This window comes from Ambystoma mexicanum, chromosome 7p, assembly GCF_040938575.1.
Source record: "Ambystoma mexicanum isolate Mex_15411 chromosome 7p, UKY_AmexF1_1, whole genome shotgun sequence".
NCBI lineage: Eukaryota > Metazoa > Chordata > Amphibia > Caudata > Ambystomatidae > Ambystoma > Ambystoma mexicanum.
This window is the reverse complement of record NC_090939.1, coordinates 529,180,712-529,252,800: the sequence shown is the minus strand read 5'-3', so window position 1 is coordinate 529,252,800 and position 72,089 is coordinate 529,180,712.

The window sequence follows — 72,089 nt, the reverse complement described above, 5'->3', positions numbered from 1 at the left end:
TTTGGTAGAGTTTAACATCACAGAGTGCAAAGCCATCCAATATTGAAAGAGTTGATATGAAAACCCAAACCAGGAGATTAGTGCCCCAAGAGCAGAGGTGTAGAGTGTAAAGAAGAGCGGACCCAAGACATAACCTTGTGGAACACCAACAGTTAGGTGTTGTTGCCCGAGGAGACAGAGAATTGGCGAGCTGCAAGGTAGGATTCAATCCAGACAAGAGCTCAATTGCGCATCCCAAGAAGAAAGAGAGTATTGAGGAGAACAGGGTGATTGACAGTGTCAAAAGCAGCTGACATATCAAGGAGAATGAGAATAGAGGATAGGTTGAAGTGCTTAGCAGAGGTGATGAATTTGGACACTCTGATGAATCCGATGGAGTCATCACTGTTTTCTCGGCAGTGACCTCCTCCCATGTGGGCAGGGGACAGCAGTCACCGCCTTATCCTGACCTTGGGGCGTATTATGAGGGAGGATCACATGGCCGTAAACAACCTCCGGGCAGATATCATGGCTTCATTGGATGCGACATGGTGTTTCCCAATTTACCTTGAAGATAACCCTCCCATACCTCAATCCCTCATGGCATTTTGTCATACATCTCCTCATCCAACAATGGAGGGTATTGAAAACCTTTGTGAAAACAAAATCAAAATATCGAGGCTGAGTACCCCAAAAGGAAATACACCGAACACAGGTTACAAAGGAACATACAAAGTACTTTATTTTATACTGAATCCAATTACTAAGAACAGAGCAAAATCAGATAGCTACCAGCCCTCAGTGCAACACAACAAACTCCAGCGTGATTCAGTGTGTTCAGTGAGAGACGCTGTACATTAGAATGCATTGGTTTTTATACTCTTTGTGAGCACGATGTCCAGCCCCACTTCGGGTTAATATTCCACTAATACATCACCAATCTAGGGTCATGCCAAGTCTCGCACATCCGTATATAACTGGTTTCCTTTTAATACATATATGAACAAGCTTATACAGCAATTGTGTATTCTGGGATTTTCCATGTAGGTCTTCTCAAACATTAATACAAAGTAGTTAAACAAGTGTTCTACGTTCAGTATTTGAATACATTGTTCTTAACGTATGCTCGTGGATTAGTTTCATTACGCGAGTAATTCTTTACACACAGGTCAACGAAGGACAAGGTCTCAGTGCACGACCTCAACAAGTGGCCTGGAGGCAAGTTACATATTAGCTACATACAGAGGTCAAGACGGCCATGTTGTATTTTGGAATGACATTGTCCACCATTTTAACTCACAGGGTGACTTTTACAAAGCAAACCTTAAATGGCAGATTGACCTAAAATGGCGGTTTACATTGATTCTAAAGTCAGGACCTTACAACACGGATTTCTTCGCAAACGACTTGTGAGCAGCTTGGCGTAGGCCAATATACATATATTTATTGTGATAGGAAGCATTGTATAATTTTTCTTTTGACACCTTTTCCCAAGACTCATAGGCCAACCTTCAATCTCTGATCTGCCTTGTAAACCTACGAAAACTCCTTCTCAGGTTTCTCAGTCAAATCATCCAGGACTGACTTGCCCCTGAAAACCATTAAGAATGTATACCAAAGTTTATCATGCAAATTGTCAAGAATTGACTTCATTTCCCATAATTATCAAAATGCTGGGATGATGAATAGGAACTGAGGAATGCAGGGTGAAGGAGACCACAAGCGCAAGAAGCGCTCTAGTAGTTGGACACACACATTGTTGACCAGGAAATTTAAAGAGCAGAATTGAGAGACTGAAGTCTGGGACCAGTGTGGTGGAGCTGATGGTCTCAAGAGCCAAGAAGAAGGAAGCTTCCACAGCAAGAGGACATGCTGCAGGAATGCCGGGAGACGCCAATAGACTCCTGCACATTCCCAGGTGTTAGAAAGCAGCATCTAACTCACTAGAGCCTGGCATGAAGCAGACAAGCCCAGCAGAACCACAACAGATGGGAAAACTGAGAAAGTGGTCATGAGAAAGGAAGTACTGAAAGACCGTCACCGGCTAACCAGAGGAGAAACCAGGAATGCCAACAAGAACTGGTGTGTCCACCCAGAGACAGTGGGAGTACCGGGGCGTATTTAAGACCACGCCAAATGCAAGTGACTGTGGGTAAAGAAGCTGAGAAAAAGAGTGAGAGAGTTTATTGTCAAAAGGGCACATGAACTGCTAGTGCAAACTTTACAAGTTTGCCAATGTACCCAGTGCATGTATATGTGAAAACCGGACGAGTGTATACCCAGCAATTGCAAGTGTATGATAGCAAGAAATCCTGCCAGGTGAATATACCAGGCAGCTGCAAGTGTGTGATTACAAGAAGCCCTGGCAGGAGAGTATACCATGCAGTTACAGGTGTATGATTACAAGAAACCTTGGCATGTGACTATACCAGGCACTTACTTAAAATTATGTGATCACAAGCAGCTCTGACAGGAGAATATACCATGGCAGGTACAAGAATGTAATTGCAAGAAGCCCTGGCAGAAGAGTGTACCAGGAAGTTACTAGAAAGTATGGAAGTGAAAGAGGTCCTGAGAAGAAATATCAGGACTCAAAAAAAGGATTGTGTTAACCAGGAGAGAAGGAGTAAAAACCTGGCAGGAGAACATACCCGCTATCCTGACAGAGACAAAAGTAGAACGCCAGGCAGTTTTGTGAATCAGTGTTGTTGCTGGAGAAGGCACAAGGAAATGCTACTTGTCAAAATATCAAAAGTGAGAAGGAATCCAGGGGAATGGGTCTAATCCTTTGAGCAAGGATCCTTATCCTTCAAGAACATTTGTGTTGGAGTTATTTATTCTTCCTTTTTTTTACCGTGGTGGTAGTCCATGAGTGCCCGTAGAGTGAGGAGATTTTCCTGATATATCTATGTGGAACACAGCAAGTTGTTTTGGTGTGGGCCGTGGAGTGTCCATGGTGGTAAGTAGAGTGATGTGGCCCCAAGGGTTGGTGTGACTCCAGGTCTGGAAAAAACGCTACGGTGCACAGATCATAAATGGAGAAATATTGCGGCTGTGCAACCCTGTGCGAATTGCATGTTAGCACAAGGTGTGAGTGGTGGCACACAGGTGAGGCAGTGTTGTCCGTATTATAGTCCATGGTTCTCGTGAGCTAGAAGCATCCGGGATGCAAAGATGTGGTCCTTTGCTTCGTGCAACGTTAAACAGTATGTGCAGGTATTGTGAAAAAACTACACGCAGCGTGAGCACAAGCTCGTGGTAGAGGAGTGCTCACAAACGGGCTGCAGTGGTGCCTAAGAGGCTGAGTGCAGAACTTGGACCCTAACCAAGCCCTAGAGTGCAGATATAGGCTTAGTAAAAGTGCTTAACACGGTATAAGTCTGATGGAAACACATGATCGTTCACAATCGTGCGTGAAAGTCGCTCCTAAATACAGGCTATGCGACATATTTCGAAGCTACACAAGTGGTTGTCCCTATGTGGACTAAACTTACCGCAGTTCGTCCGGTGCTTCTGTGCTCGCGGGGTCCTCAGCTCACAGTGGTTGCTGTGGGAGGTGGACCTACTTCTGTGTCTATAAGCCTTCCTAGAGGCTGACGTTCAGCCAATGGGGATGCGCAGTAGGTATAAGAGGCGGCCGAGAGGGCCAATCTCTTCATGCTCGGTATGTCAACCAATCGTGCGTGCATCAGTTGGTGGGCGGGGGGGATAGGGAGGAGTGTTCTCAGGAGTATGGACTACTCGTAAAGAAAGGCATCATGGGAGAAGTAGTCCCATACTAGTGGATGCCTTCTACAGAGCCATGTTGAACACATTTAAAATGCATGGATAAAATCTAAGAGCACGCGTGGGTGCGCTGGAGCAGTGTGTGGTGAAGTACCTGAATCTATTGGAAAAGACACATGGGTGGAGGGATCAGAAAAGGCAGGGCGCCAAAATATATACCAAGTGCAGAAAAACATAATTGGAGAGGGTTTTAAAACCATACATGGTGACAATCAGTGTGGCACTGGTAAACTGCATATGGCCAAAGCATTAACCGATTGGTGTGGCAAAACATGACACATGGTGCCAGCAAATGCCATCGTACAGGTACAAAAAGAGACACAATTACTGAACACTCTACTGTTTCAGCCACAAGTTATCAAAGCAGAAATATATAGTGATGGCGCCGGTACTATTTGCCCATACATTTGTACAATGGTGTAGCAGTGATCACACGCAGTGTAGGTCCCATGGTGGCAAATTAGAACAATTTGGTGATGAAGCAAGTTCTATTTATACATATATTTTCAATTAGTAAAATTCAACAAGGTGCACGCAATTTTTGTTTGATAGATGGTTTTGTACAGGTATACCAGCATTCACATACTAACGCCAACCTACTGATCAATGTATAGTAAGGTCCACAAGGTGGTGAAATGGTCATAAAGCACCAATGAGTTGGATTACTGGTGTTATTACCAAGTCGATGGGTCAAAAGAAACACCCTTATCATAGTAGGATTGCAGGGTAGGGTGACAATGGTGGGAAGCAGGTGCCTTTCAAAAATGTTTCCATTATACGGTTATGTTTAAACCGTTGGGTACTGAGTCCAGTTTATGCACCCACTTTTGTTCCAGTTTAGTGAGGCCCAGATTGATATCTCCTCCACGTCGTTGTGGCTGTAACTGTTGTAGCACAGTCCAGGAGAATTGTTTGTGAGTATGTCCTTTCTTGTTAAAGTGTTCGACCAGAGGTTTGTCTTGCACTTGGTTCTTGATACAGGACCTATGTTCGTTGATCCTCTGTTTCACGGGTCTGATGGTCTTGCCGATGTATACCATGTCACACGGACACTTAATGGCGTAGACTACAAATCTGCTCTCACAGTTAGTGTGATTGTTCATCTTCCAAATGAAATCCTTGTGGGTGAAGGTTTTGCTGTTGGTAGTGTAACGACACGTGACACATTGTCCACAGCTGAAATGTCCCACAACTGGTGCGAGGTTCCACAGGGTCGATGGTGTCTTTGTGGGTTCCAGAAACGTATGTACAAGGGTGTCTCTTAGGTTCTTGTTCTTTCTGAATGCGAACAATGGTTTCTTGGCCAGGCTGCCCTCGTTTTTAATCAAATGCCAGAGTTTGTTAATAGTGCTCTTGATGAGATTGCTAACTGGGTTGAACGTAGTAACGCAGACAGTCCTGTTGATGGGATTTTTTCCTTAGTGGTGAGACAGATGGAGCGGTTGGTATTCGCTGCTCTTTTCTTGGCCGTCCTGATGGATTTCTTGGGGTAGCCCCTCTGTCCTAGGTGTGTCTGAAGTTGCTTAGCATGTAGATTGAATTTTTCCTTGTCGGTGCAATTCCTGCGGATACGGAGGAATTGGCCGTAGGGGAGATTGTACTTCAACCCTTGTGGGTGGTAACTTGCAAAATGCAGCAGACTGTTTCTATTGGTCGGTTTCCTAAAGAGTTCTGTTTTCAACATTTCTCCAGACTGATAGATGCGTAAATCAAGAAAATTGATGGCTTGGTAGTCCCAGTCGATGGTGAACTTGATGTGGGTGTTCTGTGTGTTGAGCCAGAGATGAAATGCCAGTAGTGATTCTTTGCTGCCTTCCCAGATCAAAAGTACGTCGTCGATGTACCAACGACAGATCTTGATGTGTGATCTGTGGGGGTTGTTGTTGTGGTAGATGTTATCCTCCTCGTACTGGGCGATGTAGAGGTTGGCTACATCTGGTGCGAAAGTTGCACCCATGCTGACGCCTTTTATCTGCTGATACATTTGTTGTCCGAACAGGAAAAAGTTTTCTGCCATGGCTATGCGGATGCACTCCAGGAGGAAGTTGGCGGGTGTGGTGGTTGTGTCAGTTCTTCTTTCAAGGCAGGTGGCCAGTGCTTGTAGTCCTTCTAGCTGTGGGATGCATGTGTATAAAGCCTCTACGTCCAAAGTGACGGGGATAGAGTGGGTGGTTAGATGTACTGTGTCCAAAATCTTGATGGTTTCTGTGCTGTCCTTGATGTAGGATGCCATTTTGCCGACAAAGGGTTTAGAAAACAAAAGTCTGTGAAACAACTCGCCGTGTTCTGCATAGATATATCAGGAATATCGCCTCACTTTACGGGCACTCATGGACTACCACCACAGTAAATGGGGAGAACAGACCCCAGACAGGATTCCCTCACCACCACAGAATCCACCATAATTAGACCACCGATTGGATCATGTCTCATGATCCTCCCTTGTTTCCTCTGAGATATGGGACCCACCCTGGCCTTTTCCAGTTTGCGGAACCCTGAGAGACGTTGGCCTTCAGGAAACTTCGGCCCACTCTTAAGTGCGTTTTCGCACTAGCAATCCAGTAACTCCTTAAGGATTGTCCACAGCATCCCACTGCTTTTGCAGCAGCAGGTAAACTGTTTATTGATACACCACGTGATGTATCATTACGGCATTACTCAGCCAGTATTAAGCACTATCATGAATCAGTCCATTTTCTTCTGAGATCCTTACAGCTTCTTCTAACCAACAGATTCTACGGACAACACCGCAATTGGTGTCCCTCCTGACGAATGCCAGTACTTAGACAGGCTTCAATCAAGCCCTATTTTGGCCGAAACACACCTCTGTCGATCCCCGTGACACAAAACTGTACCATCCCCCTCTCGCGTATATTTTGTAAAAACTGTTGTGTACACCTTGTGTGAACTACGCCTGGAACCATTTTTCAGTCTCAGGTGCACCTTCCCTTAATAGTAGGTCCTTCCTACCTAATCTGCCTTGGGAGTGTGCCTCCATGTGGAGTTTTGACCTCAATACCTCAGAGGTCGACATTTACCTGTGTTACCACTATTTACAATCACTCTTGTCCGTTTGTTTTTCAAACTTTCGTGCTTATCGAAAGTACTATAAAGTAATTGTCAAATCACCAATAATGTTCTGTGTCATCTTGAAATAAATATACATATACAGAACCACACTATCCTGATTATTTTTTTCGTAATTATACTGAACACTCACAAGGCATAGTAGGTTTGTCTCCCCTTCCCTTTATTCTCCTTATTTGTTTGTACTATTAATTCAATTATTTATCCTTTGCTCTAATTAATTGTGTACCTCTCCTGTCCCTACCCTGTTTGCCACCTGGGTGCTTTGAAACAGTTTTGCAAATTGTACAAGTGACCAATAAATAAATAAATACATAAATAATGGATGTCAGGAGAGAGTCTCTAATTTATGAACATTTTGTAGCAAAGTATTCAGCTAGGTTATTAGCTGTAGAAGTGGAGTTGATAGTCAGGAGAAGTGAGTTTAGGGTTCCCTGTAGCTGGTGAGGATGGTTGGAGTGAGAGTCAATGAGGGTTAGGTAAAATTCCCTTTTTGCTCTATCAAGAGTGGAGTTGAGAGAGTTCAGGGCAGAGAGGCATAGTTGCAGGTCCTCATGAGAGTTGGTACGCTTCCATTTGCACAGCAGACAACGCATGACTGTGTGGAGAGAGCGTTTGAATGGGGTGACCCATGGTTGAGGATGGTGAGACTTAGGGGTGAGAGTAAGCAGTGGGAAGTGAGAGGAGAATAAGTCATATAGTAGGGATTGGAAGCTGGAGAATTCTGTGTTGGTGGAAGAGGTATTGGGTGTGAAGGAGGAGAGTGAGAATCGTAGGCCAGAGAGAAAGGGGGAGTGGCAGAAGGTTTACATTTCCTTTTAGTAATAGGTGAAGCAAGTGGTAAGGAAAGGTCAGAGGGTTGAAAGGAAATGGTGGTGGAAACAATTGAGTGACTTACTATGGGTGGTGTGACAGTAGTGTTAGTGGCTGAGAGAGAGGTGGAGATTAATAAGAGATTCAAAGAGTTATACCCTGTGTGGCGGGTAGTTCATGAATAGAGTGGTGAGTGTGGTCACTAAGAAAAGACTGAAGTTTGGATTTCCGAAAAGTGGTTGAAGAGTGAAGGTTAAAGTCACCTAAGAGAATGAGGTGATGTTTAGTGGAAAGAGAATGGAGGAGTTGCCCTGGTTCCTTAAAACCATCTAGTATAACCCAAGCAGGTGTATCATTCAGTGTATCTAAGACAATATCCAGAATAGGTGTAAGTTCGATAAAAGCAGAATTTGGACTGAATTTATATTTATAAAACTTGCCCATATAAAGCAATGGACACCCCTTGTTATCCATAACAGCTAAACCTTGTGCACATGAGGAGATAGGCACTAAACATTTTATATTTGATGCCAACTTCAACTTGACAAGGACGGCTAGTCCCCCACTTTTTCTGCCTCGAGACTTTTTTGTAGACATTACTTGAAAAATGGCGAAGCCATCTCTATGAATGTTCCCTGCAAAAAAATGGTATCAAAATCGGTTGAAATAGCAAAAGGTTCTCTGTAGTCCAGCTTATTTTTATATCCACCAATATTCAAGGAAATCATTTTGACAGGGGAAAAATAATCAGAAGATTGAGGTTCTTCATTATTAGAGGTGACAGGTCGGGCTGTCTTTTCCAGGTTATCTTTGCAACACATTAGAGGACAGATTGTACACAGAACTTTGGTTCGGTTTTGTCTGAATGGATCACACCATATCATCAATGATAGTCAATGAGTTAAACACTGATGATTTAAATCCTTTCATAAATTGTGACAAAGAATCAAACATTCTCCTCATATTTGTGAAATAATATTTTAACTCTGCCATTTCTCTTTTCTGTCATATTCACTTTCAGCCCAACCATTACAAGCTGTTATCGGCATTTCCTTCTCAAAATTCACACAATCAACATTTTGATCAAATGGGTCCTTAGACCCAGAAGTACTTTGAGGCTGGTTAGGAGGCTGAAAGCTTACTTTGGCTGGGAAGATACATTATTGATTGACATAGAATAGACGAGGAAGCACTTGTGGGTAATTGCGACATGGTGTGTTCATATCAGAATTCAGATCCTCCAAAAGGGTTGATAGACTATTGCTCTGTGTAACATAGACCCCTGCCTCTCCACAGCAACACCGCCATACCCTGTTTTAGCACCTTTTCTCCCTTTAAGATTTTCTCATATAGTTTCCCAGCTATGGCCACAAAGTAAGCATTAAAATATGTCTTTATAAGATTGTGATTAGAGGCCTGACTTGAGACATTTGAGTTTTTTATTTGCCTTCACATTAGGGTTTCTTAACACCTTTTATTTCGCTATTGCAGTTCAGTATGAAAAAAAGAATAAAATCTGAAATACAACCAGAATACACAACAGTCAAAATAAATTATTTCAAAAAGAAAACTGTTTGTCTATCAAAATCCGGGCAGACACATAGGCCTCATTACGAGTTTGGTCCAAAATCGGCAGTAACTCCAATGCAGCGGAATTAGCATTAGTGCTGTGTAGAACAGTGGAATTACTGCCGTATTCCAACCTGGGTGACGTGCGCACATGGAATTACCAGAGGCGGAAAACTGTCATTGCGGGAAAAGGAAGCACGGTGTTGGCCATTTTGAAAAACTCAATCCACTGAAAATCACCATTAAGGGATTCCCAACCAAGCCTACAAGGTACCCCAAACATGACCTCAGGACGGTGCCAGAAATGCATCTGAGAAAGCCAAAATTCAGTGAGAGGGAGCTCTCTGTACTGGCCGAGGAGGAGGTGGCTGATGCAAAGGAGATATATGGGCCACACCACATAAAGATGTCCCCCCAGGGAAGACTGCCGTTTGGTCAGAATAAGGGACAAAGAGGCAGCCGTAGAAAACCCCCCATGGGACAGTGACGAACTAAGGAAGTAGTGGAATGACCTGAGAAGCGGTGTATGGATGCTCGTCAACACCCACTGCAGCGACACAGCGGCCACAGGTGTAGGCAATGTGGCTCCACTACAACTCACACCTGTGGGAGGAGAGGCTTAAAAGCATCCTCCACATGGTGGGCCATGAGGGCGTGGGTATGGCGGATCCAGAAGCCAGCTGCCAGAAAGTCCCTGGTGAGTACATGAGCAAGTGGATCATGTCCCACATGTACAATAATGACAATGAAATGGCAACAGACAGACTTGCAGTCACCCAGCCAATGCAAAAACAACACATGAAACACCTTGGTACCGTACATCAATGGGCATGTGAGGCGTGAACCTGATGTAAGACACAGCATTTAGCAAAGACGCAGCCCGCATTTAGTACATACACAATAACCATGGCATAGTAGGCACCTTGGACATTCAACCATTTACAAAGTATACAGGTGCCACCTTGTGGCTAAATGTCCAACATTCTTGTAACATATCATCCGCCCAAGAGCCGCCTCAGAATGCACAAAAGTCAGACATGCAACATCTGTATATGTCTGGGTCAAACACCCACGAAATACTACAAAGAGGTAGCGGGAAGGCCTCAGTTAAGAGTGTCACCCAATGAAAGTCCCACAAACACTACCATGGTTAGCAGGGCATCCCTCACGTGACAGGAGTAGAGGATAGGCATGAAACAACATAGTAGCCCTACATTGGCACACATTCCCTTGCAAAGTCACCAAGTACATGCCAGAACGGCCAGGCAACGCACACATACCAAACACCTGAGAAACACACGGAAAAATGAGGCCTCATTACAAATGTGACAGTCCGGAAACAAGTGTTTCGGACTCCCACAATACGGGTATGCCTGCCGGGGCCGCTGCACCTGGCGGGTCTGACCCACCGAGCGCAGCGGCCTGGGCAGTCAGAGTTGCCATGGAAGCACCGGCACCATCAGCAACTGTGCCAGTGCTTCTGAGGCCCCATTCCCATGAAATCCTATGGGAATCCATGAGAATAGGGACTTACAAGATCTGCTGGCTGACTTCCTGCTTTGCTAAGACTTGTAATTTCGCGGTTGGCACCAGGAAGCCTGTTGGCACATCCGGTGTTATAGGGTCAGTGCCAACCCACCGATCGCACCGGTGGGTTACCGCTGACCTCGTAATAAGGCCCAAGATGTCACTGATTCCATCAAACTGCCTGTCACATGAAGCTGGCCACCCTGGGGTGGTGGGTCACTGTGACCCCAGTGCACATTATGTACATTGCATGAGAGCACACCCTACAACCAGCTCACAAGTAAAGCATTGCACTGTTTACTGTCTCTCAAAAGGCACAAACGACACAGAGGACCCCATGGAGGACACCAGTGGGCCCGGCAAATCTGGACCACCAAGTGCAGGGAATGTAGCAAGCCATGCCACACCCATGGAATGAGGCACACCAGCCACAGTCTTGGCAGTGGAACAGCACTCCACTGTGGACACTGGCACCGGACACGCTGTCACTGTGGCACCTGACACTGACACCCCTGGCTACTCCTCTTCAGTCGCCTCTGTGAGAGAGATGTCCCTGAGATCATCCCCCTTTTCCGGTCACTCGCACAAGCGATCCTCTCCCTCCCACTTGTCTTCTCGCTGCGCCCTCCATTCGCCCAATACGGAGGACATCTATTCACAGGCAGATGACAACGAGATGCATGGTGAGCAGGTCTGGCAGGTCTGCCCGCCAGGGAAGGCACCACCATCCATCACCAACTCCAGTGCAACAATACACCATGGAAGACATCTGGGAGGGGGTCAGGCAGTTGAAGAGACGCCAGAATACAATTGAGCATATGGTTGTTTTGCAACAGTATAATGCATCAGCACTGCATAACATGGTACTCCAAACCTCCAGGAGGGTAGCATGTGCCCTGGACCGACTTTGTCGCTGTGCTGCTGCGGAACTGCAAGCACCACCCTCATGAGCAGAAGGGTACAGGAGTTGTTTGCATAAATGTCGGCCACTAACAAGAACATCTCCAGGGTCATCACCCTCACCCTGCAGCATGTCTAAGGCAGCAGTGAACCGGGCAGTTATATGTCAATCACCCCTACAGAGGGATCTGTGGCGAGCACGCCACCAATGCGGTCTCAGCGCTGCACCTCACATTGATGGTTCTCCTGCAACAAAGGGTATCAAGAGGAGGCAGTAATGCACATATGTGTCACACAGACTGCAAGGGTATCATGTTGGGGATGAGGGTGAGGGAAGGGCATCATATTGTGGATGAAGGTGGGGGGAGGGCATCATTTTAGCGATGAGGGTGGGGAGAGGGCATCATATTGGGGATGTTTTACAATTGAGCAATTAATGCTAGTTAACTATGAGCTATGCTGAGACATCCCTTCTTGTGTGAATGTGATTGCTACTATACATTCCTATGCACAAAGGTGAGCAGCATGGGTATATACTCCTCAACGCCATCATTGTCACCGTGTGTGTGTGGAGTGTAGGCACAGTGTTGCTGTGGAGAATCTCACTAAAGGTTGGGTCCTGTCAGAGCACCCACGGTTCCAGCAGATGTGAAAATTCTCCTTCTTTTTCTTATTTCAATCTGTATAAGTGTTCAAGTTACGTGTTCTGAGTAAGTTGTTCTACATAAGTGTCCTTAATAATTCAGTCAATTGGATTATCCATTACTAGCTGTAATATAAAATAACAATGACACTGATTTCACCACATGATGGAGTCATTGTCTCTGTACAATATTAATTTGTCATCGAAAGGTTACTTTTTAAAATGTTTAAATAAGTCATTCCATCGACACCTCTGTGACATATCCATTTTGGTGGTAAATACTGCATACTAGGGGAAACACTTTGAAGGCGTTTGAGGAGGACTGCAATCCTTTAATCGTGTGTTTCCCGGCCATGTTAACCCAATCGTCACATCATAATAGTGTGTGTTCATTGAGCACTTCTGATCAGGCTCTCTTATTTTCATCCATTTTTAGATAGGCTGGCCATGGGATTACAGTGATTTCTGCCTGAGGAAATAGGATTAATTGCAAGAATTCAGCTCCTAGTCACCCAAATTCACATCACATTTCAGTGATTTAAAACAGTCATTTCTGTCAGCAAAGCTATTTGTCCTATGGGTAATGGGTTAATTTCATCTTTCAGCTTCCAGTGCAACAACAATCTCTGAAGATCGCATGGCCTCAGCCAATTGATTTCTAAGATATATAGCATCTCTGCACCCAGCAGTGACACACTTAGCTGGTCTTTTCTTTTTCTTTTGTACAACAAAAATGTAAAGACTACCAATACTATATCACTTTTTTGTAAAGAAAAAAGAAAAGCCAAAAAGTAGCCTAATATTTAATGTATCAGGATAATTTTACAGAAAACTCTAATGTATCAAAGTTGCACCCTGAAAAATGTCTGAATGGGGAAACATGCCTGTCCATAGAAAAGGGAAAACTGTTTACTTTGCCAATACTTGTTCGATGATGAAGCACAAGGCATCTGTGCTCATCAATATGTTGCATCCATCCGGTCAATAACAGCCTTTCATGGCACAGTGGGCTTATGAACAGTGAAAACAATTTACTGAGTGGCTAATTATTTAGCACTGAAGATAAATGTGTGATAATATATATATATATATATATATATATATATATATATATATATATACATATATATATATATATATATATTTTCAGTGAAAAAACTTTGTTAAAGGGACGTTATGGTTAAATTGCGCTACTAAAAACCTATGAAATTCAGTGAAAAAATCTTGTTAAAGGGACGTAAATACACATGTGATGTCATCAGTGATGTCATCAATGACATTTGTGATGTCATCTTTGATGTCGTGGGTGTTAGTCTTAGCAGTGCACAGTGGTGGTGCGAGTTATGGTTGCTTAGCTTACCATAACTGGCGAATTTCAGGGGTTTTTAGGTTTTACTTGGAACCATAACGTCCCTTTAACAAAGTTTTTTCACTAAATTTAATAGGTATTTAGTAGCGCAACTTAACCATAACGTCCCTTTAACAAAGTTTTTTCATTGAATTTTATAGGTTTTTTGTAGCGCAACTTAACAATAATAACTCTGACTTTATGTACATTTAATATGGAACATACTGAACCCCCTCTACTGAATTTGATGTCGCAAACTCTTTTAATGTCCGCAGACATCTTCAGACAGCAGCACTACCCAAAAACCCAAAAAGTCTGGGGGGTATGTTTAATTGTTATATCATAACATATGAACATTTTACAAATTCACAAACCAGCACACATACACATTATATGTAGTAATAAATAAGAAGTGTAACCCATATATATATAAGATACTAACCATTCATTTAAATACAATATTTGCTAAAATGGAATATACCAAAAGAAGAAAGATAGTCTTCCAACATGATTACCTCACAGAAACTCCACAACTAAGAGCAACAGCAGATCTACAGAACACTCAGAACACACCTTACCTGAAATAGTAAGTGTACTGCATTTTACTCATATATTTGAAAACTTTCTGTATTAGATACAAAAAAGAATTATATTATGTTTTTTTTTCTCACAGAAATGTCTAGTACTCTGGACTGAATAGAGGAGCATTTACCACGTGAGGAAATTTCAGAAGATAGTGAATCTAATGGTAGACACTTTACTATATAAACCAATTAATTAATATTATTTTATATACATTTAACATATATATTTTTTTGTACAGACCATACAAAAATTGAAAATACTAATGAAAAAGCTGTATTGGATAAGACTCTTCAGCACATAGAAGAAAAAATGGACCTACTCTTGGCAAATTTTAATAATTCAAAAAACTTTGTGGAGGATCACTTCAAACAAACAACTACATACCATTGTCCCTCATGTACCTGTCCCCCCTCACCATATCCCAGTAAATTATCCCCAAACCCTCTCCATGAAACAAAACGTTTTGATGAGACTTCCATTCCTTCTTCACCTCATATGAATCCTATTGAAACCCCTAATTCTCCTGTTTTTGTTTTAGTTTCTGCCTCACCTTCTCTGTCATAAATTTAACATAAATGTAAAATATAGTAAAATTATTATGTGTCCTAATTCATTTCTTGCTTTTTTTTAAAAAAAAAGCAATTCAGGTGTCCACGGACAGCGCGGGTGTCCGGGAATGTCCGTAAAGAAATGCAAATGGAGGTGTCCTAAGAACACTATACTTGTCCGTACTGTTCACTAGCAAGTTGAAACTGTTCTAAGAACACACGCAGTGTCCTGAAATGTTCGTCAATGGAAGAAATGTGGGTGTCCTGACAACACTGTCTGTATTGTTCGCTGGCAAGATGAAAGTATTCTTAGAACATATTATGTGTCCTGGGATGTTCGTAAATAAACAAAATGGGGGTGTCCTGAGGACGCTATGCCTGTCTGTATTGTTCGCAAGCAATTTAAAATTGTTCTACGAACACAGGCTGTGTCCTAAAATGTTCGTAAAGAAACAAAATGGGAGTGTCCTTAGGACGCTCTGCCTGTCCGTATTGTTCACAGGCAAGTTGAAACTGTTCTAAGAACACACGCAGTGTCCTGAAATGTTTTTCAATTGACGAAATGTGGGTGTCCTGAGGACACTGTCCGTATTGTTCGCTGGCAAGATGAAAGTGTTCTTAGAACATATTATGTGTCCTGGGATGTTCGTAAATAAACAAAATGGGTGTATCCTGAGGACGCTATGCCTATCCGTATTGTACGCAGGCAAGTTGAAACTGTTCTAAGAACACAGACTGTGTCCTAAAATGTTTGTAAAGAAACAAAATAGGAGTGTCCTGAGGACGCAATGTCTGTCCGTATTGTTTGCAGGCAAGTTGAAACTGTTCTAAGAACACAGGCTGTGTCCTAAAATGTTCGTAAAGAAACAAAATGGGAGTGTCCTGAGGATGCCATGCCTGTCCGTATTGTTCAAAGGCAAGTTGAAACTGTTCTGAGAACACAGGCGGTTTCCTGAAACGTTCATCAATGGACACAATGTGGTTGTCCTTAGGACGCTGTCCGTATTGTTCGCTGGCAAGATGAAAGTGTTCTTAGAACATATTATGTGTCCTGGGATGTTCGTAAATGAACGAAATGGGGGTGTCCTGAGGACGCTATGCCTGTCCGTACAGTTCGTAGGCCGGTTGAAACTGTTCTAAGAACACATCAAGTGTCCCGAAATGTTCGTAAATAAAGAAAATGGGGGTGTTCTGAGGACGCTATGCCTGTCCGTATTGTTCGCAGACAAGTTGAAACTGTACTAAGAACAAACGCCTGTCTGTAACTACTGTTCGTTTCACTTGTGACGCACTTTTAATCACTCCAGGACCTGAACAGTGTCCGTAGAACACCAACGCGCATGTGCAAAATAGTTTCAGTGCATTTGGTGTCCTGCGGACACCCGCTCCCTTCACGGACATGTTTGTGGAGCTATCATGTGACCGTGCCCACGATCAGCGTATGTTCTGATTGCGAACACTGTTCGTGTCCTCAAACAATTCAAAACTACATTTTCTATAATCTACAATATTTTCCAACAAAAACTCACCATAGAACAAGTCCCACATAGTAATCCTGAGTTTCTAAATTTTTTTTGTGACTTTTTTAACCCTTTTTTCTGTTTGATCTGCCCGTGGACAGCACGCATGTCCATGAACCGCGCACAAGCACCCCTATAAAAGACCACGCCCTAGAGCTCATTCTCATTGTGTTTCTGGCTATCCTACAGAGCACAGCGAATTTTGCTGCCAATTTGCAGATTTCCATTGCGAACTTGTTGGCATCCGTAGCTCCACTACTGTCACCTGGTGCTGCATCTGCCTCAGCACCAAGGAACAGGAGTGAGGATGCACAGGAGGAAGAAGAGGATGATGAGAATGAGGTAGTGGAAGTCCCTGCTACCAGCACTCGGTGTGAGTCTTGGGTGTGGCGGTTATTTACCATTCGTGGTAATGGTCCTAAGGCGCGTGCGAACCAAGTCACCTGCAATGAGTGCAAAATGGTACTCAGTCGCGGGAGGCATGGTTCATACAGCTTTGGGACAACTACCATGAAGCGACACCTAAAGTCATTCCACTCGGGGGCCGTTCGCAAAGTTGTACCTTGCGAGGGGCATAGCAGGTTGACTTCCTCAACTTCATCCTCTGTTTCCGATCCTGTCACCACAAGGAACACTCCTGTGGGACAGCGTATTCCTCAAGCTGCCTCACAGGCCATACGCAATGCTGATGACCCTTACACAGTTGTGTGTATGTACTGCGACGCAGTACTGTGCAGGGGGGAGAGACTTCGTAGTGCTTTTGAGGCTATTGTTTCAGAGCATGAGAAGGTCTGCTTACTACCCAAGTGAAACCCACTCTACATCTTCCTCTCTCAGCTCGCCCTATCTTATCCCCGTGGTTGGTGTCCTCCCTTACCCTCCTTTCCCCTCCTCTCCTAGTGTGTCCTGTATAAAAAACCAAAAGAAATTTAAAACAACAAAAATAAAAAAGGCTCTTTTCAGAGCCGCCTTTTACAGTTAAAAAATAGAAGTGAAAATAAATAAAGCAGGACCCTGTGTATTTTTTAGAAGTCAGCGGACAGTCCGCGGACATCTCAAATTCTGGGGTGCTACCCAATCATAAACATTGCAGTTTTATCTGGGAGGAAGTGGTGGCTCTGAAAAGAACCTTTTGGTGGTGTTTATTTGTGTTTGAAAAATTTGAAATGCTCAAGACCTACTATAAAATGGATGCTGTAATTCCAAAAAAGGTTGTAATGCATTTTGTACATTTCTCAAAAAAATCTGATTGCCAGCACAAGTAATATGGACTCCATCTCTGCGAAAAATGTATGTAGTACGAAACATACTATTTTCAATGTTAAAAGAGGACATGCCTTATTGACATTGCGCCTTGCTTTCTCCATTTGTGGACCAAATGAAGAAGAACGAAGCCACATTTGTCTCTGCGGAATCCGTGAAAAAATTACTTGAGAATTTGGAAACATGTCCATGACCTTCCCAAGTCCTTCTTTCATTGCAAATTGCAAAGAAATTCCAGACACATGCTCTAAACTGTTCCCTCCACAATGAATTACAATTATGTCTGGATGTTGCTCTGTCTCCAAAGTAGCACAGAGAGGTAGCAAGTCCAACCACTTCATTCCACGTACTCCATGCCAGTGCACTTCCACATGTGGGAATCCAAGATCTACAGCCACTCCACAGCTTTCTGCATGCACCTTCAACCAATGTTTCCACAAGTCTCCCAAAATCCAAACAATCTGTTTTTTGAAACACACAGCCATAGCTATCTGTTCTTCTCTCAGCAAAAAGAGTATCTGAGAAACTCTCTCCTGGCACAACACACCCACCAAACTTTCCTGACCAATCCTTTTCTCTGCTCATTCTCATTTGCATGGCTCCCCAACCCAAAAATCCCTGGATGTAACACCCGATGTCCGCGGACTACTGCCATGTCCGTGGACATATCGTAACATGAACAGTCCTTCTACCATTTCCTTTTCACTTTCTGTGCCATTCCCTCATTGGATATAGCTAAGAAGTCACATGAACATCCACCAATCACATCCAAGACCTCTACATCTAACTGCATCATCATAGATCAGCACTTTAAATGTACTGTTAATCTCTCTGAGCACAAGTGTCATAACATTGGAAAGCACCTTCTACCAGAAATACTGTACAAGTCTCCAAGATTTCTACTTGCAGCTGCATGCATATCCATATGCATGAACACACACTACAGGTATGCATATTTTCTATATAGTACATGTACAATTTTTATAGATTCATCTAAACAGATTAACTGACTTTTAGCTTGTATAATCTATAAAATGAATTTACTGTCATTTTTTCCATCTCCTTAAATCAACTGTCACTTCCAAACCTATCTTCTGTTTAATTTATTTTTACACATGCATTTTCAAAGCATGTTGAACTAACATATTTAAAGTACAATATGAAGAGTTAGCATACTCAAACAAAATTGCATGCACACAGTATGTTCAAAAATCAAACAACAATACTTGTACAAAAATATAAACATTTATTTACTTATATTTATATACTGTGCAAGCAGCCCATGGCATTGAGGTGCTGTTACTTACAAGAGCTTAGTTACAGAAATAGTGGTATTCAGTGGTACATTATGATTTCCACAAGGCATACAAATGATATTTTGGTTGGTACAGTTAGTCATTACAATACAGTTTATGCATTAAGAATATATGATTTGTATTCAACTGGTGCAACACATTTTATGTGAATAAGATAGTTTTCATGATTTTGAGGAAAAAGCTGAGGATCAATGTCAATTAAAAAAATCAATGTCTAAATTAAAAACAATGCTATATACAAACAAAATTCCTTATTTGTTTCCTTTACAATTTCAGTGAAAACCATTCTCCTGAAAAGAAGCAGCCGAATTTGAAGTACAAAGAACAACTAAAAGGAAACTTGCTCATTTCAGCAAAAAAAGTAAGTTGAATACCACCATGTTATTTGTACTATTATTCAAACACACTGTAAGGTTAATTCATGCTATTTCTGTGTCTAAAAATAGAGATTGTGCACCATTCTGTCTACAAATCCCCATTTCTTAAACAGAGATTTACAGGCAGAATGACGCAAAATTTCTTAGTTTCTGACACACAAATAACCCAAGGCAACCCCTAGAATTTTGATATTATAGAACAAACAACTGTTTTAATTGTATACCATTAGATGTACTATTTCTACTTCTCCACAACACCAGCTTACTCTCTACTATCATCTGAACCCCAGTTTAGTAGCACATGAATTCAAGATTAGCCATCCCAACTAGTTGTAGTTGCCTAATGCACAATCACACACCATTACATACATCTTTATTATCTTACTCACACACTCATGCAAACAGCACACATACATTAAGAACACCCCAATCCATACCTTCTTTATTTTTTTCAACAGACCCTAAAGAATGCCTACCAAAAATCAAGTCCGTAGAAAGCAATGCAGAAACAGGGCAAATGAAAATAGAAGTGTCCAAAACAAGCATCCATCTCTAGCAGAATTTGTAAAAAAAAGTTAAAACAAAACAGCTAATACAGTCATTTAGCGAAACAAAACAAGCTTCAAGTGCAGAAACTTTGCCTCCTCTATCAAATTGTAATACAAACCACAAAACAATTAACAAAATATCAGCTACCACCACTACAGATAAAACTGCTCCTATAAATCTTGATATAGTGCAAACTAAGCATAACAAAACAAGTATTTTAGCAAAAATGTTCCGTCACAGAGTCCTGCAAAATCTTATAAAAACAGGAGAGAAATCAAACTCAACCCTTAAAACCTATCGTAGGAAATTAATCTTCGAAGCGTTGATAGACAGTGCAATCCTTCTCAAAAGAAAGTTATTTATTTTAGTGTTAAACAAAATGAAACCACTAACAAAACTAATGACTAAATTACAAAAAAGACTTCTCAATAAACGAAATGTCAACAGAAATAACTTCTTAAGTATCTATGGAGGTGAATGGAGTCACACTACGAGCACAGAACCATACTTTAATGAAGAAGCATACAAACAAAAGCAAACAAATACAATTGCCATACATAGCAGTGGACGAGGTTATGAAAAAGTTAATAATACCATAATGGAACAAGAAATAATGTTTTCAAAAATATCACCAGAAAACTTAGAATTACCTCTCCATTCAACTGAATCAGAACGTCTAGTATACAAATAGCCATGCACGTCAATGTGTAACATTCCCAAAGAATCTTTCAAGTCTTTATGCCAATTCCTCAATCAATATGTGAAAGGCAAAGACAAAATGAAAATTAAACTACTGCAAAAGATGTATACCTGTCCAGTGCGCAAGTACACAGGACTACAAGGACATTCATTGGCCTGCATTTCAGGACCTACTTGCAAAACCCCCTTCCATTACATCAAAATGATATCAAACATCATTCAACTATAAGAAATCTAGTCTATAAACTGTACTATGCTAAAAGTCCTGCTTTAGAACTAGCCAATTTAAATAACATTCCTCTACATGGTACAGCAAAAGACCTACTTGAAGAAATCGACTATATCCAGAAAAAATATTTTGCAAGTGAAAGCCACTTACAGAATGAAATATCTTTAAAGCAAATTAGCAACAATTCTATGGATGGCAACCTTCTACTACACATATACAAAAAAGAAATACTGAAATTTAAAAGTACATCTGCTGAAGTACAAAACCTTGTGTGTGTATGTTGCCATAGAACTTTCTATAAAAGCAACAAAAAAACGGTAGACCTAACATATAAAATAGAAGACAATGAAGATTCTAAGGGGGTAATTCATAGAATTCAGCGCACAAGTGGCGCACGCGGCCGGTGCACAGTGTGCGCGTGCGGCAGTCTGCGCGAGCCGCGTGCACCAAAATCCATTTCTGCGCACAGCGTATTCATGGATTTTAACATCCATAACCAGTTGTGGCGCAGAGTGGTGCAGCGACCCTGCAGCTGCACCAGTTATGCCCCCAACCCCGCCCTGTGCGCCATGAACAGCGCACAAATCCCGTACATGGCGCACAGGCCAGTGGACCAGCATACAGCCCCCCAACCACGAAAACGTCTGTAAAAATCCCTACGCACCCCTCCGAATACATGTACCCCAGTGCGTGGGAAGTGCTACACGCGATTGGCCCTGTGCGAGAGGGGTATGTGTATTTCGGGGGTGTGCGGGAAGTTCTACACGCGATCGGCCTTTGGCAAGCGAGGTACGTGTATTTCTGTGGTGCGCGGGAAGTTTGCGAGCGGGGTACGTGTATTTCTGTGGTGCGCAGGAAGTTTGCAAGTGGGGTACATGTATTTTGGGGGTGCGCAGGAAGTTTTACATGCGATTGGCCCTGTGCAAGTGGGGTACGTGTATTTCGGGGGTGCGCAGGAAGTTTTCGAGCGGGGTACGTGTATTTTGGGGGTGCACAGGACGTTTTACATGCAATTTGCCTTGGGTGAGTGAGGTACGTGTATTCTGAGGGGTGCGCGGGGAGTTTCACATGCGATAGGCCTTGGGCGAGCGGGGTACGTGTATTACTGGGGTGCGCAGGAAGTTCTACACGTTATTGGCCCTGTGCGAGCGAGGTACGTGTATTTCGGGGGTGCGCAGGGAGTTTCACACACGATAGGCCTTGGGCGAGCAGGGTACGTGTATTCCTGAGGTGCGCGGGAACTTTTACACACAATTTCGCTGTCTGAGCGGGGTACGTGTATTCAGAGGGGTGCGCAGGAAGTTCTACACGCGATTGGCCTTGGGCGAGCAGGGTACGTGTATTCCTGGGGTGCGCAGGAACTTTCACATGTGAATTCGCTTGCAGAGCGGGGTACATGTATCCAGTGGGGTGCGCAGGGTGTTACACACGTGAATTGCCAGTGTGGGTCCTCCCAGATGTGCCATCAACCCCCACCCCACCCCGTGCAGGCAGCCCACACCACAAGGGACTACCCTGCACCCCTGGTCATGTCCCACAGGCAGCCCATCCACCATGGGCATGCCCCCCAGCCAGCCCACATGTCACCTTGCACTAGTGATCACCGACTCATGTCCCTCAGCACCCCCATCCACCCAGCATTGTGGGGCACCTGCCAGCAGGCCCTGACTCATGTCCCTCAGCACCCCCACCCACCCAGCATTGAGGGGCACCTGCCAGCAGGCCCCGACTCATGTCCCTCAGCACCCCCACCCACCCAGCATTGAGGGGCACCTGCCAGCAGGCCCCGACTCATGTCCCTCAGCACCCCCACCCACCCAGCATTGAGGGCCACCTGCCAGCAGGCCCCGACTCATGTCCCTCAGCACCCCCACCCACCCAGCATTGAGGGGCACCTGCCAGCAGGCCCTGACTCATGTCCTTCAGCACCCCCACCCACCCAGCATTGACGGGCACCTGCTAGCAGGCCCCGACTCATGTCCCTCAGCACCCCCACCCACCCATCATTGAGGGGCACCTGCCAGCAGGCCCTACTCATGTCCCTCAAAACCCCCACCCACCCAGCATTGAGGGGCACCTGCCAGCAGGCCCCGACTCATGTCCCTCAGCATCCCCACCCAACCAGCATTGAGGAGCACCTGCCAGCAGGCTCCGACTCATGTCCATCAGCACCCCCACCCACCCAGCATTGAGGGGCACCTGCCAGCAGGCCCCGACTCATGTCCCTCAGCACCCCCACACACCCAGCATTGAGGGGCACCTGCCAGCAGGCCCCGACTCATGTCCCTCAGCAACCCCACCCACCAAGCATTGAGGGGCACCTGCCAGCAGGCCCTGTCTCCTGTCCCTCAGCACCCCCAAACACCAAGCATTGAGGGGCACCTGCCAGCAGGCCCCGATTCATGTCCCTCAGCACCCCCACCCACCCAGCATTGAGGGGCACCTGCCAGCAGGCCCGACTCAAGTCCCCCCCAACACGTCATAAAGATGCACAATCATGGGCCTCATGTGCACCAAAATCCCACAGCACACCACCCCAGTCTTGAGAGGCAATGAAGTCCCCACCCCACCCCACACTGAAATGGCTATTCCATGACACAAACCAAAAGTCATCTATGTACATCAAAACATGTCCCTCACACACACACACTGGGTGCAAGTGATTGTCTAAATCTACTTTTTCACATGCAATAACCCAATGAGCGAATACCACACATGGAAGTAAGAAACAAAAATGTATTATGAACAAAATGAATGAAATGAAATGAAAGCATAAAACATATTTCAAATGATGAAATGAAATGTATGTCCGAAACAGAATAAAAAAACATATGAAGAACCAATCCAAAGTGATGAAAAAAAAGCATGTGTCCAATCTCACGGTCCACCAAATGAAATCCAAAGGAAACGTAAATTGAAAAATCCATTGATCCATGGTGATAAAATAAAATAAAATCCTCACACGATCCACTGTTCAACTATGTACACAGAGTTCATCCAGGGTCCATGAGCCCAACGAAAGAAATTAAACCTATCCAAAAAATTACTTAAGAACAGAACTATATACAAATGTGTGGGGCATAGTCCAAACACCCCAAATCAAAGGAAAATGAAAATGAAGCCTAACACTAAAAACTATATACAATGGCAGCAGGCTAGTCCGACGGCTCACTTTCTAATTTTCCGGGCCAGGGCATCATCGAACTCCTGCTCAATGTCCTGGAGGCGGTCCTCTTCCATGGCCCGGAGGGTTCGCAGGGACGATGCCATGTTGACCTCCAACTCCCTGCGAATTGCCTTGAGGCACTCGGCCCGCCTCAGTGCCCTCCACATGGAGTTCTCTGCCCTGACCATTGTGAGACGTGCCTCTTCCACCCGCCGCCGCTTCGCATCTATGGCCTGGGACAACCACTGCCACATGGAAGACACTTCCAATCCTGGGTCCTCCTGCCATGTGGCCGATGCCTGCCCCTCCGATGTTGATGGCCCGGAGCCATCATGGCTCCCACCTTGTTGCTGCTGCTGCTGCTATGCCTGTGCCCTGGCTCTTGCTGCCTGCACGTCCTCCTCTGGCTGGGGTGCAGTTGTCGTGGTGGCCACCCCTGCTGGACGTCCGACTCCCGACTGTGGCAGGGATGTGTCCTCCACCAGCCTGGCCGCTGGGTCAGAGGCAGCTCCACAGGGTACCCAGGTGATACATGGGTGGGAAGATGGCATGGAGGACGACTGGCGCATAGGGCATTTAGGTGAGGAGGGGGTCAGAATAAGGTCCAGCATACGGAGGAATCCAGCCCTGGTGACACGTCCCAGTAGGTCAACACGGTCATCGAGGCATCCGAGATGACCTGCAGTGTCTTCACGAAAACACTGCAGGTCACCTTGCATGCCCCGTTGACGCAACGCCATCCCAGCCAGGACAGGCTCAACCCGGTCCCGGATTGCCACGTCCGCAGGGAGAGGAAGGCCAGTTGTTGTATGCACATCCCCTCCCTGAAAACAGGTCTGGATGTAGGCATCCCTGCTGGTGCAGGATGATGCAGTCACAGGATCGGGGACAGGATTACACATAGGCACCTCTGCGGCGGCCTGTGCTGCCTCCTGTCCCTGCCCCTGCACTGCACCACTAGCACCAGTGGAATCCCCACCTCCAGACCCCATGTGTGTCCCTTCCTTGGCCTCCTCCTCCACCAAACCCCCCACCAACCTGGATGACTCCATGCCATCTTCCTCCGTCGGACCCTGTGGGGTCTCAGCTGCCCCTTCTGCTGCCGAGGAGTCCACCTCCAACCTCCGCCTCTTGGACATACCCTCGGCAGCTGCGGCCTGGGACGCGGCACTAGACTCCTCACTCCCCGACGAGATGACAACCTGGGAGGGGAGCCGGGCCTTGCGACTCCGGCTGGTGGTGCGATCCCTGACGCTTTGCTCCACAGCACCCTCTCCGCCCTCTACATCAGTTGATGCTGCAGACAGGGAGCGATAGAACACATGCATCAGGGCACTGTACAATGGACTGATACACACATGACAGTTGCTCATGAGTGGCAGTGTAAAACTACAGACATGGCATCACACTCCCCAACACACATGTCATTTCAACTCACACTTGAGCAAATCAACAGGAATCTTGCACCAGGCAGCACCGTCCATAGACAAACAACAGCACGAGCAGCTCAAGCTGAGCCTGACGTCACATGAAACACAGGCAGTGCACAACACATGCACACACGCCACCAGACTTACATGCATGTGTACATCTCCACCAACTGTCGCAGTGATGAGATCGCCATCCATGTCACATCTCGCATTCAGCCTTCTACATGTCAGTGTCACATGCATCCATGTTGCATCACAGTTGCACACTTTTCAAATACACCCACATGCACATGTGCATAGTGCAGATACATTCAGCATGAACCAGCATTCATGTGTGACACCACAACCATGTCACAGTACATACTCATAATGCACCCACACATACATTTGCACAGCATGCTTATCAACACATACACCATTGATGTGTCTCACACTTGATAGGAATCACATGTGGCAGGTTCACGTCCCTGTACATATTCAGCCATACATGTCCCTACAAAGACATGTGCAACCTGCACACTCCTGGTACACCACAACACACACAGCGTCCGATCAGTATGCATGTACACTTACCGCTCGACTCCAGATGGGTCTGCTCCTCACGAACCTCGACGTGGAGCGCTGGGCGTATGCGTTCCAGGACCCTCATCTGGTTGCCGGTCAGGTGGACCCGGCACCCCTTGACATCTGCTGCCTTCAAGAGGTGCCGGGCCTTGTTGAGGGTCCTGGATCTGAAGTCCTCCCAGCGCTTCCGGACATGTTTGATCTCGCGGACTGCCACCCCCTCCTCGTTGGTGGCAGTGACGATGCACATCCAGATCCTCTTCCATCCTTCATTGTTGGTGCGCAAACTTCCAAAGAGGGAATCATACTGCCCTAGGACTTGCTCCACCAGGACACCAACTTCACTGGCACTGAAGCTGGTGGCCCTCTGCCTCTCTGCCTGGGGGTTGCCAGTGGTGCCAGATGGTGTAGTGTCTGACATGGCAACCCCAGAGGCAGGTGTGGGTGGGCAACTGGGTCCTGGGGCTGGGCTGTGGAGCGATGGTATCCCAGTCGGGAGTCTTCAGTTCCAGCAGGCGTGGTCACAGCAACTGCACCCCTGGCTGACGTGCAGGCACCAAATAGCAGGGCACGTGGGCAGCAGGCAGGCAGGCAGCAGCAGATGGCAGGTGGAAGCGTGCTCGGGGATCTGGGGGGCAGGAATATGGCCTTCTGGGCAGGAGCATGGTCTTCTGTGTGTTTTCGCGTGGCCAGCTTGATGCAGAGAGATTTGCGCGCAGGCATTTCCCTCGTGACATGTGCATAGTGGTTCAGTGCATGAAAAAACTGCACATCCGCGTGTGAATGCGTGTAATCCGAGGAAAGGGCCTATGCGTGTATGTGACGTGATGTGTGCAGGCGTTTCCCTCAGCAGGGTTAAAGGTGAGCGGGGCCAGCAGTTCGCTGTACGTGCCTTTCGTGGAGACCGACGTGTGTGTTGCTACTTTGTGTTGTTTCGCGTGCCATCACAACTTCACAGCGGATCAAGGACGTATCTCTTCTTTTGGCGGGGTATTGGCTATACGTGTTTTTCATCATCACGCTAGTCTGACGGTGAGTCGCACACGCTATTTTTCCCACTGCGGGTGCCCCTGTGTATCGCGTACCCATTTTCGAAGTCATACTAGCCTGCGTGTCCCATGCGTACATGTTTTTCGTGTTACTGGGTGCCACCGCGTACTGCGGGAGGTTAATTCCACGCACGTAGGCTGCTGGAGTTGCGTGCACGGTTTTATTGCAGTTTTGGTGGGCCTGAGCATTGCGTGACCCGTCACTACATCACTGGGGTCACATACAGCCTTGCAGGTGCAGGGGTGCTGTTAACATCTTGCATCCCACCCCCTTCACCCCAATTGCCCAGGACAATTGTGGTGTACACCTCCCATTGGCACTCCTCCATCTGTGCTGGCACTACTCCTTCTGTGCCATGGTTGGGAGGCCACCAAAGGTGAGGGGCGCCTCAGCTGGGCATTCTCCTTGTGGCAGGAGTGGTCAGGGACATGGCCGGGGTGACCAGGGAGTAGGGGGACTCCAGGGTGTCCAGGATGGTCACAGAGGGGGAAGAGGCAGGGGTGCGCCACTTGTGCACGATGTTGGGCCATGTGTCGGTGCAGTCATGCCACCACCCCCTGTGGTTCAGGTAGATGCAGCTTCTGCATCGGGCACTGGCGCCCATGTGACCCGGCAGTCCAATTCATCGACTGCCACGGGCCCAAGGGTAGTGGTAGCTGCAGGTGCAGCTGTGGACACCACCACCCAGGCTCTGGGTCTGCCAGCGCAGGCTGTGTTGGCACTTGAGGAGTCCTTGGAAGATTTCCAACAGGGCGGGAGGGAAACCGTAGGTGCACACAGGGCTGCCCTGACCGAGACACGTGTCCCTGGGGCAGTAATGTCATCTACTGCCCCGACCATCTGGGTGTTGGCAAGTGCAGGGGCAGATGCAGCCAACAACACCCCGGTTGTGAGTCTGCCAACCTGGACAGTCGCGGTCAATGACCCTGCCACAGTGGATGTTGCTGCGCAGGGTCCATTAGAGGGCACCCAGCTGCCACTGACGCAAGTCAGGCCTTTGGTCTTCCCTCCACCTGCCACTCCCTTGGCTCAATCCACCGGTGCCATTGGCCATACTGATCAGGGCGGTATTTGCCAGCCAGGGTCTGTGCCACAATCCAAGCTGAGGAAGGTTGCACCTGCAGCACAGGCTGGGACCCCACACACAGCCACAACTGAATGTCGAGGAAGAAGCCTTTCTGCAACCAGGAACTGAACTTCCTCGTGGACTACGTGCGGGACCACAGCCGTGACATGCTAGTGGGGCCTAATTGTCCGACTATGGCTGCCCACCGTGATACCCACTGGAAGCAAGTTGCGGAACATGTGAGTACATTCGGCCATGAGGTGCGCACGGCGCAAGAGTGCAAAAAGCGTTGGAATGACCTCAAACGCAGCACTAAGGCTAAGCGTGCCTCAAATTACATGTTGAATCTGGTGACTGGCAGTGGGCCTGCACCTGAGGAGGAAGACCTCACTCCGCATGAGTCTCTCATTGCGGGGTTCATACCACCAGAATCGGTCGAAGGAGTGGGAGAGATGACCGACTTTGATGCCCAGTCCAGTGAGTGTTGCTGCGTGTTTGTTGAGGACATGTGTGTTTTACTTGTGTGATGTGTTGTGCCACTACATGTCATGTGTACATGGTTTTGATGTGCAAGTAATGCAATGCTTCACTGATGCATGGCTGCTCTGCAGGATGGTGGACATGTGGAGCGGATGGGGACTGTCCGCATCACCACTATTTCACCCTACTCAGATGCTGGTCACCAGGATGCCCCTCCGGTCCATGTTCCAGCTCACTGGCCCTTCTGCATGTAGCCTGGGGTGACCTTCCTCTCAGCCCTGGGACTATGTCATAGCATGACTGACGTGCATGTGTCCTCTGCCTGTATGCGGGTACTCCACGTAGGCATACTCCCTTGCCTCTCCACCCCCCTCCCCAATTTCAACTTTGCACTGGTCTGCTTCAATTTTGCCATTGAGTACTTGCCTGTTAATGCGTCCTGTGTACATGCTAACTTCCACCAGCCAATCTGCCAGACATATGCTGTGGGCTACATCCTTTGTACTCGATGCAGGGTGTCTCACTTGGACTGTGCAGAGGTCAGATGCCCCGCAGGGACATGAGTGCCCATTCATGCTCCATGTGGATTCCATGCATGCCCCTAGGTGTCCTTGACTGGATGATCATTGTAGTACGTGTCCTGGGGGACCTACATTGCATGTCATTTCATCATCCTTCCCATGGACACTGTAGCTCAGTCCTGCGTCACACACATGTTTAGGGTGTGACGGTCTGTGTGGGCCACAGGACTCAGCCTGTTTCATGGCCAATGACCCTGTCCAACTGGTGTAGTGTCTTCTTCACACGTGGGTGTACTCCTGAGGTTTCATCATGTGTTGTGCTTACTGTCCCATCATCATCTGCTATGTTGTCACTTGACTCACATGATGCAATTGATGCTAGTCAATACTGTCTGTCAATGCACAGGTCTATGGTCATCCCTTTGATGCCATGCAAGGCATCCCTGCATTTGCACTTGGGGTGCGGTGTGGTTTGCTTATAGACATGCTACCCATTGCATGCACATTGCACGTGATGGCTGAAGTTGACCTTGCACTGCCTTCACATTTTCTGATACACATCATGAAGTACTTGTACATGTGGATAGTGAGTAATGTACAAATGTGCTGCACTGCATCGACCCACTTCAGAGCGATATAACACCCTTCTACATGCCTAATCACAGAAGCAATGTCAAGTTGACCCAGCATGCATGGCAGGTTCTCTTTTGTGTGTGACATATCTGCTTCATGTGTTTGGTGTCTGTGTGATGTGTATGTGTGTGTGTTGTGTGCTTCTAACATGTGTAGTGACCTTTTTTCTCTCTACTTTTCAGATGATGATGCAATGGAGCCAGAGGATGGTGTTGTTAGGCCAGGCACAGCGTTATCACTACAGCAACCCGGCACAAATGGGGGTAGTGGGGTTGTAGGCCACGAAAACCCCCATGTGCAACAGTCCATCTTGTCTTTGGCTGGCAATGAGTCCAGCCCTGGTGACCACTCTGACGTCCATGTCGAGTTGGATGTGCATCAGGTCCATATGTGAGGGGTGAGTGATTCTGATGTGGGCACTCCTCTGTCCATGACACCTGCACTGAGGGGTCAGACAGTCTTGGAACCTCCGCCTGTGGTGGATTGGGATGCAGGGTCACCCTCCACACCAGTCACTGATGTGCCTGGGCCATCACGTCGACGGGGGCATGTAGTCGTGCAGCCGTGGGCGGGCCAACACAACGACGACACCTGGTCCTTGGGTCCTGCATGTGTCAAGCCCAGCAACGTGGTCGCCGTGCGCAACCATTGTATACTGAGTGGGAGCAAGACATGACTGCCAATTCTGAAGGCCAGGGGGCAGCAATGGAGAACATCTCTGTGATCATGGAGCGTGTGGCCCAATCCCTGCTCCCCCCTGCTAGGCAGGTGCTTCTCCAGCAGCAGGCGGCACGGTCCTCAGCCCGGTGGCCTCAGAGAGGGCACGCCAGGCTGAAATGTTGTCTCTGCGTGAAGCAATTGCTGCTCACGCAGAGGCACACATGGAGGCACTGAGGGAGGAGTATGCTTCCCTCAGATCCACTCTGGGTGTGCTTCTGATGTCCCAGAGGGAGCGGTCAGAGGAGAGGTTTGCGCAGCTTGTGCGTACCATCTCGGCTGAGCTACATGCTTGCCGGGAGGTGCATCAGTTGTCCAGCCAGGCCTTGCAGGAGGAACGCCGTGTTACTCGTGTTACCTTGCAAGAGGAAGCACGCGTATCACGTGAGGTTCTGCATGCAGACCTACGTGTCATCGCCGCACAGAACCAGGCTCACCCGTCCAGCAGACTTGCTGCCGACGAGGGGAAAGCTATGGCTAGGCGTGGTCAGGCTCCTGTGACACGTCCTCCTTTCCAGTAAGAGCTAGAATCGGATGACGAGGTATCTCCCACATAGGTCGGGCTGTGCAGGCGTTGAGCCCAAGAAAGTTTTTTTTTTTCCTCAACATCATCGCATGTGGATGTTGAGCAGCACCCTGTACCTCCCCCCTCCTGGGTGCCCCCCCCCAGGGTCGTATGTAGACATTTTTTATTTTTCTTTTAGTTTAGTTAGTTAAGTTTCTATTTGATAGTTAGTTTAATTAGGTAATGTAGGGTTTTGATAGTTAGTGTAATTAGTTAATCTAGTTTAAAATTGCTTGTCTGTTGTACTTTCATGTGATGGTGTGGTGCTTTGTGGCTTTTGAAAGCATCTACTGTCTGTTCCAGCTGAGCCCTTCAGGCTTGTCTTGTGTATGTGTTTGGTTTGCTGCTTGGGGTCCTTGACTCACATATGCCACTCCTGCTTCCCTTATCCATGGGCTTGCAAGGATGGTTTGGTGTAACAGCCTATTACACAAGGGCTTTGGACTGTCATATCTGTGGCATGTCTGCTGTTGTACTACTTGTGTTGACACCCCTAGTGGGGATGATAGGGGTGATTTTGACCGCAGTTCTTCCTATGCTAGATGGGTGGTTTCATGATTCATGTGTGCATTAATTGCTGTACATTGTGTAGTGTGTTTTGTATCTTTGCTGTAAATGTGCTTCATGTAATTCATGCTGTAGACAGTAGCTGACACACTTTGGTTGGGAAAGTTGCACTGATGGAGTGATTTCAGATGTACGTCTCTGACATGGTCCACTCATGACATGCCTGAGGAGACACACGCAGGGAAATTTCATGCATTAATAATGTGTTGTCTGCCCTTTCTGCAGGGGGATGAGCCTCCAGACCACCTTTCCCAGCAGACATGGCCCATTGGATGTCTGGAAGCTGGCCACGTTCGGTAGTGCAGACATGCACATGTGTGCGCAGGCAGAGCCACAGGGATTGCGCTCATACATCATACAGAAGCTGACGTGTTTCAAGGAACTCCAGGAAAGATGAGCAGCACAAGGGGGCCACACCCCAGCCAACCGTCCACATGCAGTTGCACATGCATGCTAAGTAGCACCACTGACGGTGAGCTTGGACAGATATTGGTGTTGAAGCGCACAGTACAGCTAAGATGCGTTGGTGGAGTAATGGGTAGTTGATGGGAAAGCTGTCAGGGGCACATGCAGGGGCAGTGGCACATATCCTCCGGTCCAACATGGTCCATTGAGGCAGTTGTATTAGCCATTTAGCGTTCCAAGACAGGGAAAGAAGCTGCTCACAGGGACAGACAGCGAGGGACAGACTCGTGTGCAGTGCATTTCATTTACAGGTTTCAATTGCCACATGCACTACCTATTTTATTTAGGTTATGCTGGAACACGACTTGTACTGATGTCATACCTTGCTAAACGCGTCTGGATGCTTACCCAGGGTACATTGGCTGTTGTGTGAATCTTGACACATTGGTCTTACATTTGCCACGCAACCGCCGGCGCTTTACTTACTGCATTGGCTGTGTATGTACCATCACGGGGGGTATCTTACTTATGGGTACGAAGCACCACACCAGATAGTTTGTAGAGTATCTTGTTACTTTGGGGCATGCATGGTGGTGTGTGTGTGTGTTATGGGCATGCACAGATTAGTGACTCTGGCTCTCTTTGCAGCATTGAACTGGTCATGTTACCAGACCTGCGTGTGCGCAGGAGGCCAGCACTCACCCCAGAGACAAGTTTCTCTTTGACTTCAATTTGAGTAATTTGGTACTATGTGCATGATGTACACGTTTGGTCTGATTTTGTATGTGTTAATGTGATTATTATGTTTTTGTACATTCCCTACTTTCCCTTGTCAATCCTACTCCCCTCTCCTGCCCCTCATTCCAGTTATCCAGTATACCAATGCCTGTCCCGACTGGATATCCCTGACCCTTCTTCCCCACCAGGGTCTCAGAGGCCTGTGTGAGTTTGACCTTGCAGGCACCCAGACCACGGTGGGGGTGGTTGGTTCGTGCCACTCCTGCGCCTGTACACGGGAGCTGTGACAGTACACATCAGTTTGTGGTGCATCATTCGATATTATGTACCACACATGGTACACATCCTGTTGTGACATTGTTTTACTGTGCTACCTTGGTTTTTCCATCATTTTGCTAGTACTATGGCTTTGTGACGAACTGCTACTTCAAGTCATATACTGGAGGCTCTTCTGGTTTGTTTTGGTGCCTGCAGGCTTTTTGCTTGGCTTATGTGTTGGCCTGCTTTGAGTTCTCTTCGATTTGTTGTTTTTGCAAGTCAAGGTGGCCTCTGAGGGTGCTGGACACTTTTTACACGCAAGGTGGAAGATGGAGACAAAGGGGAAGGGTGATCCTGTGGCCAGGTGATCTTCAAGGATGAAGGCTACATACCCATGAACAGTTGTTCAGTGGGTCATGGTGATATGTGAGGGAGGGGGTATTTTGTTGTTGGACAGTTGCCTTGCCCCACAGTGTGATGGGCACCCTGACATTGTAATTGTGGTATCCTATGTACATGATGTATTCTGCTGATCAATGGCTGTTCATGTGTTGTGTTTACCTTTCAGGTGTGAGGGTATAGTTGTGGTTTGACATGCTGGGGTGTACACATGGGTAATATTCACATGTGATGATGACACTGATGGTCACTTGATTCCACATGCATGTATTGAGTGCATGTCCCTACTGACACACACACTCCCACTATGATCCACAACATGTACAACCACCTTTCCATGTCCACATTTGCAGACAGCTAGCCTTCTGGGGACCACTGTGTTCCTGCAGCACATGATCTATGACCATCTGTGGATCCTGTACATGCGTGATTTGTTTTTTTATTTAGTTTGTCATTTTCATGTGATGCTCAGGGTGTGCATCACACACAATGACTGCTCACTATGCTGTGTGCTGAGCAGTGTGTTGCAGAAGATGGACACAGCACACGTATTATGCAGTGTTTATTTTGCCGTGCACAATGTGCATGTGAACAGGCATGCATTGTTATGTTCAAGCTACAACTGTTATTATGCATTTGGTTATGACTTGCTTTGTGTGGGAGGTTGTTGGTCAGTCATTTTATCTGATTCCATGTCAGACATCATTGTCTGATGCCACTTTGCATTTTTCAAATGTCAATGTGTACATTATTGTTATTGTGTTGGTGTTTTGCTATTGCTTGCCATGTCATGTTGTGGTTTCAGAGGCTTTGTGTGACATACCCGTGATTGTCATGGCCTGTCTTGCAAGTCTGTGTGATACACACCTTGCATGTGTACCTTTTGGTCACACAGGATTGGTTAGGTTTAAGTAGCTAGTGATGCACACAATGTGGCACTTCCATGGCAACATTCTCAGGGTGGTAAGATTGTGACAGTTGACTGTCTCTTTGTCATCATCAATTGTCACCTGGTATGTGCCAGGTCTGTGTGCACTCCGCAGGGGTGGGAGTTTAGGTGAAAAATGTGGCCACAAGCTGGGTCCGGGCTGCGTCGCCACTTGCCCTATCCCCTCCCATGGGCAGCGCCTGTGGTTGGGGATGTGGGGGCACCACCATGTCCACCGGTACGCCTTGCTCTGTTGCAACATTGTGCAGGACACATGCTGCCACAATGATCCTGCACACTACTGGGGGTGCATAGAGTAGCTGCCCTCCAGAGCGGTCAAGGGAGCGGAAGCGTGACTTGAGCACTCCGAATGTGCGCTCCACTATTAGGGGTGTACCGAACTTCGGCTTCGAGTAAGTATTCGGCCGAATTCCGGCTGAAAAAAAGCTATTCGGCTCCGGCCGAATAGTTTCTTGCTATTCGGCTCTTGCCGAATACTTTGACATTCTCATTTGAATACAATGCAACATGAACTCAGAAAGGCAAATATACACTTCAGTTTGCAAAACAGAATAGAATTAGACCAGACAAATTGCTATCACACAGCTGAAAAATATCTTTTATTGTAATGTGCTCTTTAGGGAACGTTTTGTTACAGATTCTTAGACAAAAAAGGTGTTCATCGTTTATACCTAGCCTGCAACAATACAGGAACAACTTTTAGCGAATGTTTATATGCAATGTGCACTTTTTTCAGTTGGAAAAAACAAACTGAAAGAAATGTGCATAGATACTTTCAGTTCCTGTCATGTCACTTCCCATTGCATACGTCATAGTCCCTCCTTTTCTTTTTTTAAGGACTTGAGCCCTGAGCATTATCAGCTATTTTATCAGGAAATTATAAGTTGCATATGTTTGTGTATTGGCGAGAAAGTGTGGCTAGGATAAGTGGAAAGTGAGCAGCATTTGTTTGGGTGGGGTAAATAGTTGTGAGATGGAGTTCACACATTTAAGATTTCCTCTTGACTTGTGTCCTGCATGAGCAGACATCAACCATTTTATACATTTCTATGTGAGCTGCAAGGAAGTTTCTAAACTAGGCCGCATCGACTTTGCAACTGGATAGAGAATGCAATGCATCTGATTCACAAAGGCAGTCCTTTTGCATTTGTGAAGCCTCCTACTTTAACTGGCACTGCATATGCAACAATCTTCTGTACATTTGGTCCCTTCATTTTGGTTAAATCTGCTTTATTTCTGGCTTTTATACTTTAAATAAAGATGCTACATTAATAATAATGAAGAGAAATACAAGTATAGAATGCATTTAAAATGGTGCTTTATTTGTTTTCTTAATAAGTGTGTTTTTTGAAGTCTGGAACATGATTTATTAAATAAAGCAACTATTCGGCTTCATATTCGGCTTCGGCCGAATAGTGGACAAACTATTCGGTATTCGGCCGAATACTAAATATGCTATTCGGTACAGCCCTATCCACTATTGCCCTGGTTGCAATATGGGCAGCGTTGTATCTTACCTGGGGTGGTCTGGTGGTGTTCCGGATTAGCGTCATCATGTGGTTGCTCAGAGGGTAGGCACTATCCCCTGGAGAGGTGATAATGGTTGTGATTATTGGGGTTTGTGTATTTGTCTGTGTGTGACATGCATGCATCTGCACAGGCATTTGTACTCACCTAGGAGCCATGTGTTGCCATGCTGCCCAGCTTCCAGGGCCTGGCTCAGGGCGGACATTCTGTATATGAAACTGTCATGGGTGGAGCCAGGGTAGTTTGCATAGACAGAGGTGATGATTCCCTTGGCATCGCATACCACCTGCACGTTGATGGAATGCCAGTGCTTGCGGTTTTGGTAGATGTGCTCAATGGCCATAGGTGGACGTAGGGCCACATGGGTGCAATCTATGGCACTGAGCACTTTGGGAAAGTGTGCCACCCAGTAAAAGTCCTGGACAACGGCCTGCCTTTCTGCTGGTGTTCTAGGCATGTATATGTGCCTGCGGACTGAGGGGCGCGCAGTCATGATTGCCAACACCTGGTGTAGGTAGCGTGACTGCGTGGCCTGTGACACCCCCCCACTATGGCAGTAGTCCGCTGAAATGACCCAGTGGCCAAAAAATGCAGGACATTGAGCACCTTCTCCAACGGGCTCAATGCTTGGGAGCAGAAGGTGGGTGATGTAAGGTCATCTTCCCACTCCCTGACCAGGTCTAGGATGATACGAGGTGGAAACCTGTACCTGCCGTAGACCTGGTCGTCAGGCATCCCAAAAACGCTTGTCCGGGGGGAAAAAATATGGGCCCTGGCTATTCTCCTTCTCCTGCAGTGTCCCACGATCAGTGCTGCGACAAATGGGGCATTCATCGTAGCGGAATGTACGTGTTTGTTGTTTGTGCATGCTTCTATACTGTGCGCTGGGACGCATCTGCCTGCCTTCCTGTGGTGGACGTGTTAACGCCTGTGCGCGTCTTTTAGCGTATGCTTGTTTCCCGTATTCAAATCCATGAATACGAGTTGTTCACGTGCGTGTGGGCGTTCCGTGTATTTCCCTGCAGTACTTCCCCAGGTACGCCTTCTTTTTCATGCGTTGTTCCCCATTCTGTGCGTTACGCCCCCATGTCCCACCCCCTTTTTGGTATGTGCGCGGACGTTGTGTGCTTTCCCCGTGCGCGTCGCGATCGGTGTTCAGATGTTGCAATGACATGTTCACCCGTGTGCGTCACACATGGGTTTGACGCACATCCCGAGTAAAACACGCGCAGAGTCTTCCATGAATCGTACACGTGTGCGTGCGCTTCCTTTTTCACGCTTGCGCCTGCTTGCGCCAGCTTGCGCCACTTTTTTCGGTGCACATTTGTTTCATGAATCGGCCCCTAAATGGTTTGAATTAGCTCTCTACCTTATAGCAGAAAACAAATACGAAATAACTGACCCCTTAATACTTGGCAGTTACTGCACTACAAAACCTGACAACAACCAAACTCCTTCACCTGCTATCACAAATAATTTGTAATTATTTCCACTATCAAAACCACTACAACAACTCAATTTATATGAGAGCATCAGAATTCAAACAGTGCACCCCTTTCAAGCAATAATATGCCTTCAACCAAAAACAGCAAAATTACCTCCATCTGAATTAGTGAAAGGTATTCATGGAAAAGTAGTGTATTTACCATTAGATCTAAAGAAAATGTTCACACTCTAGGAGTGCAACCTCCAATGGAGCAATCTTTAATTATTTTAGTAAATGGTGTACCTACAAAAGACAAAACAAATTGGCAACAACTGGTAGATTTACAGAAAGTTAGACAAGCTTTGCAATATCTAAAAGACAATAATGAATACTACAAAGAAATTAATATTGAAGAAAACTTGAAGGATACCACTGAAATAATTCAAGAGACACAAGACGCTGGTCAATTTGAGCTTCTAGATCCTGCTACAATATCCAATACTTTAGACCATTATACAATTCACTCATTGCATTCTAATGACACCGTAGAAGATGCACTAGAAACGTACCAAATGCATCAAACAAAAGGATCACCAATCAGCATATAGGAAAAAAGTATAGAAGCATGTGCTTTTCCTCTCCTTTTTCCTACTGGCAAAGGAGGAAGGTAAGATGATAGACCTATTCAAATAACAGGATCAGAATATCGCTCACTACGGATGTATTCTGAAGATCCCAGATTTAGACAAAATGTGGAATACATATTCCACCTACTCTTTGAAAGTGAACTAGCAACGTTATGTTACGGAGTTGCACACACATGAAAATCAGGATCCCACTTTCAAAATATGTCAGCTAAACAATTATTACAAAAAGTGAAACAAAAAGATGAGGTTTTACAATCAAATATTACAAATCTATTAGCAAATATGCATGGTACTAAAGAATACTGGTTTCAACGTCACAGAGATGTACGTTGTATGATAAGAAACCTTGGCCCACCCACTTGGTTTGTTACATTAAGTTGTGCAGAACATGCATGGGAGGATTTACATGATTTCCTACACATATCAAACAAAAACAAAACAAACATAGATATACTAACACCTGGAGAACTTTGTTCTCTAGATCCTGTTAATGTTTCAAGATATTTTCACCATCGCTTCATTGCTATGCTACACTTTATTTGTAATAAAACTGCTCCTCCCCTTGGAGAAGTGCAACACTTCTTTTGGAGAAAAGAATACCAAGTCAGAGGAGCACCACATTTCCACATGTTTTTATGGATTAAAAATGCTCCTAAATTTGGTCAAGACAGTGGTGCCACTGTTTTACAGTTTATTTAAAAATATGTCACTTGTCAAATTCCATCAGAAGCAACAAATAGTGATCTTCAAGCACACATTTTACAATTTAAAAGACACAAATGTGGCAAATATTGTCATCGCAAATACAAACACAAAGGTAAAAACTACATCAAATGCCGCTTTGGTTTCCCTAGACCGGTAACAAAAACAGGTCAAGTGAACAACTTCATGTCTTCAGTTAGACATAGTGTTAAAGGTAAATCACCTACAAATACATATTACATAAAAAGAACATAAGAAGAAAAATATATCAATGATTACAATGCAATCATTGCCCACTTATGGAATACAAACATAGATGTGTAGTACATTGCAGACAATTCCACTGCAGTTGCACGATATGTTACATCATACTTAACCAAAGCAGAAAACACAGAGCTACAAGACCTCTGGAATGACCTATCATAAGACAAAACACTGTCTCAAAAATTATACAGCTTGGGCATAAAAATGCTCTCCCATAGAGAATGTGGCTCCTATGAAGCAGCAGATCATTTAACTGGTACTGCTTTGTATGGAAAATCTGAAAATATAGTATGGCTAAGTCTTGGTCCTGCTGGTCCTGCTAAATCTAGAAAAAGAGTTCTAAAATCATACGAAGATATAGAAACAATAGCCAAACATGATCCCAGCAGCCAAGACATTTTAAAAAACAATTTGCTGGACACATAATACCCGAACAGAAGTACCACTTTGGAAACCATGTGTCTATACCACATAGCCCAAAACTTCACATGCAAAAATAATATAAAACCCGATGAAAAAAAAGGCAGATACAGAGTGACACATTGTGAAGGCAGCTTAGTAAAACTCACCAAACCACATTTAATTAATCATATCAAATTGTCATTAAAGAGTCCTCAACATAAATAACTATATTACATGTCCCTGCTACAACTCTTTAAACCATGGAGAAAAGGAGAAGACATACTAGATAACTATGACTCCTATGAAGACGCTTTCAAAGCAAATGAAAGCACTATAACTGATGTAAACTTTACACAGTACAAAACAATGTTGCACAATGAACAGCAACACAAAGAAGAACTGTAGGCCCAACTAGATAAGGACACTCTTGACAGTAGTCAACCTTCTTTAACAGGAACCCAAGAACCACTGGGAGAGCCACTAATAACAAATGAGGCAGAATTCGCTATGACAGAAGTAGAAAACACCATGTGTCAGTATGAACATAAAGAAGACAGCTATACTACAATCAAAACTAAACAATGAACAACGTAGCATTTTTGAAGAAGTAACAAAAGAAATTGCACCTGGTGCACAACATGAAAACAAAGAAAACACCTGCCAAAATTACAAACCTATACTACTGTACGTCAGTGGTGAAGCTGGTTCTGGCAAAACATTCTTAATCAAAATCATCAGTAAATTCCTTCAACAATTAACAAACAACAAACTGTCAGCTGTTGTCACTGCCCCCAGAGGTTTAGCTACCTACAACATAGTCAGTGTCACTTTACACCGATTACTACTCCTGCCAGTAGAACACCAAAACAAATTAGACTATTACAAACTTTCTACAGAAGCTGCAATGGAACTACGAAGAGTATTAAAACAAATGAAAATGCTACTAATAGATGAAGTGAGCATGGTCTCCAACCTAATGTTGGCCTTGATTCACCTCAGATTACAAGAAGTACTCAAAACAAACTACAAGGAGCTCTTTGAGGGAAAACACATTATTGTTTTCGGAGATCTTCTTCAATTGACACCAGTGAAAGGTGAGCCTATTTTTAAAACCTTAGGACACAAACTTTGCCGTAAAACTGTTGGCAGCATTGGAAATGTCAACCTTTGCCAACATTTCCAATACAGAGTATTAACAGAAAACATGCGGCAATCTGCAGATCTCACTTATGCCAACGTCTTAAAATGTATTAGAGTAGGTATATTATCTCAAGAAGCACAAGCAATATTGAAAACCCGGCACATTCATGCACTTTATGGCCAAAATGCATGTGCTACGGATGGTATGGAACAATTAGCCCACAAAAATGTCAATTGTATGGCCTTAATGCCAACTCTTGCAAGCTGTTTCAAATTCAATGAAACAATGATAAAAAAGAAATGCAACCAATAATTGAAATTAGCTCCACAGACAAACTAGACATACATGGTATGACACTACCCATGTGTGAACAAGCCACAACAAGACTAAATAGTTTAGAAAATTCAATCCCCAACACAGCTGGATTGGAAAAAATATTAAAATTATCTTTAAATTGCAGAGTAATGCTTAAACGTAACTTTGATGTTGATCAAGGACTAGTTAATGGAGCACTGGGTACAGTTGTTGGCTTTCAAACATACCCACGTGACAACAACATTCAGTTTGTCAATATTCTCTTTGACAAACTTTCAAAAGTAAAAAGGATAGGACGCTCAACAGCTCGATTCCTTCTCTTCAAAGACATGTATGTACAAAGAGAACAATTTTCTATAACTATTGCATACGCAGTCACCATTCATAAATCACAAGGTCTTACCCTAGACAAAGCATTGATAGACATTGGTAACACAGTCTTTAAAGAAGGCATGAGCTATGTAGCACTATCACGCTTACGTAAACTTGAAAGTCTATTCTAATCAACTTTGATGCAAGTAAAGTAAACGCTGCTATTCCTTGCATTTCAGAATACAATAGACTTCGTTCACTATACACCCCCCATCTAAAAACATATCCTATTCCACAAAAAGTAAAATGTTCTAAAAGAAAACTAAATCAAACAGAAATGCAACAGGATGTCACAGGATGTCACTGCAAATCCTCCAAAGAGATTAAAAGAAACTAATACTTCATCAAGTACGACAATCAAAAAAGAACCTATTAGGGAAAGTAAACCAGGTACTTCTTCAAAGAAGGAAGACAAGCTGCAAAAAAAGCACTCAGATACAGAACTACCTGGTCCATTTAAACTTTCAAATGTAAATGGTGTAAATTGCTACGCAAATGTAGCAATGAATATTCTATTTCAATTACCACCAATAGTTGACAACATTTACTTACACAGTACAGACCAATTGTGTTTGCAAATGTTAGTAATTCATAGAAACGCAACAAACAATCCTGACAACACGTATAGTGTTTATGGAATAAGACAACAATTGGACTACTGTGCTGGAATGGTGAAATTCACTATAAACTCACAGGAAGATCCTCAAGAATTTCTAGTGTACTTACTATTAGTACTGGAAAACAAAAACATACCTATAAAAGAAATCTTCCAGATTTCATACATGTGGAAACATACATGCACTCTGTACAACAAAGTGACACAAGAACAAATCCCCAATGAGCACTTTGAGTATGTATCAATACCTAATTGTGAATCCATTCCATTTCAGCAACTTGTACAAAATGCAAAGCATGGTATATTATGTACTACCTGCAATTCGGATAATCGCTCCACCTTACTAATACAAACACATAGTAAATACGTAATACTAATGCTTCTACGTTACAATACAGATGGTACCAAAAACAACTGCAAGCTGACTGGATTCACACATGGTCAAGTATCACTTGGTAAGAAAACCTTCACAACAATAGGTATAATCTACTACACAGGAGCCACAACCAATGCAGGTCACTATACTGCATATATAAAAAAGAATTGTGGATGGTTCGAATGTAATGATAGTACCATTACTCTAAAGCAGAGATTACCTGCAAATCTTACAAACGCTTATTTAATCTTCTTAAAACCAACATTTATTAATTAAACTGTACTTAAACATTAACTAAACTTGTATTAGAAAACTATAAACTGTTACAATATGCCAACAGCTATATAACTGCCCCAAGATTCTACAACAACTAAACAGATAAATGAATCTTGTCCATGCACCCAAGACTATAGACCCTGCCCACAACCACCACAGCACATCACACCCATAGTGCCTTATAACTTCTTTGCTTATAAATTTGTTCTTGGATCCAAAAGTTATAAACCACTATGGGTGTGATATGCTGTGGTGGTTGTTGCCAGGGCATAGAGTTGTAACCATATGGCCATGCTCCCAAGACTCTATGCCCTGGCCACAACCACCGCAGCATATCACACCCATTGAGTCAAACATTTTAACTATGCCATATGGACACTTTTAATGTCCGCGGACATCATGAGTGTTCTTAGAACAGTTTCAACTTTGCTGCCTATAAATTTGATCTTGTCTTTGCACCCAAGACTATAGGCCCTGCCCACAACCACCACAGGATATCACACCCATAGTGGTTTATAACTTTGTTGCTTATAAATTTGTTCTCGGATCCCAAAGTTATAAACCACTATGGGTGTGATATGCTGCGGTATGCTGCGGTATGGCCTTGCTCCCAAGACTCTATGCCCTAGCCACAACCTTCGCAGCATATCACACCCATAGAGTCAAACATTTTAACCATGCCATATGGACACTTTTCATGTCCGTGGACATCATGAGTGTCCTTAGAACAGTCTGAATTTGCCTACCAACAGTACGGACAGACATAGCGTCCTCAGGACACCCTCATTTTGTTTATTTACGAACATCCCAGGACACATAATGTGTTCTAAGAACACTTTGAATGTGCTCGCGAACATGTGTTCTTAGAACAATTTGAAATTGCTTGCGAACAGAACAGACAGGCATACCATCCTCAGGACACCCCCATTTTAATTATTGATGAACATCCCAAGACACATGATGTGTTCTTAGAACAGATTCAACTTGCCTGCGAACAAAACGAACAGGCTTACCGTCCTCAGAACACAGCCATTTCGTTTATTTATGAACATCCCAGGACACATAATATGTTCTAAAACACTTTGAACATGCTTGCGAACATGTGTTCTTGGAACAATTTGAAATTGCTTGCGAACAGAACGGACAGGCATACCGTCCTCAGGACACCCCCATTTTATTTATTGACGAACATCCCAGGACACATGATGTGTTCTTAGAACAGATTCAACTTGCCTGCAAACAAAACTAACAGGTTTACCGTCCTCAGAACACACCCATTTCGTTTATTTTCAGGACACCGCCAGTGTTCTTAGAACACTTTGAGCTTGCTTGCAAACAATACGGACAGGCACAGTGTCCTCAGAACACCTCCATTTTGTTTATTTAGAACATTTTAGAACATCCGCGTTGTCCGCGGACAAAGCGAACACAACGGGGGGGTCTACCACCTAAATAAATAAAACATTTAACCCATCTCTTACCCCCCCACCCTCCCCAAACACTTTCACACAAGAACACACTCTACTAAATAGTATTTTTCAACAAAGTTTCACCCTGCTGTCCGCGGACGTCTGCGAATCCAAGATGGCGGGCGTTCCCGAAAATCTGACGCGTGTCACGCTCTTCACCATCCAATCAACAAACACATTGCATGTCCGCGGACATGACGCAAGCCGGTTGGCCAATCAGGACACTGTCCGCGGACCGAAAAAGGAAGTGTGTCCGCGGACCGAACATAGTTATCACTATTTTTTTAACCTATTTTTTGCTCATTTTATAAAAAAATACTGGACGGATTTTCACCAAATTTGCAAAAGCACGCTTTCGGGACCAAGCCGCTGCTCCTGGTCCAAATTTGGTGAAAATCCGTCCAGCGGTTTGGGCTGTAGACGTGAGCAAAGTTTTTTCCCCATTCAGTCTATGGGAAAAAAATAAGTTTTGGGACCCCCTTATAACTTTGCCCCCCCTAGACCAAACCTCACCAAACTTTGCAAAAAAATCAGAGTGACCCATATACTTTTTTTTTGCAAAGTTTGGTGAGGATTCATCCAGGGAGAGCAAAGTTATAAGCCACCCAAAAGGGCTCTTCCTATGGAAACAGCAACTTAACCATAACTACACAGCCACTACCGTGGCTACAATGACATTTGTGATGTCATCTTTGATGTCCTGGGTATTAGTGTTAGCAGTGCACGGTGGCGCGAGTTATGGTTGCTTATGTTACCATAACTGCCGACTTTCAGGGGGTTTTGAACCATAACGTCCCTTTAACAAAGTTTTTTCACTGAATTTCATAAGTTTTTAGTAGCGCAACTTAACCATAACGTCCCTTTAACAAAGTTTTTTTACTGAATTTCATAGGTTTTTAGTAGCACAACTTAACCATAATATCCCTGACTTCATATAAATGTAACATAGAACATACTAACCCCTCGTAGTGATTTTCATGCCCGCGGACTACCGCCATGTCCGCGGACATATTGAAAATCTGATCGTGGTGAATGTAAATTTAAATAGTGTGCCTCATTTCCCCCCTTGAAGTTCATCTGTCCAGGGAGAGCGAAGTTATAAGCTGCCCAAAAAGTGTTCTTCCTATGGAAACAGCAACTTAACCATAACTACATGGCCACTACCGTGGCGCCATGGTAGTGGCCATGTAGTTATGGTTAAGTTATGGTTAAATTGGTGTTTCCATAGGAAGAACACTTTTTGGGCGGCCTATAACTTTGCTCCCCCTGGACGAATCCTCACCAAACTTTGCAAAAAAAGTATATGGCCCACTCTGAAATGCAAAGTTTGGTGAGGATTCATCCAGGGGGGGAAAAGTTAAAGGGGGGTCCCAAAACTTTTTTTTTCCCCATAGACTGAATGGGAAAAAACTTTGTGCACGGTTACAGCCCGAACCGCTGGATGGATTTACACCAAATTTGCAGCAGTAGTGGCGGCCTGGTCCTGAAAGCGTGCTTTTGTAAATTTGGTGTAAATCCGTCCAGTAGTTTTTAAAAAAATGACCAAAATGTAAGGCAAAAAAATTAGTGATATCTGTGTTCGCTTTGCGGACCGACTTCTCTGTTCGCTCTGCGGACAGCACCCCGATTGGCCCATGGCCTTGCGTCATGTCCGCGGACATGTGACGTGTTCGCTGATTGGACGGCGAGGGGCATGGAGCGCATCAGATTTTCTGTGGCGCCCGCCATCTTGTATTCGCCGTCGACCGCGTACAGCGCGGTGAAACATGGATAAAAAATTGTATTTAGTGCCCTGTGTTGGTGTGTAAGAGTGTTTGGTGAGGGTGGGGGAGTATGAGATAGGTTCAATGTTTTGTTTTTTTATGTGCTAGACGTTTTTGTTGCGTTCGATTTGTCTGTGGAGAACACGGCTGTTCTGACATTTTGCAAATAAACTAAATGGTGGGGTGTTTAGAGGACGGAGTATTTTTTGTTCGCAAGGAAGGTAAAAATGAGCTATGAACACTCGCGGTGTACTTAATTGTTCGTAAATACACAAACTGGGGGTGTCCTCTGGACGCTGTCCATATTGTAATCTGTCTAGTTGAATGTGTTCTAAGAACACTCGCGGTGTTCCGAAATGGTTGCAATTACACAAAATGGGGGTGTTCTGAGAACATTGTTTGTATTGTTCGTTGTCAGGGTGAAAGTGCTTTAAGACCACTCCTTTTGTCCGCTAATAGTACAATTTCCTATGGGCGTCAACCGACTTTTTGTCCACTAAAGAAACGATAAATCCGGCTGTTGTGCGCCGACATTATGTGATAATCATATGACTGGCGCTATTGACCTGGCTGACTTGCTTTTGCGACACTAAATCATATCTCCCGCCCCTAAGCCTGATATTATCAAAGCATTCATATTCCCCGCCTCTCTCCGTGACGTTACAGGGTGCATCATCAAACGCGCCCAGTCCTCTCCAGTCCTAAGTGACTTTACACAGAACCCAGAAGACAACACATATTATGTCACAACACAGCACGCCACAATTCGGAATATGAAACAGTGATTTAAAAGCAAACAGCAAGATTGTAAATTTTGTAAAGTACATTTATTTGACATCAAATGTTTAGAGAATATTCAGCAATTTGCATTTGTCTTTGTTGTCGATCCGCAAAAGTTCATGTTGAGGCACGCGATGTTCCTTTGCGGTACAGAGGGTGTTAGTTCAGCTTACAACTCAGTGCGTCACAATTTGGAATATGAAACTGTGGTTTAAAAGTAAACAGCAGGATTGTACATTTGGTAAAGTACATTTATTTCACATGAAATGTTTAGTGAATATTCAACGATTTGCTATTGTCTCTGCTGTCGATCAGGAAAAGTTTATTTGGAGCCACGCGTTGTTCCTTTGCGGTAGATAGGCTGTTGGCTTATGATAAAAGCAGTAAATGGTCGCTCTGATAATCAGAAGGTTGCTACAACAACGAGCCATTAGACCACCCTATTGGTTGGTATGTTGTTTGTAGCCGCTAGTACTGCGTAAGGGCATATTGGTCCTTGGCGATTGTCCCATAAAATGATGAGGGTCATGAAGTTGCATATTTGGACCTGCACCTGGCAGTTGAAGACCCCATCCGCTGGAGTCTGTAAATCGTGACATAGGCAAAATGGGGACACATACCTGTTTTAAAAAACATAAATAAGTCTCACCAGCCGATCTTCATTAAAAATCATCGTTTTATTTATTAGGGCGTGAAACTATTTGCTATTGAAGATAGTGCAACGGAGTATGTTAATAATAAAATAATAATATTTTCCCATTCATGTAGCGCTAAGAACCGTGAGGTATCTAAGCGGTGATTATTATTAACCACGGTGTGTGGTGCTCATTTATCGACCACGGAAGGATGAAAGGCTGAGTTTGGCCTTGCCAGGATTCGAACTTGCGTTAGCAAGCTGTGCACGGGAGTCAAAGCGAGCGTTGTACTCGCTGTGCCACTTGACAGGCTACAGTGAAGTGGCACAGCGAGTAGAGCACTTGACCGCCTATAGACTGGTTAAATTATTTCTATTAACCCACCCTGTGTTGTCTGCCTTTCTCAGAGCCCTCTAGACGACAGGGGATCAATTTGGCGGTCATAGTGCGCGGTAGAAAACATTATGCCACTTTCAACGAACAAGTTCAACTTGAGTGGTCTTCAATGCTATGCTATTGTAATTATATTTGGTATAAAATAATCTAAAGGGTTACTTACAGTACAATTGCAATTTCCATTGTCTACGAGTGGTGCAGTCCCAAAATACGACTCTGCGTGTGCGAACGATCTTTCGCATAGTGATATAATATATAAAAGTGGTTTCGTTTCAGAAATTTCATCTTTATCTTCTCTTACGTTTTAGCAACACTCCTTCAAGAGAAGTCTTTCATCACAATCTCTGTCTGTCAAGGTCAAAACACAATACAACCTTATAGTCTGCTTCCTGAGCCTCTCCGGGGCCCGAGAAAAAAATGGAAGCAGCTGACCTTCACTGTGAACGAGCATACATTCTTACTTTGCAACATTCTGTGTAAAGCAATCTGTAGAAGTTGGTTTTTGCACGCCATGTTTGTATATTGTTTGCGTGATATTAAAAAAGTTTGTTTAAGGGACGTTATGGTTCTAAGTACAGCTGAAAGACACTTGAAAATCGCAAGTTATGGTAAGCTATGAAAAATAACTTGCGCCACCACCGTGCACTGCTAAGATGACATCGCAAATGTCATTGATGAAATCACTGATGACATCACATGTGTATGTACTTTTCATGGAATTTGTGTACTAGGGATTTTTATTATAATGTTGCGAAAAAAGTGTCAAGGATATTGCAATAAATATCATACCGTTATTAGTGCTTTGAACGATGCATTGATATAAATAGCATTGTATTATGGGATTCTATCTAGTATACTGAGCTACTAATGGAGAAACATAGCATTGTGTGCAGAGTACAAGATGAACGTATAATATTTGTAATGTTAATATGTTGAATAATGAAATGATAATTGTCCTGAAATGTTCGAAAATTCACAAAATGGGGGTGTTCTGAGGAAGTTATTCGTATTGTGTGATTGCTTAGCTGTATGCAATGAGGGAATGGCACAGAGAGTAAAGTGGACGCCCTCCGCGGACACCGCGGCTGTTCGTGGACAGGGTGTGCTACATCCGGGTTTTTCCAGGAAATACCAACATGGAAAGAAGACTGTACGGATCAGCCAATCAGATGTCGAGGTTGTGGATTTGTGTTGAAAGAGACTGTGTGTGGTGAAGTTGGCAGAAGTAGAGAAAGTCAGGGTGTTGGTGCTTGGAGATATGTTTGTGTATGGTTTACAACAGTACGCTCAACGCAGGCATGTTGCAAAGAACTTTGATGTGAAAGGAGTGGAGGTGGTGTGGAGCACTGTGCCTGATTGCAATGTACAGGGAATTGTACAAGTTTGTGAGGATATGGCCACAATGAACAGTCCGCATGTGGTAGTTTTGCACTATGGTGCTTTCCATTTGGCCAACGTCAGTGCCCCTACTTTGTTGGCTGATTTGGAACGCTTGGTTCAAGCCGTAATGAAGATCCTTCCAAATGCGAAAGTAATTTTTTATGGATTACTACCTAGGGCAATATGGGACAATAGTTCAGTTTTTTGTCCTCAGCAAAACATTGCTAGGTGTGTCATCAACCGAGGCATGTGTGCCTTCATGCTTAGAGCTGGTATGTTCTTTTGTAATAATGAGAATATTGATGCCAGTAATGCTGTTAATTTTAAAGAAGATGGCATTTCTTTATCTTTTACGGGAAATGCCTTTCTATTTTGGAATGTAAGGGTTGCTTTGGAGAAGGTTATGTGAAGATTTTAGGAGTAAAGTAAGAAATAAAACAAGAAAAAAAATACAAAATAACAGGTGTCTGTCAAGCATCTGTAAAAAAAACAAAAAAAAAACGGCTCTTTTCAGAGCCAACGTCAAAGGGGAAATGGGGCACACTATTTAAATTTACATTCACCACGCTCAGATTTTCGATATGTCCGCGGACATGGCGGTAGTCCGCGGACATGAAAATCACTACGAGGGGGTTAGTATGTTCTATGTTACATTTATATGAAGTCAGGGATATTATGGTTAAGTTGTGCTACTAAAAACCTATGGAATTCAGTAAAAAAACTTTGTTAAAGGGACGTTATGGTTAAGTTGCGCTACTAAAAACCTATGAAATTCAGTGAAAAAACTTTGTTAAAGGGACGTTATGGTTAAGTTGCGCTACTAAAAACCTATGGAATTCAGTGAAAAAACTTTGTTAAAGGGACGTTATGGTTCAAAGTAAAACCGAAAAACCCCTGAAATTCGGCAGTTATGGTAAGATAAGCAATCATAACTCGCGCCACCACCGTGCACTGCTAACACTAACACCCAGCACATCAAAGATGACATCACAAATGTCATTGATGACATCACTGATGACATCACATGTGCATTTACCTTTCATGAAAAGTCTGTACAAGGGATTCTTAGTGTAATATTAATAAAAAAGTGTCAAAGATTATTGGAATAAATATGAAGTGCTAATCAGTGCATTAAGCTATGCATTGATATAAATAGCATTCTATTATTAACTTCAATCCAGTATACTAAGGTACTCATGTAGAAACATAGGCATTGTGTGCAGCATACATGATGGAGGTGCAATATTCATAAGCTTGCCATGTTGAATATTGAAATGATAACTGTTTTCATAGTAGAGTTTTGCGTACAGTGAAACTTGTGATAAGTAGGGAATAAAACCCACTTACTACATAATTGCATTATTATACACAAATCACAAAGAGACAACACCACATACAAATATGAATATATAAAAGGGAATTGAAGTAGGAAAAAGAAACAGCAATAGTAGCAGAAAGTGTTCATAACCTAACTGATTACCTTTATGGAGAGAAATGATTGCTCTGTTTCAAAGCTGTTACTTACCCTATCTATATATATAACATGATGTGTCTGGACCCTAAGGAAAATAGTGTGAGTACAACATATAAAAATATGAGCATATACAGGGAAAGTACAGTAATAAAAAAACATCAAAAGTATCAGAAAGTGCTGATAAATCTACTGATAATTTTAATGCACAAAAAGGATTGCTGTCTTTCAAGGTTGTGACTTCTCCTATGTATATGTTTCATATGATATGACTGGACCATAAGGGGATTATTCTAAGAACATACTTGAAAGATAAGTCTACGAATATAGTAATTTACAATTTTTAGTTCCTGACTGTTACTGAAGAAAATCATGTGGCCTAGATATGTCAGCAAAGGAAAAAAAAGGGAGAGCCAGCCACGTGATGTCATCAGTGATGTCATCAATGACATTTGTGATGTCATCTTTGATGTCCTGGGCGTTAGAGTTTTTCAAACAAAAAAAGATGCCCTGGAACAAATCCGGCGGGTTGCACTCCTGAGAGCAGCTGGGAAATGGACATCCAGTCTCAGCAAGGAAAAGGCATGACAGCAGGTCCAGGCAGCACAAAAATAACTTTATTGTAAAGGTGAAACAGAAGGGAAAACCTGGATGGCAGACGACCCGTTTTGCGGTATTCTGACCCCTTGTTCACGTAGGTAGGGAATAACACAGAAGAAGGACTCCTTAAAAATGCTTCACATACTCTATGGTACAAAAACAAAGAATGTCTCCATCCACATGAAGTTAGTGTTTAGTGGATCTCTGGCAGCCATGTTACAATAGTGTAAAACACCTCAGTTGCAAGTGTACTAACAAAGTCAAATACACTCCACAGTCATTAAAACATTATCGAAGTACTGTGTAGTTCAAAATATTAGAGCAAGTGTACGGACACTGCAATTCTATAAACTGAGGAGGAAAAAGCGTAAAAAGCGGGAAAATCGCGGGAGGAGGAAAAAATAGAAATTAATGCATCGCGCTGTAAATGCAGCCATGCATATCAAAAATATCATACATCTAAGACTGCGACATAATTAAATACTATGTCCATAAGTATAAATGACTAAACATTGCATCAGCCAATTGGAAGCCTAAAAATTAGAATAGAAAGAAATAAAAAATATATAAAATATTTAAATAGAAGAAGCCTAGCCAGAAAAACACCAAGCATGTAAGTATCCTGACTGTGCAAAAGACTGCACAACCGCTATAAAACAGCCATTTCCTCAATTCAGTCCTGCAATGCAGATATCAACCGTGCAATTTACTAACCGTTGTAAAAACATGCCAAATAGTCACCTCATGTCACATAAATACATAAACGCAACATCATATTAATCTGAATACTGATATGAATGATGGATATGGCAGACAAGGTGATAAAGTATGATAACAGTATAAAGTGCCTAGTGCTTGGCAGCAAAAAAGGTGCATAGTGCTTAGCAGCTAAGGAAAAAATGGGGGGGAGAAAAGTTGTCCTTTCAACAGTTATAATGATGTGCATAGTGCTCTACGTCCATGTATGCACTGATGTATTCCAAAATAAATTGTTTGGTTTATCATAAAACCATTCAGTTAACCACCAGAGAACAATTAAAAAAGCACATAGTAGTAAAATAACATAGTATCAAAATGTTAAAAAATACTCATATCTCTGTGGTAAAATACAAAGCATAAAAGTGTGCATACATGGACAGCTGGAGAATAGACAACACATTTATCAGGAATAAAGTGCTAGGTGCATGTAAACAATTAAAAATATCAATCTTAATCGCAAAAATGCTATGATAGAGTGCCTTCTGCTGCATATCAGTACATGACATTCATTAGCTTAATCATGCCAATAGATAAATTAGACTCAATGGACACAGATAAAAATATACCAAAACTGTGTAACCTGAAGGTCAAAAACTGTATCTAAAAGTTAAGAAATATCAACCAACGACAAATAAAAGGTGGGCGAGACGAGGTGGGGGGTGGGTGGAGTAAAAAAAGCGTAAGGAGTCCTAAAACCATTCTGTGTAAAAATGCTCATCTTAATGATAAATATTTAAGAAAACCCTCCTAGTAATCATGCTAAAAACAATCATAAACAAGTTAAGCTTCACAATATCATAAGAAAACAACCTGTGATGTACGTCAAAAGAAAGAAAAAGGTACATGGTGGCTGGGGTCAAGTTAATATTATGTCGGACACTGGAAGGGTCATCAAAGAACGGAAAAAGGTACCAAAAATATAAGGAGAAATTCAAAAAATATATTAAAATATATATACTATTGGGTTCTTAAAAATGTATACAGCTCTTCATCAAGATTGTGACCCCTCATTTTTTTGGTCTCAAGGTCCATAATGGACTTTGTTTCTAATTGTCTCATCAATAGCTATTCGGTATATGTATATGGATCTTGATTTAAAAAAAATGCTTTTTTTACAATGGTGCAATCCCGCAATCCCATTGGAAAACGCCTTGAAAATATGGCTCTACATGTGTTGCAAGGTGGTTTGCAAGAGATCTTGCTTTTATACCGAATTCTAGACGTGCCCTCATTGAAAAGCTGTGATGCTCAGTCAAGGATGGATTCTGGCCTTCAGTGGATAGGGGAGACAAACATCTGCCATCAGTGTAAAATATTCATGAATTATTACAATATATATCTTTAAAGGAAATGTATAGTATGTTCTACAATTTTGAAGGCAATGGGAGAAGAAGAGGGCGAGAACAAGTAAATACAAGAAGAAAAAGCTTGATGAGAACATGAAATGTGATGCATTTTAACAACCAGGCTAATATTCTTGTACAGGTTAATCACACACCATCAGACACACAAACTCTGTAAAAACAACATTCTATTATTAAATGCATTTTTTTGCCATCTCAGCTTCAGGAATGAAGCCGAAGAAGAGACCAGTGGCCGTGTCAAGTATGAGCATGGATTTGGATTCTGGTTGGTATATTGCTGTGCTATTTTCGGAGATCAAGGGAAAACAAACACATTGGGCCTCATTACGGAGTCACCAGGTCCGGTAAAAATGCAAGAAAAATTACCAGTTATAGCGGCAATGACATTTTTACCGGACCGGGGAAACCTGAGTTTGCAGGTGGGGACTATGATCTACCGGCAAGCCTGACATGCCTATAGATCAGGCCCCTACTGTCATGAAATGCTGGAATCACTGACACTGGTACTACCAGTGAAGGTAATTCCAGCAATCCTATTCCATGGAGTCTTATGGGACTCCATGGAATGGGAACTTACTGGCATCTCTGACGCCTGTAATTTGCCAGTAGTACTGGGATATTGGTCGGTGAAAATGGTAAGGCAGTTTTGCCAGTATCCCGCCTGTCATTCCAGCAGGATACCATCAAAAGCTGTAAAGAGGGCCATTGCCTTTTCTGAACAAAGCAATGCTCGCATGTGTCTAGACTTTAGAACAGTCCTGTCATGTTTATCTCACAAGATGGCAAGAACTCTTATGTTACCTACTAAGCACAGTGGCACTCCATTCGGAATGTGTGATAGGAATACTACCGGCAGGAACTGGCTCTTACCACAATAGGTAAAATACTGGCAACCTAAATGCGAAAAAAGTGATACGCACTGTGATAACGATAACAGTACCAATGGTGCTAAATACAATACTTTTGGCAGAAATTGTACCAGCACAAGCAGAGCAGCCTGATAATTGTTGAAATCACTTTCTATATTAAGAACAGCTGTCAGATGGTGAAAAAGGGGAAAACTATGAGCAGCAGTTGCAAAGAGAAGCATGTGTCATGTGTTCACACCTGCACACAATAGGATTAGGTAATGATAACATAGTGGTTGCCCCTATAAAATGTAAATACATTATACACAGCAGTATTTTCTTTTTTACTGCTGGTGGTACATCAGCAGTAATAATTTAGCAGCTGAAAGCGCAGGAAAGTATGCATTTCTTTCTTCAATTAGTAAAGATGGCCCTTGATGGTATTTGCAGCAAGTGATAATTTCATACTATGCTGCTAATGGTAAATACATTCATCTCCAAACCTGCCTCAGCAGCCAGACTCAACCTCTCCAATATCACAACAATCTGTCAACTTCCTACTTTCAATCCAGCTAAACAGCAAAGTTCCTCCTTAGCACTTTCTAGAGCTGACTAATGTGCCTGCCTTCTCTATGCCCTTCCCAAATAGACTTTTCAGCTGTGGACAAAGTCCTCAAATTCTAGGGTCCGCACACTTTTAACCTTTCTCACTTTACTTCTTCCTCCTCTGTCCGACGCCAGATTGGCTGGCTATCTATGAAACAAAGAGCTAAGTATAAACCTCTACTCATCATCTTCAAAACTATCCATGAACTCGCCCCACCCTACCTATCTGCTCATCTCACTCCCTACTCTCCTCCTCCCTTGTTATGATCATCTTTAGCTCACCTTCTTGCCACTGCTACATCCCCCTGTGCACCCACTAGTTTCCGTTCTTTCGGTCTCTCTCTTTCTCTCCTCGCTTCCCTACTCTGGAGTGCTCTTCCTCTCCCCTTCCATACTACTCCGACTCTACCATGATTTAAATCCAACCTCAAAGCCCTCCTTCTTTCTGTAGATCCTGTTTCCTAGCTCTCTCGGCAACTGCATTACCCTTTTTTTACCCTACAACATTTTTCATCACTCCTACATCCTTAATTTAGCACATCCTCCACCGTCCCTTCCCTATGTCATTCTGTCTTGTCCTCGTCCCTGCTTTATTTTTACACCTTCCCTTGCAACACCTGGTCCTCAAGTCACATTCTCTCAAGGACCCATGTCCTCCACTCTGAAATCCATGAGACATTTTGTAAATGTTTTTGTGCCCAAAATGCTGCTTTGTGTTAGCTTTGATTTTTAAAAATAAATACATTCTACCAGTAACACTAACATTATAGCCCTGTCAGAAGGTATTCTCAGCACATCAGTACTACCACTGGTATTTGGTATTGTGGGATGTATCAACCCACTCATCCAAGCCCTGCAACATCACCGTGCCCTGCTGGCAGCAGAAACATCATAATAGCCGCTGGAAAGCATGCTGCTCGCCAGAAATCACCAGAAAATGTGCAGTAAAAATCTGAAAGATAGGCTGCCATCCACATTTGCCTATCTTAGTGAGCACAGGAGATAACTGGCCAAAAGCCCCATTGAGCGATCCACCAAGCAGCCTGAAACCACTTGGAAATAGCAATGCTGATTGCCAAAAGAAATACAGAGCTGTTTGGGAATCCGTTTCTTGAGTGTCAAAAATGTGCTAAAATCATTACTGCAAGAATCCACATCAATACAATATCAGCAGGAATCATATGCTTTCAGAGCAAAATCCCCTTTTAAAGATACTGATGGAAAGACAGCTGTCAAAATGTTATAATTATAATGTTATGTTATAATACTAACAGGAGAACTGGTGTTTCAGAAGTTAAATATGCCAAAGAAGAGAATTCCATCAAAATGCCACATAGAGTGCCACACATTGAATTAATGTTGAAAAAGACTGGATTTAAAGATATGTTGCTTATTTTAAATGTATGAATGCACTTTTTTTTTTACAAGGAACTATGCAATTGATCAGAAGGTAATCTGATTTAGTTAAAACTTTAAAGAGGCTTTCTTTTCCTGAGAACCCTTTACACCTTGGGCCTTCCCACCAACAGGGAGGATGTTGCGTGGACATGTTAATCAAATGGGGAGGGGATTCCTCTGCTGGCAGAAGAAAGGGACATTAGAGTCTTTCAACTGAATAGAATATGCTGATTTGGGTGTGACTGGTCAACAACTCCTGGCAGGAAACAAGATGTGTGACCCTCTGAGTCAGCCAGCTCTGGGGGCGGAGACAAACCATTGTGCGTATTGAATTGAAAGCAAATGTATGTTTTAGAAAAATGCTTATAACAAAGTGTACCAAGCTGACAAAAATATGAAATTTTGAGGTTCTTAAAATGAAAAATTCACTCACAATTTAAGACTAAGCTGGACGCCGTGTGATGTTCTGAGACCAAACCCCGGAATTTATTAATATCGCAGCTGCAGTGTTTTCGCTATGAACATAAGAAATTACAGTAATATGGTCAGAGAGGATATGCATGCATGTATCAAATTTGGAGCAGAATGAATATTGGGAAACCCACCAAAAGCGCGAAATGTTGTCATTTCTGAACCCAAGCTCGTAGGAACATGGGACTTGAACAGAGACATGCCGTAATTAATCTGTAATGTGTATATGTATTATGAACAACTTGTGTATCTGGGAAATATGTTTTTTGGGAAAAATAGAGTTTCTATGAAAAAGCAAAGGGGAGGGATTTCAGTTAAACCATAAACACTGCATCACTCTGACTCATTCTGACACGCTGATCCTTTCTCCAGTCAGGGGACAGGGAAATCTCTAACCTATTAATTCCTTAGAGGGTTGGGCATAGAGAATCAGCCTACCCACCCACTTTGGAAACACATAAATAAGGACTGCTAGGACAGATGAGGGACACATCTTTTCCACTCTTCAACTGATTCCTGCGAAGCACCCTGCCAGACCAGATCCAGACTGGATCCGGAGACCAGAACTTAGAATCCATACTCCAGAACTTTGAAGCAGAAAGGCCCAATCCCAAAAGCTGAACTCTTTCCAGCAGGCCTCAGAATCTTTTTCAACCTGATTCTAACCCCTAAACTTCCCTGGGGCATCTCAAAATCCAACAGCCGGTCTGAGCTGTTTGTGTCTAGCTAAGAACCCTGTGCTAGAACCCAGTTCCAGACCCAGAAAGCAGAGCTGTAATCCAGACCCGTCAGATCCAGTTCAAGAGGCTGCAGACCGCCGTGCAGTGCTGAACGCAGACCAGAGTGCTTGAGACCTGCCCGGTGGCCAGTGAAGCCAAACCCTTGACCAGATCTTTGACGAGGCCCACTCCATTCTAAAGCCTAGGGGTGAGTATCTAGTCTAGAACTGTCCATAACCAATCTCTTAGTTTAAAGTAATCCTCTTCCATCCAATTTAACCTGTCCAGAACTGCATTATAGAATCTAGTGTCCATCCTGTTGATTCCAAATCTGTAAAGCGCGATCTGTCATTTTGAAATCTTGACTTTATTTCTGAAAATCTACCTTCACAAAAACCTCTGTAACTTCTGAACCGCACGTCCTAGAACTGTCATTTTAAAACTAAGATCCTAAGCTTCTAACAAACCCAAAACGGTATTCCAATTCCTTATAGTTTTTCCGTAATCGCGATTCACGCACGCTGAAAAATTGCCGCGAATTGCCATTTAGCTCCATTTCAACACTTGTAAAAATAGCTCTTTCTTGTTTTCAACTGCTGAAAGTTGTTTCCAATCTGATAATCATTCATGAATCATTGCTAGTGTTGACCTGAACCAATCCAAAGTAACTATCACTTATCCTGAATCTCCATTAGTGAATTAAAATCATTTTAGATTATTTTTCACCTTCATTGCAATCACATTCAAAAGTAGTTTTGCTGTTTTTAAATCATTCCTGTGTCTTTCTAAGCTTGCTGGGGGAACTGGGATTGAACTGCATTATTGATTGTCTTTCTGAAACCTGTGTGCCCTCATTTCCATCTCTTCATATTGCATACTGGGGGGAGTGAGTAGTCACAGGGGAAAAAGTGATTATCTTGTCTTTTGATTGAAACCATATCAAGCTTATTTCTGTGTTGCATTTTTCCCATTATTGTATTTCCTTGAATCCATATAAAGTATTCTCTGATACAGTATCCTTCCTATTCCTACTCCTTACTGATTAAAGAGATTGTTGAGACTGCAATATTATCCATTGCTGATTACCGTTCTTATTCAAAAGTGTGCTACACCGATATTATTTTATTAATAAAAGTGTGATATATATATTGTTTAATTCTTCAAATAAACCTTTTAATTTGCAAAACAAACCTACTTCTTGGCTCAGTGAGGTCAGGGGGATTCAAAGAGAGGGGCGTTATATAAGGGTTCATCATCCAGATTTAAAGAACGTTGACATAAAAATATATAAATAAGGGCTTCCATTGGGCATCCCATACTAAGCATTGAATTAGTTGGAGTGCTGGATTGAAGTCACTTACAAGATCTAATGCAGGCCAAAGATACCTATTCAGTTTCCCAATGTCCTCCAACACATTTCTTTGATATATTTTATATAGCTTCTCTGCACCAGCAAAACCGTGGCATACATTATATTTCTACTTTTGAATACAAGATAACAACAATTATGCGTGAGTGTCATTCTTTTCAACAGAAAGAGCATAGTTTAAAGTACATGTGCAGCATTAACTGAGAAAATCAGCATGTTCATGTTTTTATGAGGTAACAGAACATCAAAGTGATTGGGTCCAGAGTGAATACTGCCAAACTACCAGAAATGCCAAACTACCACAAATGCCTGTTTTTTAATTGTGGCACAGTTTTCCGCTCTCTTGGTCAGCCGCCGACGAATGTAGGCAAAAGGTTGTTCAATCACTTCTGAGTCTAGCAGCACTAAACCTGCTCTTATTCCAAATTCCTAGATGTCTGTCTGGATAATGAATTTCTGTCCATAATCTGGAAATTTTCGAACTGGGTCCCACACAAACCATCTGTAACGTCCAGTAAAGCTATTGGCTTGCAGGAGTCTAATTGTGTTTCTTTGGCATCTTTTCAGACGTCAAGTAGTTCAACCTAAGGGCAAAGGTCTGATAATCTCAGTCATCGAAGTGTACCAAAAGAAGTCGTGGAACTATGTTCCCTGCTGGCCTGCACCGCTCCCAACAAACCCCCTCGCCATGTCACCTCTCATGCACAATACAAAACCCAAAACACATGCACCAGCTGTTTAAGGGAACGTCCAGTGCAGTGCACTGAAAGTGCAAGTTTCAACTGCTTCCTACACTTTTATTTTAAAACGAAACCATTCCGGAACGGTTACTTTTTAAAATAAACATATAGGAAGGGTAAAACTTAATTAAAAGAAGTAGAGGAGCACCGCTCCCGACCGGTTGCGCCCCCTTCGACCACTGGATAATCTTTGATACAAGATCTGTGAAAACACAGTGAAACCAAGTCAACTCTCACCTGGTTCTGAGCGGTATGCATGTCCCAATCCTGAATGAGGCTGTTTGTTACTTCCACCCAATTGGTGACACAGGTAAGTTCCAGTACTCTGCACTATCAGCCGTTAAGAAGTCTTGATAATCAAGCCAGTATTCTGCAAGGCTTAAAGCACCTACTTCAGATGGCAGAGGTGGTCTTCCATGTGTGGCTGAAGATTGTAACATAATCTAAACAGTCAATGCAGATGCTGTCTGGGCATTGAGGGCCATGTTTGCCATCCTCCAAAAGGTCGCAGGTGCATTTTGTATGCCAATGGGCATAACAGTGAGTTGGGAGTGCCCGTTCGCCGTGCAAAATACAAACCTGTCCTTTCTTCCATAAGCCAAGCCAACCTGACAGTAACCAACCGTGAGGTCAAAGGTAATTCTCTGCTTGGCAGTGGCTAACTTGTATATCAATTAATCTGCATGAGGTGTGGGGTGTGCATCTGTCTTTGTCACAGAGTTGAGCCCCCTGTAATTCACAAAAAAGGTGAACTTCAATGTCCCCATTCCTGTACAATTTTAGCAACGAGCACCACAGAGTGGGCAAGCCCAGGGGCTATGGGATGGCAAAATAAAACGGAGGTCTAACATATTGGATACCTCCTCCTTGATGGTGTACCTCATCGTGTAAGACATTCAGTGCATTCTGCTCTTTGCAGACTGCTGTGCCATGCCTCTATTTCATCGACACATCAGTCTGGGTGACCTGTAGTCCTTCATAACACACACACAAACCACCCCAACAACCACTGGCTGTCTTGCAATGGCTGCCCTATCAGTTTAGTGGATATTTACAACCCCTTTGTGGACCCAACTGTGGCCTCTGTTTGTGGCAGGTCTAGAAGGGGAACAGTCTCCTATCCAGACTAACCATCAGTGACCACAGCCAACACCATGTCATCACTACTGTAATGTGGTTTTAACCAACTGACTTGAAAAAACCTATGCATCTGCCTAGGAGCCTGTGGATCAATGAGGTAGTTAACCTTGCTGATCGTTTCCCAAACCGCATATAGTCCAGTCCAATAATCCTGAAATCTCTCTGAGTTGGACAGGTTACATCACCCAGACAATCTGTAATGGTGTGCACTCTGCCACAGTAACCTTCTGGTCATGCCAGTTTTCCATCAACTCCTGCCAGGCCTTCAGAGTCTGGTAGACTGTTGGACATGTACTGGGTCATTCTGTATCTTAACCCAAGTAAATAATCCACTACATCATGGGAAGGAATTTAGGGTTACCCTTCCATCCCTCTTGCACCAGACCTAAGGGACCCCTAACAGGATGGGCAAACAGAGGCTCAAAGGGATAAACCCCTACTCGGTTCTGTGGCACCTCTCTGTAAACCAACAGCAGGCATGGCTGAGAATATCCCATTTTCTCATCAGATGCTGTTCCAAGCCACTTATCATTCCTTTCATGGTCTTGTTTAATCTCCCCACGCACCCATTGGTTTGAGGATCGAAATCTGTAGAAAATGTAGAACTATGTCCACACTCCTCCCATATCAGTTTCATATATGCAGATAGCCCTGTCAAAAAAGACTTCTTTAGGGAACCCCACATGAGGGAATAGCCCTATCAGAGACTTAACCACTACAGGGGCTTTTTTTACTATTCAAAGGAACTACTCCACAGTTTTGTGAGGCATGAACTACCACTATAAACATCTGCTGGTTCCCTAAAGTCGTTTGGAGATCCGAAGGACACAAAATGTTAGTTCCTATCCACTCAAAAGGTGACCTAACCATGGGTAGTGGAATTAATGGGGTCTTTAATCACCCTACCCGATTTACCAGAATCTTGCCAAGTATGACACGAATACACACATTCCGTGATTTGCATGCACATCTGAGGCCATTAAAATGGCAGACAACCTGATAGCTGTCTTTCTCCCTCCTAAGTGACCTGCAAAAGAAATGTCATGGATACATTATAATAGAAGCCTCCTGTGGAATTGGTGAACAACCAATCTACAGATGTCCCAGAATTATTGAGCTCCTTGTGCAGGAGAAAATGCTCACAGTATACCTTGAAAAACATAAGGTTCTCATCATGAGCCTGTTCCCCTTTCTGCTTTTTTAGATTTTCTAGAGTGGGGTAGTCCTTCTCTCCCTGGAAAACGTGAGCCTGACTAGGGGTTCCATGGAGGACAACTCACTCAGTTCTGGCAAGCCCCTGAAGTCTGAAAGTCACTCCTTTTCTATGCCAGTAGGCAACGCTGAAATCATAGAGTCCTGCGCTACCACTGCAGGCAAATCAGTGGCAATGTGGCCCTCTCATGCAGGAGCAGCCAGCTCACTGAATTTGGGTTCTGGAATAGGTGCTATCTGGGACTCCAGTCTCTCGTACTCTCCAAATAGAAGAACCTGGCATTGGTGTCATCTGGCAACTTCCTTAGCTTTTGATCTAGTGGTCAATGTAAATATTTAATGATCAGGAAGGCGGTTTGTTAACAGTCCACTGGAATGGAATCTTTTATTTATATGCAGTGCCTTAGAGACCTGCCCACGCTCAATTGAATCTAACAGGAAGCCATCACTGCACACCGTCCCAGTGAAATTTACACTGCATAGTTCTGTGTTGTGTTAATGTTAACTGTTAATGTTAAAGGTTTTTATATTGTGCACGGATGCCACTTGTGTGGTCTCCAGGCACTCAGAAGGATCTGTAATGCAATGAAGGGGGTTGGTTGGTTAGTAGGATTGAGTGGGAAAGCAGCAAACGAGCTGTGATGTACTGTAGGCAGCTTCAGTTCAGAAGCACAGTTTACTGAGCATAAATGTGATTTTCGGAATTTGGCCAACGTGCTGGTGTGCGAGAATATGTGTGGTTTGTTTTGTTGTTGTGGTGCTGTGAAGTACATGCATGTTGTGGTGCTGTAAAGGTGTGATTGCGTTCATTCCAGAGTTTGAGAGAATTGTTGGTGAAAGTTCTGGAAATCCATCCAAGTACTCCACACCTCCCACCCCCAAAATCCAACCAAGTGCACTGCATCCTCCAATTTAGGAATCAATCCAAGTGCACCACCACTGCCCCCCCTGAAAATCCACCAAAGTGCGCCACTCCCTAATCCCAGGAATGAATCCAAGTTCATCACACCTACTCCCCTGAAAATCAATCCAAGTGCATCACCTCTCCCACCCCTGAAATTCACCGAACTGCGCCACAACTCCCACCCTGAATTTCATCCAAGTGCATCACACATCTCACCCTAGGAATCAATCCGAGTGAGTCACATCTCCCCCTCCCCCTGGAAATCCATTGACATGCATCATATTTCCTATCCCTGGAATCCACCTAAGTGCATCAGATTCCCTAACCCTGACATCCATCAAAATGAATCATAATACCCACCCCTGAAATTTGTCTGTGAGGATCACATTTCCTCCCCATGAAATTCATCCAACTGCATCACCTGTGTCAGCTGTGATCCTTGTCTTCCCCCTAGTTGCCCTTTATGGGGTTTGCCTTAATTGTCACCACAGTGGTCCTGTTTCCTGAGCTTCTCAGGAATTTTTTAAGCTGTCTGATTTCCTTAGTGCAAGCACTATTTCTATCTAGGTGATGTGCTCACTGACCTAAGGGGAATCCTCAGGGAATGGTTAGTCGTCTTCTTCAATACCCTTCAGGCATTGTATATTATCTATTGGGGAGGGTTTGGTGCATTACTCCTGTTCACTTGTTGGTGCTCAGTGTGGTTCTCCTACGATGGGGTCCCCACTCCCTGACTTTTCCTCCACCAGTTTCCCTTTAGTCTCCTTCCCTGGCCTAATCGTATCAGGCCTCTCAGATTCTCCTGTTTCTTAATAGTCCCTCTTTAGGGTGCAGGGGCAAGGGGCGTCTCTGTTTAAGATCTCTCTTCATAGTCCTATCCCTCTATTGTTTCTGGATACATTTTGTTTTTCAGTACCTGGCCTTTGCGCAGTGTGCGGGCGCTGTTCAGTCGGTTTCATTGTTTTTGGAGCTAATGAGCCAGGTTTTAAGACTTTTTAAAAATTTTATATGGTCCTCCATATTTTTTATTTGCCTGGCAAGTGAAATCCATAGTTTTGTGGCTAAGCAGGAGAATGCAGATCCACCCTGTTTTTTCCTTGTGTATTGTTTGGGTTCTAGGCAGATGTCGCTGCAGGATCTCACCATTCTGGTTGGTTTTTAGATGTGAAGTTTATTTTCAATAAATTCTGCTCCCTGCCCATGTATTGCTCTTATGTATTTCCATTTATAAAGCGCACAACTGCACAACTGCTCTGTGTGTTATGCACAATGTTTTGAAAGTGATTATTTTTTTGACCGAGAACCAATGTAGCATCCTAAGAGCTGGTGTGATGTGATCTCTTCCACTGAGTTTAAGGAGAATTCTGGCGGCTGCTTTTTGTATTCATTGTAGTTTCCTTAGTAGGTAGGCTGGCATTCCAAGGTGTATGCTGTTAGCATAATCTATCCTGGACATGATGAGGGCTATGATGGCCAGTGTTTTGTGCATGAATGAGAGGAATGGTAGGATTTATTCAATTTTTAGGAGGTGGAAGAAACACTTCAGGATTATCGTGTTAACTTGGCGTTCTAGTGTTAGCTCTTTGTCCATGATGATTCCAAGGTTTTCTACAGTTGCAGATGGTGTTGGTGGGTTCCCAGTTCCTCTCATTTCATCTCTAAAACTCAGGACATCCTGTCCTCTCTCCCTTCATCTCCCTCCTCCCCCTCTACTCCCTGCTCTTCCTCTGACCCATCTTTGGCCACCTCTCCATCCTCCTTCTCTTCCTTTCCCCTGAAACTGCTCTCCTGAAAATTTGTGAAGACATGTTCTCCAACCTTGAATCCAACACCCCCTGTGTCCTCATCTTACTTGATCTCCCTTCTGTCTTTGACATGGTTAACCACGCCATCCTGCTCAACCGTCTCTGTGATAACCTAGGTATCACCAATCATGCCCTGGCTTGGATGACCTCTTTCCTCTCCAATCGACCCTCCCAGGTCCAACTTGGGTCCTTCCTCTCCTCTATCTCTATCTCTACCTGTGGTGTTCGCCAGGGGTCTAACCTCTCTCCCTGGCTGTTCAACCAATACCTGGCACTTTTTTGCCCACTGTATTGCCGCTCTCTGCCCCAACTTTCAGTGCTATACAGATGACACTCAACTCATTTTCAGGCTCCCTTCCGCCACTTCTTCTCCTTCTCTCATCTCTGACTGTCTGTCTGCTATCCAGGAGTGGTGTGCCGCCAATGATCTCTGCCTTAATGCCAGTAAGACTGAGATTCTCCTCATCAGCACACCTGCTCCCTCCTTTCCTGTCGCTCTTTGGCCGGCCTCACTTGGCTCTTTTCCTGCTCCCACCTGTGAGGCTAAAAACCTTGTGGTCATCTTCAACTCCACACTCTGCTTCTCTCCTCACATCTCTGACATCTCTAATAAGTCACACTACCAGCTGCACCCCCTCAGAGGTATTCTTCCTTTCCTCTCCTTCCCCCAGAAGCTCACTGTGTCCAGAGCTCTGATTCTCTCTAGGCTGGACTACTGCAACAGCCTCTTTCTAAATCTGCCTGGTTCTACTCTCTGCCCTCTGCAACTCATCCAGAACAGGACTGCAAGACTTGTCCTTGGCCTCAAGTCCAGGGATTGTATCTCTCCAAGACTGAAATCTTTGCACTGGCTCCCAGTGGCTGCGAGGATTCCTTCCAAAACCCTCTGAATTGTCCACAAAGTCTTCTAGGGCTCGGGGCCTCAATACCTTCAACTCTCTCTTCCTAAATATCTCCCTTCTTGAGCTCTTCACTCATCCGCCTCCAACTCCCTCAGGGTCAGTTGCTTCTCCAAGCAACGAGCTGGTGGTAGATCTCTTTCTTCGGCTGGGGCCTCCCTCTGGAACAGCCTCCCTGCCTCCTTGAAACTTGAGGAGATCCATCTCCAGTTCCGGAAGCACCTCAAAACCTTCCTCTTTGCTTGTGCTTTCTCTCCTCTTCTCCCCTGCTGAACTCCTGGCTGAAACTGAAACTGCACTGGTCACCTGGCCACCCTCTGATCTTGGGCCCAGGTGCCCTCCCCTGCCAGTTGCACACCTGCACTGCCTTTCTGGCAATCCCCGCACTTGGGGACAATTTTTTTGTATCCCTACAGTCCCCTACCAGCACTTGACACCTGATGTCTGCACTTACCCCTGCACTTGCCACCAGCTGACCACACTTTTTACTTATTACTTTTATTTATTATTATTTACTATCAATCCCATGTACTGCACTGCCCCTCCCCCTTGCCCACGCACTTTTCCCTTCCCCCTCCCCTGCACTTGCATGATCTCATTGTCACCTGGCCTAGTAAGATCATTTTCTCTGGGCCTCATTACACGTCGGGCGGTCCGGAATTAACAGTGGCGGTAAACCCGCCACCACTGTTAATTCCGGACCGGCCGATCCCGAGTCCTGCAGGCGGGAGGTGATCTTCCCGCCAGGTCTGATCTGGCGGGTTGAACTCCTCCCGCCTGCAGGCGGACGTGGAAACACCAGCACCATCACGAGATGGTGCCGGTGTTTCCACTTCCCCATCCCCATTGAGTCCTATGGGACTCAATGGGAATGGGGATTTACACCCTTCCGCCTCCGGGATTCCCAGGACACCAGGTTCGTAATGCCCTGGTATTTCCGGGAGTCACAGCGGCAGAATGGTAATACGAGTCCGGCGGTAACCAGGTGGTTTTACCGCCGCGGTTACCGCCGGACTCGTAATGAGGCCCTCTGTCTTCCCTCTGTTCCCCCTCCCTTGCCTCGTCACGCCTTGAAACACTTGTGTATAGGCACGTTGTAAATGCCATATCATATCACATCATAAGGGCCATGGGATCCGCTGATTGTTTCCTCTGTCTTCAGATGTAATCATGACTTCAGTTTTGTCTGGGTTAATTTTGTGTTTGTTGATGTTCATCCATTGCTAAAGCTCCTTGAGACACTCTCTTAGGGGTTTGTTTTGTTCTTGTATTTCAATGTATTTGAAGATGATTTGTGTATCATATGCATAGTTGTAGCATGTTTGTCCGTGTTTTTGATGAGGTCGATTAGTGGTGTCATGTAGATGTTGAAGAGTAGCAGTGATAGTGATGAACCTTGGCGTACTCAGCAGGTCGTGTCCCGTGGTGTGGGTTTGAAGGGTTTAACCAAACTGTTTCCATTCTTACCGAAAGGAAAAATTTGATCCAGAGCAGCAATGTGTCAGTGAGTCCTACTTCTTCCAGACTTTTTATTAGCATGTTGTGGTTGATTGTGTCAAAGGTAGCTGAGAGGTCCAGCAATATCAGTGCTGATTTGGTGTTGGATTCTGCATTCATCTTTAAATCGTTCCTTATTGACACTAGTGCTGCCTTTGTTCCTCTCAAGGGTCTGAAGCCTACTTGTGCCTCATCCAGTAGGTGGTTATTTTCAACTTCCTCCACTAGTTGTTCATAGATGGATGTTTCTAGTAGTTATGCCGAGTATGGGATGATTGAGACTGGACTATAGTTTGAGAGATTTTCCACATAGCCCATTGTGTCCTTGAGGAAGGGTTTGATGTAGGCCATTTTGAATGCTCTTGGTACTCTCACTGTTGTAAGTTATTGATTGAAGAGTTTTAGGTAGTATTCCGATGGTACGTCCTCTGCCAGGATGGATTCATAGATGTCTGCAGGGCAGGGGTCCATTGGGGAATCTGCTTGTTACTCTTTTTAACCAGACTTAGTAGTTTTTCTCTTGACATCTGTTGGAAGTAGCGCGTTTTTTTTTTGTAGTCCTGGGGCTGGTGGCGGACAGTGGATTGTTTGGTTGATTGGTCTGCTTTTTATTGTAGAGGAGGTCCCAAATACATCCCACACTGCAACCATCCATTTTGAAGTACCAGGAACGTTCACACCGAAATATGTGAGGTATGAGGAGCAAATTAACCAGCAGAGAGCTGCAGTGGGGCTCTGTCCAGTACCTATCAGGAGAGCAGCACCTATTGAAGTACCATTACAAAGGAAACCATGGACAGTAAGGTAACCATTGAGCAAGCCATATCAACAAATGAAACGAAATGAAGAACGTCTAAGTACAGTCCCTGAAGAAACCAAAAAGGTCTTAATGGAAGATGAATGGTGATGTCACGAGAACCCGGACTGGCTCACATATGACGACCTGATAATGACGTAAAGAGACGAAACGCCATGAGCCAAGGATATAGTGAACCTAAAGTGAAAGGACGATGTCAAATGTAAGAAGCTTAAAACATGAGCATGATGAAGATATTCGACCAGTTTACACGTGTACATATGCTTGGAACTGCAAGAAAGCTAAGAAAATTGTGCGGCTTGCTATGCTTAGTAGAAAGATAGTGCGGCAAGCGCCACTATACATATCTACCTCAAACGAGGCACATTATATAAGTGTATTTCCACTTTGCACAAAAAGCAGAATCAACCCAAGGTTACTAAAGGCCACAAGAGGAGAGCTTTGTATTCAACAAATCGAGAATAGACAGCAGAAACAAAACTCAGCAGAGGCACCTCATGCCAGAAAAGACAAGGTTGTATCAGTAGAAGAGACGAACAGTAGCTACAATTAATTGAAGCTAAGAACAGAATATCCTGCCTTTTAAAGGTCAAGATAAGAAGACGAAGGCAGGTGGTGGGTGAAACACAAATCAAATACACAAATTATGGGGAAAAGAGGCAAATTCTCGGTGTCTGAATCACGTGACCAGTCGAGCAAGAAGAAGCAAGAGTTTCACACCTAAGCATGGCAGCAGGCCAGGCGAAGATATCAGAACTTTCCAGACAGGATTTGCAGTCTCGAGGCCAACCACAGTGAAATAAATGACACATGGCCAATAAAGTGATGATTGATTGTAACAATAATTGGAGGAAGGCCGGGGGAACTAAGGGGCACCCCGCGCCTGGCCGACCATTCTGTGTGCTGCTAAGCAAAGTGGAAAAGTATGCATGGGGTTGGTGCCAACCCAATCACAATGGACCAAGTAATCTAGAGTCCTATAGCTAGTAGAACCAATAGGACGTTGTACTTTTAGTGACGTCTGCAGTAGCTATTTTGAAGGAAGGGCTTAGATGCCCCACCTGACAGTATTTACCCAATCCCCTCACTCTGTTACCATATACAGATATAGTAACTATATTAAAGTTACCTTTCCCGAGAATTGCATGCCAACTTTTAAACGTTACACCTCAATGATGATGAGTTTTCAGTATAAATGTTCTGATTTTGATGAAGTTCGTTGGAGTTGAAGCGAGAAGGAAGATCGCACCATTGCTGATACTCAAAACTCCCCATTTTAGTACTTGTCATTAAACTGGCTCCCTTTACTTGCCAAACCGCTGAGTTGTCATTATTGATCTGGTGTTGAAGTATATAATCTGCACACCCATCCATCTCACGGGTGCTGCTATCTTGCCTTAAAGTGCTTCTGGGCAAACCCCGACTCTATGGGCCAGTTGGGGGTCCCGGAGCACACTTGGTAGCAGAGATTGATGGTTATCGATTCTCGATTAGAATAAGACACCCATTGACCGTCGACATAAAGTAACTCTAGGTCCTCGGTAATATCACAAGTCCTTTGCCATCCGGCTGAGTAGACCGTGAAGCTCCCCGTAGACAGTGGTAGAATAAAAATAAAATCTGCAGAGCGAGGTCTGAAGGGACCCTTGTTACCCACATAACCCCTACCCACTCCTACGGTTAGCTGAATGGGTGAACGGCCAGAGAAGACGGTGATGGAGGCGGTGATCCCGAGCATCCAGAGAGGAAACATGTGAACGGTGAGTGAAAAAGACTAAGGGCCTCATCACGAGTTGGGCACTAACCCCAGCGGTATTACCGCCAGGGCTATTAGGCCAACCGCCTAACCCCCCGGCGCTATTAGCGCCGGATCACAGGTTTGGCGGAACGGTAAGTCCCCATTCCTCATTGGGCCCATTCGGGAATTTCCCATTCCCCATTGGACCCAATGGGGAATGTTCAGTGCTATTACCACCAGCGGTATTACCACCAGTGGTAATAGCACCAAAAATAAGCAAAATCGCGGTGGATTTGCCCCCAGCTAAGAGCTGGAGGAAAAATCGCCAAGCCCGTGATTTGGCAGACCCTTAAATGCGGCAGTTATAGCTTTACCACTGCATTTAAGGGTCACCACCAAACTCGTGATGAGGCCCTAAATGCTTTGGCAAAAAGAGCATGCCTTAGAACAAATATGGGAAAAGGTAATGGAGGGAGGCGGGAAAAAACAGAATATAGTCAGAAGAAGACTAGGATGTATATATATATATATGGGGAAGAAAATAGTGACGTAAAGGGTGAATAAAAGTAGTAAAAGAGGATACCGGGGAGGACAACCGAGAAGAGAGAAGATACCGGGGGGGGGGACAACCCCGAGAAGAAAGAGGATTCGCCTAAATTCCTACGCTTTAATATAGAGGCTAGAAGAAACTTGGATCCAAAGTCCTAAATTAAGAGGAAAAAATAGGTCACCACAGCGTTTAAAGACGAGTTGTGAAAGGGATGGGTTTAAACTCCATGTCGGGGTAATATTTAGAGGCAGAGGTCTATGTAACCAGCTGAAGTTTGTCTAGTCTGTTAACATCTGTCTTATGTGTTATTTGTTGTGACATCATAGGTAGACATTTTTCCTTCGAGGAACTAACATAAAATGTACGCGATTAAGTAACTGAGATATTGTAATGTATGGATTGATGTTTTTTTTATTAAAAAGGAGATATAAAAAAATGTTGTGGAAGAAACGGAATTGGAGCTTGCGACGATTGGTGCTCGCTCATATTGTTGGAATTGTTTAAGTAATGAAAGACATTAAAAAGTGTTGTATAAAGAGGAAGTGAACAGATTTAAATATGGAAGACATGACTCCATTAGTACAGGGCCGGTCTTTGCATCAGGCAGCTCAGGCGGCTGCCTGACGTCAGTCAGTCTCTAGGGGCGCTGCACCAGCAGTCCACAGTGCCAGTGCTAGAATAAACTTGTAACATGTTTGTTTCCTAACATTATAAAAATGAATGTGCCTGTTTGGGCACACCAAGAGACCATGAATATGGCATAGGATGCAGACTATACAACCAACAAAGAACACAAGATGCTGAAGGTGGTTTGGAGGCAACCTAAGCCAAAAGGGCAATGACAAGGAGACACCTGAACCCAATAAACAATCACTTTAATATTATTTGAATGGGAATCAAGTGTATGCTTTGATACAGTAAAGTCTTGACTGTTGTAAGGATACATGGACTAGGATTATTTATTTATTCATGCAATGTTTGTCAGGTACCTGCATATTTATTTATTTATTTATTTATTTACGCAATGTGTGTCGGATACAGGTATCCGACAAACATTGCATAAATAAATAAATTATCCATCTCCATGTACCCGACAAACATTGCATAAATAAATAAATAAACTGGTTCCTGGCTTAAAGAATATTTACTCAGCAACACTGGTCAAAACTATTATCCGCATAGTGAAGTAACTCATCACCATTGCCATGGAAGTGGTTTAAAGTGTAATTGATATGTGGTTTGGAAATGAAGCGGCATGAAAGAAATAGTGCTGCTTTAAACTATTATTTTGGCCATTTTCTGGGCTTGCAGGGATGCACCATGGGCCCAAACGGGTCTCCGTTTCTACCGTGTCGGGGCCCACGGTGCGTCCCTGCAAGGCATGCCCACACCCCACAGCCCAATACACCTCCCATCTCAATGCCAGCACAAAACCATTTAGTGACTAATGGGCCACCATTAGCAGTTTCCTGCCAGCATTGTGATTGAAGGGGCTGGTTTTAGCTGCTGGGGGAGCTAAAGTGTTTTTATTGGTGTGCTTATGCCCCCCACGCCAAGTGGCACGAAAGTGGTCGGAGGGAGCCTCTGACTTCTGTAATGTCACGTAGTACTTTTGTACTACGTGAAATTACAGTCGGAAGGGGCAGTGCCAGCACCTGACCTGCGGAACTTTCCCCACGTCAATGCGCCGCCCCACAAACTGGGGAATCCGATCCCCTCCAGAGGCTCCAGGGACCAGGGCAATTGCACCCCACAGGGTTATTGCACCCCAGGCAGGTGCCAGCCTCGGCAATTGGCAAATAAATTAGCAACATTTGTTGCTTTATTACCTTCCCCCAGCCCCGGGTGGCGCACGTGCGGTGTGCCCTACTCCAGGCTATGGGCACGCACTGACACTGAAGTGTGGATCGATTGGGGCTGGCTGGTGTTGTCGGCCCTGGCCATTACAGAAAAGAGGAGCGATTGGGTCACTAAATTCTGAAGTTGTTCCCATGACAAGCACACACTGCCAAGCAGCAGCAGAATCAGCAAATACAAACAGTTGCCGCATCCTGCCCTCGCTGATTGGGCCTTGTTTCAGGAAATCCAGCAGTAACTACAGCCTGCCGAGGCAAGCACACTTCTTTCCTTCTGCTCCCCTCCTCGCAGGTGAGGCCTATTGCTGCATAGGTGTTTAATTTATTTTAAAATGGTATTGCGGAGATGACTGGGCCAACCAAGAACGGACTCTGGAGGCCATAAAGCTAGACACTTTTGCCACGGCTCAAGTAGTCATGAAAAAGGAAGCGAGCACTGGTGGTGGACTCTCCTCAGGAGATCAAAATGCCGGTTCTCGGAAGACCTGGGCAGAGTGTCACCGTCAGCAGATCTTAGACAGTTGCACGTTCCAGCGGGGTTGGATTGGTCCGTCCGTCGGCCATTCGGCCCGTGGCTGGGCCAAAATCACTTC